At 41.8% G+C, this 72,089-nt stretch overlaps 1 protein-coding gene across 1 annotated transcript; it reads right to left on the reverse strand.

Moving 5' to 3' along the window:
- Positions 1 to 12,246: 12,246 nt before the first annotated feature.
- On the reverse strand, positions 12,247 to 45,047 carry LOC147639187 (uncharacterized). The gene is made up of 2 exons (XM_086788188.1): positions 44,276 to 45,047; positions 12,247 to 13,085 (listed from the first exon to the last, which is right to left on the reverse strand). The coding sequence occupies exons 1-2, from the start codon at positions 44,860 to 44,862 to the stop codon at positions 12,593 to 12,595; spliced, it is 1,080 nt and encodes a 359-aa protein (XP_086644314.1). The 5' UTR covers positions 44,863 to 45,047; the 3' UTR covers positions 12,247 to 12,592.
- Positions 45,048 to 72,089: the final 27,042 nt, after the last annotated feature.

A 72,089-nucleotide genomic window follows, 5' to 3' on the forward strand; every position in this document is an offset into this window, starting at 1 on the left:
AGCCCCCTCCAACATAACTCAAGCAGAGGAAACTTAACCACACCATGTAAGAGAAAAGCTTGATGGTAGAGAGAATCATGTAGCGTGGTTGGCAACACAAGTGAGAGATGGAAGCAAGTGGAAACCATGATGAAGGAGCATCGTGATCCACCCATGTTCATCGCAAAAACATTGTCATACAATGAGCCGTCAAATTAAATCTATAGAGTTCATTTTGCTTGATCTACAATGAATTTCAATATACAATCTCAATATCCTACTCCCTCCATGTACCCCCTAACTCACACCCCCGACTCATGAAACCGCAAGGAGAATTGTCCCCTTGGTGTTTACATGCCTCCTTCCACTGGCGGTGCTCACATGCCTCATCGCATTGTAGTGAGTCACGAACACGTCATGTGATGAGTCTTTGTTAAAATTAAAATTTTTAGTTCACTTTTCTTGATCTACAGTGAATTTCAATATACAATGTTAATATCTTACTCCCTCCATGTATCCCCTAACTCACATCACCGCGAGGAGCACGCGTCTCCTTGGTGCTCATGTGCCTCCTCGGGTTGTAGTGAGTTATGCACACATCATGAGGGGTCAAGGATTTACATTGTATTCCAATCATTTCAACCGACAACATAATTTTTTTTGGGAAAAATAGTTATATATATAGAATTCCAAAAACTATTGTACATCAAAACGCAGTTACAAGCTCATATCCACAAACTCTACATGCCCATATTACAAACTCTACATTATAGGGATAATATCGTGAAAGTGGAGGTGATGGACTTGGGGATCGGGGCGGGGGTGGAGTTGGGGGTTCTTCCACATTGTTGATTAGGCTCTCGATTTTCTGAACTCAGAACTCCTCTACATCCCACTGGTTCATAGTCCTCTAGATTTGGAACCTACACAAAATCAACAAGGCATAAGTTAAGTTTGCATAAAAAGTATTGAAATGATGTATGAATATTGCAACTTTGTAGAACACATACGTGTTCTGGTAACCCCAATAGCCTATGAACCAGTTTCTTAGCATTCAAGAAAACCATCCATCCACGTGTGGCTATTAGGTTGCAGGGGAGCTCAAATTTCCTTAATTTGGTAATCCACGAATGCATTCTGTGTAAAAACCTTGAGTCTCATGGCCAATTTCTCTATGCACCTAAATATACAATGTAGTTAAAGTAAGGTCAACATATACCTACAAATTTTATACTAAAGATGAACTAAATTGAATGAACACTTACTTTTGTATTGTTCCTTGGTACCCTTCAATTGAGTTGGCTAGCAGGAATTTCCTCTACATCATATCCACAATCATGAGACTCTAGTGGCTCTTATAAGTTTAAGTGAATCTCTAAGACCCATCACTAAACTCAAAACATTACATTACTCGTATGGTATTAATTGACACTTACCCCTCATTGTAACCCAATATAATGAGTTGAGCAGAGTCTAAATTCACCCATTGGAACCACTGGAGTATGCCTAGGTAGGAAAGTAGAGCTGTTGATAATAGGGAATCTACAATATCAAATTCATTATGTTCCGAAAATGGCACGTCAGCTACAATATTACTGCATAAACAAAAAATATATAGATAAACACCCTACACAATAACAAAAAAAGCCCTTAAAAATTTAAAAAAATCAACTTACCAAAGAACAACAAGCATGATGTTGTCATTCACCTCCCTTAAAGAATTCAACAACACAGTGTGTCGTTGGCATCAAGCTTGAACCACCGTCTTTCCTGATACATACTGAAGGTGATGTACTAGACGCGGCCAAGAATAGCAATTTCTTGACAATTGGATCTATGCAGCTCTGCACAATCCTCATAGCGACGCACAAGAATAACCTCCGCTATAGTACACCTTTGCTCGGCATGCACTCTCACCCTCCTCCTTCGGCCTGATGGGACCGGGGCTTCACCGGCTTGATTGCTGGGGGCTCGCTTCCCAAGAAGAATTGAGATGAGTTTCCCTTTCATGTACGGGTTCTTCAAAAACTTCCTTAACTGTAACCTCATCTCACGAGGCCTTCTCAAAAGAGGAGGCAGCTCAAGGATACTCTTCATTTTTGGGTCTCAAATTGGAAGAATATCGAGGACCGATCATACTTGTACCTAATCTGCCGCCTTAGGGACCTTAAGTCCCTATAAAAAACAGTCACACTGTGTGTGTGTGTGCTGCCATGTGCAATCTTGAAAAAACTACAAAAAAGTCTTCAGTTATATAGATTGAAGGTAGCCTAGTGCCGACACTTGCCATTTGATGTTTAGGCCGTTGTCCTTGCAGATTTATCTCATGACCCTTTGAAATGGCAATTTTGCAATAGTCGATTGCATAGTCGATTGCATGTACTTCTGTACCCACTTGATCTCTTTGAAAACACATGTATACTTCTGCAACCTCCTTTGTCTTTATGCTTACATCATCGTCCTTGCCGATTTATTGCTCCCTTGCAAAAATGCTATTTGGGCAAGGTGTGGATTGTCAACACCCTACAAGAAGTAGACTTTGTGTGAGACATCTTTGAAACTCTAAAGAGGAATAAAAGTAATGAGAAACGTAAGCAAGTAGAAAAACAAGAAGGTAAAAGTGCGAGGGGGGCACTGGTCTCTCGGGGGAGGGGCACCCAAGCTATTAATGTGAGAATATATGATATGTACGGATGCAAGCATGCGAGCACTTAATGCAATGCATGATCAATCTTTTTCAGCATGACCTTGCATGCATGTGGAACATTCTCATGTATGGCTCGGACATATGGTGACGAGGAGGATCTATACAAGCATGCACATTTAATGCAAGGATCTAGACGAATACGCAAGTGCACTCATGTTGGACACGTTTCATGCATGCATGCCTCTAGGCTATCTATATATATATATAGCTTTCCCTCTTTGTTTTCTACTCATACGAATACAACAGGTACGTTTCTAAATCCTGATTGTATATTTTTTCTTGTTTTTTTTGCCTGCACCACAACTCACCATAACATGAGGGGCCACCCCCTCCCAACAAGAGAGGGTTCCCCTTTGCGCTCTGGTGAGTTGGGCCCATCCAACTCACCACAGTGCGAGGAGGCGCGTCCACCCCCGCGACTGGTTCCCCCTCGCATTGTGGTGAGTTGGGTGTTGTTTTTGATATCTTTTGCAACGAGGATTATTCTTTCTTGCTACTTTTATTTCAGATGGAGAAGCGTGGGAAGAGAAAAGAAACTAGTGCAGACATGCTCTCATCATTCCTCGAGAGACTACACCTTCAAAGCAAGAAGTGTGACATTGCAACAAATGTTCAAGTGTGATTTTCCTCTCAATGACATTATTGTGTTGGCACAAGAGCAAATTGTTGTGAAAGAGTATGAATTTCAGAATCTCACTTGATCAAGCGACGTGATTATTGATTCTGAAAAGTTTGTACATATTAGTGATTTTAAATTATCTTACTCCCATGGTTTTAGTCAGAAGGTTAATAGGGATCTTCTCAAGGTGCCAAAGACTTTCAAGATGGTGGATAGGAGTTTCCCCATCCATTGGTGCAAGTGTTGACTTGTCATGTATGAATATGGTCTAATCTGCTTCCTACACATTGTGTTGGATGATGATTGCGATAAAGATGCGGATGATGATTGTGATAAAGATGTGGATGATGAGGTCGAGAAAGAAGCGGTTAATGTGGCAAAAGATGAAGATGAACTTGTCATAGTAGAGGAAGAAATTGATGAGGCTGAGGAGGAAAAGGGAGAGCCAAATGTTTGATATTAACTGGCTTGGGTGTGAAACTTTACCAGTTTCTCAAGCAGAGTGCAACGTGTCTGTCTCACCGAGGAAGTGGACATTTTCCCCACTCTAGCTCTTCCATCGATTCCTATAGGAGGTTGCTAGTATGTTTTGGTATCTAATCTTCAAGAACTTTTTGATCTTAGGGAATACTATTGTCTTGGGATTATTTCCCAAAATCTTGAACAAGAGGTAGATTTTGTTTCTGATGTGAAGAGGATGATAAATATATATCCCTTGACCTCCATAGTGATGATCAATCTCATTCGGCGAAGGATGCATTATTAATGATATTTCAGGATGCTGCTAGCTTTGAGGAAGCGGGTCTCCCCACATAATAATTTCAAAAGATTTAAGAGAGACTCAACATTTCAAACCTGGAGCAAGAAGAGTCCTCCAGGGGGAAAGAGACAGCAATCATCTCATCAACCTATGGCACGATAATCTACTTTTACTAGTGATGAAAATCACAAGGTGAGTGTTCATCATCCCTATCCCTAATGCATAATTTTTTTGTATATCCTTTCAAGGTGACTCTAAACTCTATGAAGTCCCTTTTTTGCAGTTGTTTGTCTTTGAGGATGATATTCTCAGTCGTGGGGTGGTAAAGGTAAACGTACTAGTGCGTTTGGAAAGGACTCTGCACTTGCCGAGTATATAAAGTGGTTCAAGTATCCATAGGTTGTTATTTTCCACACAAGAAGTTCTCCAAAGACAACACATATTTTCCTTTGTTTGCAATTAAGACCTTGTCAAGATATCTTGGGGGATATCTAGTTAGGTGGTATAGTAATAGAGTAATGTTATTAGAGAAGCAAATAGCTCTGTGAATCTTTGGCCAAGGACCAGCCACCCATGCATTGAGAAGTTCGTACTACTTTGTCATACACAGTGTATGCACTATTGGATCATGTTAAGGATCCCAAGTTGCATATGGATTATGGAAAGCATGAGTTGCTTAGAAATGGAGGGCAAAGGTTTGATCCAAGGAAGTAGGGCAATGTAGATGATCAGCCTTCTTCAAAAAGGATTAAGCTTGACAACGATGATGCTACAAAGGAACACAATAGTCTTTAAACTTCTGAAAGTTAATGTCAATCCTTTGCATTGTAATACATTCTCAATACAATTTTCCATCTTTTTGGCAACTGTTGTTAATCTTTTTGCGATTGTAATGTTGTCTTCTTGTCTTGGAGGTTTCATTGATATATTGATAGATCTTTACACCTCAAATTTTGGCATTCTGTTAGTGAACAAAACCTTGTTTGTAATGAAGTCTAAATAGAAACTACAATTTGTATTCAAAGAGGTGCAATTACAATCATTCTACTATCTCAAGGATATGTGGCTCTTTAAAATCATGGCATGTCTTACAACTTTTGTTTCTAGTTACAACCTTTCTATCATATAACTTAAATTATAAATTTTGAGGGGGATCATTACACATCATTTGAATCTCTTGTCTAAGGAAACTCATTGGCCAATGGCTCTCTACGTTGATAATGATTGGGTCATGACCCTGCCAATGAATTACTACATCTATGATAGAAGAATGCTCTCCATCTTGCATATCTTAATCCACGCTTAGCAAGTCTCCCTTCCATAGTCACCACCTTCTATATTTGTAACGTATGCACAACGTTTGCCTTGCAAAACGAGGAACCTATTTCAAAACAATTACAAATTTAGTTCCTAGAATCAGTGACCAAAATATTATCTATTTAACATATTGCTTCCTACTAAGTACCTCAAAGTAACATATGATGTTGTAATTCTACACACTCAATAACATCGGCACCCTGAGTCCTCTTGAGATACCATCCATTCCCCAAAAATCGACCCAACCAATATTCTCTAGGAGACCTAATCTGATAGGTTTTCTTTGTCTTTTTTACAGCCTCACATGAAGAAAATAGATGTGTAAATGTCCCAAACAGTATAAACCAGCTTAAGTGTATGTCCTTTGAACTCGTGGAGGGTTTCATAGCACCATGAATGTTTGTTGCTATTTTGATCTTGCATTCTTCAATGTTCTCTTTTGGGCAAAGCTAATCTTGGTTTGCTAGACAATGGTGGTAATGAAATGTACTCCAATTTACCAACATTTTCATTTCACTTTGATAGGACATACAAAGAATCATAAAAATAGATATTTTGAGCTGCTAGATGGCTTGCTACATGGTTATCATTAACTCAGCATGCAAAACAAAAATCTTTCCACTAAAACACTCGACATTCTGCCATACATTCATATACAGTGGATGGATAGAGAGCTGCAATATTAAAACTACATTAAGTTGTCAAAGTTTATTTTCAGGGTTGTACAAGAAAAACATGGAGTTAGATACTCATTGTTAGGCTTAGGTCTCGTGCTGACATAATGAGCACATAATCTAATCTCCTTGTGCATGTAAACATGCTAAATAAGGGCCTCTATTATTGTACCTCCAACATTGTGGTGCCTCCTAAACTCTAAATTTTTTCCCTTGCATTGCTTATGAGGATCTGAGGTACTTTTAGGTGCAACCCTAAAGGATCCTTGAACACTTGGTTGCATTAAAATCCATTCCTACTTGCTATATTTTCCAGGGATCCATTCACCATCATCGCCTTTCTTATTAAAGAACTCCATGCTGCTGTGAATGTTCCAGATGTTCTTTCTTCTTGAACACATCTATTTTTAGAACCCAAAAAATTGATGTCACACATCTTTTGATAACAAAAGCAACAACAAATATGTTTAGATTATACCTTACTCCCTTTCGCTTTGTGTTTCCTTCATTTTTATAGCAACAAGTAACTTGATCAGTAAAAGCACATCTGTTTTTAGAACCCAAAAATTTGATGTCACACATTTTCTAATAACAAAAGCAACAACAAATGTGTTTAGATTATACCTTATGCCCTTTCGCTTTGTGTTTCCTTCACTGTTACAGCAACAATAAGTAACCTGATCAGTAAGCACATCTGTTTTTAGAACCCAAAAAATTGATGTCACACATCTTCTGATAAACAAAAGCAATAAAAAATATGTTTAGATTATACCTTAATCCCTTTTGCTTTGTGTTTCCTTCATTGTTATAGCAACAAGTAACTTGATCAGTAAGCACGTCTGTTTTTAAAACCCAAAAAATTGATGTCACACATCTTCTGATAGCAAAAGCAATAACAAATATATTTAGATTATACCTTACGCCCTTTCACTTTGTGTTTCCTTCACTGCTGTTGTAGAAACAAGTAACCGAATGAGTAAGCAAACAACAAAAAACCTTCTCGGCAATGGATATTCAAGGGTAAAAATACGAAGGAAACAAAACACAGTAGATATGGCAAGGGTGCGAACGAGAAAAGGAGTGAGCAAACAGTAGAGATACATCAAAAGAGGCAAAAGTGGAGAGGAGGGAAATGAATGTAGTTTCCCAAAATTCCCATTACCTCAAAATTCTCAATTTTAGCAAGAAGAGCTATCAATCATGATGATATCTTTGTTTTTAATATTTTGACACAAATATCATAATGCTTATACTTGATCTTGCGATTTTGGGTGGCAAATCTGACAAAAAGATTTATGTTACATGAATCTTGCATCCTCATTGGTTAGTCCTTTCTTTGTTTAATATTTAGTTAGAGGGCCCATTTGAGACTCTGAATTTCTCCTAATGTTCCTTCACCACAAACTATGCATAATAGGTTTTGTAGCCCTAATTATCCCTGGTTAAGTCAAAATAAACAGGAGGTGATAAGATGAGAAAATCTTAAATCAGCATGGTTTTACGTGCGTTTTTGAGAATTTAGCCAACAGAGGAGATAATCCATAGGTCTCTTGGAAGAATTCGCTCTGCTGATGATGAGGTTTCTCTAGATAATGACGAGGAACTTAATGGGCATGACTCCTTATTAGATGGATATTGAGATGAGGCTTCAATAGATGGTGTTGGGTGTTTTGGCTCTTTGGGCTCAGAAACAATTGTTAAGTTTGGGTTTTTAGCATGAGTAGTTTCTTATGGGGTAAAGGTAGCTCCTTTGAAGAGGGTTCCATCAGTTGAGGTTTAGTGACATGCTCATCCTTGGCACAGAGTAACACAATGACTTCTTTGAAACGAATTAGCAAGGTGGCCGTCTCTTCGAGCTAGGAGATGGTAGATTGAGTTCCCTTGATCCATATTCATACAAGGATCACTCCTCGTATAGATCTACTATCTCATATAAGACATGCATTCTACATTCGAGATGATTAGTTTCCAGATATATAATTCCAAGTATCATATCTCAACTCCTATTTTGATACATAGGAGTTCGTTTTAATTCAATTTTTAATTGAACACCGTTAAGGGACATATGCATGCTATATTGTTGCCACCATAGATTATTACATGAGATGGGCTAAAGCCAAAGTTATAAGAAAGGCAAACGCATGATCATCAAAAAATGCTAAATTCCTCTATGAAAATGTATTCACCTTTACCTAGGAGATGGACAATCTTATTGATCGACTTTGTGGAGCGTGATACTTCGCAAGATATCTAAGGATAATGTCTATAAGATTAAATTCAAAACTAGATATAGGCATTATGAGTTCTTGGTATTACCATTAGGACTCACGAATGCACCAGCTACTTTAATAGAGAAAATACAATATCTACTATCCATATTTGTTAAAGTTTGTGATAGTCTTTTGGGATGAAATCCTAGTTTATAGTAAGACCTTGAAGAACATGGTCAACATCTGAGAATTATGTTAGAAATTTTTAGAAAAAGAAAGCAAACTTAGTTTCTTTAAACAAGAGCTTGCGTATCTAGGACACATTGTTATTGTTAATGATGTCCGAATTGATTATGAGAAGATTAGAAAAGTGTGTGAATGGCCAAGACCATTAACCAAGTGAAAACTTGGATTTATAAATTTCTTCTAGAATTCTATAGGGAATTATGCAAAGATTGCATTGTCTCTTTCGAACCTTTTTAAAGGGGTAGAGAAAGACAAATACAACACAAGCTTGTGGAATGGACTAAGGAGCTGGACAAGTGTTTCAAAGAGTTGAAACATGAGGTTGCTATGGCTCCTATGCTTCAAGTTGCTTACCCGAGTAAGCCATTTATGGTTGAAACGAATGCTAGTAGTAATCATGATATTAGAGAAGCTCTATTCCATAATGGTAAGCGAGTGGCTTTTGAGATTTAAAAGATAATTGATCCATAATTGGATAATTCTAAAGATTCTCTAAAGTACTTTTGTAATTACTATGAGTTAAGGGGGAGAAATTACTGAGTTAAGGGGGAGAAAATATCGTTGGTCAAAGCTTATACAAGAGTTTAATTATGAGATTTGTTATTGGAAAAGATCTACTCATAAGATGGCACTTGAGTAGATTGGACAAGTGAATCACCTTTCATTTATTGAGATTCACTCTGACCTTTATGATCCTCTTAAGGGCTTGTATCCAAGAAATAAATTCTTTGGTAGAATATGGGATATATTCCAGGGTGAGATGATCCCTGTTAGTATTGGTTTGAGAGAGTATTCTATTCAGAATGGTTTTAGTCCAGTGTGAGATGACCCTTATTAGTTGGTATGAGAGAGTATACTATTTAGAATGATTTGCTCTTTCTCTTTAGGGTTTGTATTTGAGAGACAAATTCTTTGATAGAATCTGGGATAAAGTCCTGGCTCAGATGACCCCTATTAGTGTTGGTTTGAGCAAACCATTCTATTTAGAATAGTTTGCTCTTTCGAAAAGAGAAGCTTTGTGTAATTGGTTTCAGCGAATATTTATGGTTCTCTCTCTCTTTAGGGTTTATATTCCAAAGACAAATTCTTTGATAGAATCTGGGATAAAGTCTAGGCTGAGATGACCCCTATTAGTGTTCTTTTGAGCAATTCATTCTATTCATAATAGTTTCCTCTTTCGAAAAAGAGAAGCTTTGTGTACTTGATTTAGATGGTGCAAGAAGTTGCATCTTATTTGTGTGAGTGTCATGGCATGCCCTCCATTGGGCATCTTGGGGTATTGAGAGGACTGAGCATTTACTAAGAACAAATTTCATCCAGCTAAAGTTGAAAGATGATGTCAAACAATACGTTCGAAATTGTCAGTAATGCCAAGTCAATAAAGCTGAGCACTCATAGACATAGTGGCTTGTTGTATCCATTGAAAATAAATGATAAAGTATTTCTATAGATTTTGTGGTTAGTTTACCACATACTTTGAAAGGGAATAATGCCATTTGCACGATTGTCGCTATCGAAGAGAAAATCTCAATTATGCAACTAGATCAATTATTTGTTGAGAAGTTGTTTAGCCTATATGGCTTGCTAGTTGAAATTGTCAGTGATAGAGATCCTAAGCTCACTAGACATTTTAGTGATCGAGAAAAGCTCACATGTGCAACTAGCTCAATTGTTTGTTGAGAAGTTATTTAGTCTATATGGCTTACCAGTTAAAATTATCCATGACTGAGATCCTAAGTTCACTAGACATTTCTCGTATGAGGTGTTCAAGAAATTGAACACAAAGCTAAGTATAAGCTCATCTGATCATCTTGAGCTTGATGGGCAGTTATAGCATGTGAATCAAACAATGGAGGATCGTGCATGTCTCTGTGAGACGGTTTGATTGGGAAGAGTACCTTCCATTAGTAGCATTTGCTTACATAGTGCTAAGCATTCTTCTATACTAAGATAAGTCCGTTTAGGCTAATGTATGGTCATCTACCTAAAGCCCCATGGATGATTGGCTTAGAGAAAATTTGAGTCAGTGGTGCAGTTGATTTCTTGAAACAACAAGAAGAGATATTGCAGTTTGCAAGAGAGCACATGGAGTGCACAAGATCTCACAGTGCAATGTTATGCTAACCAATTAGCGAGAGTCGTGGAAGAAGACCAATGGGTTTACTTCAAGTAATGAGGATTGGTAAGTTGTTTGCGAGGTATTTTGGACATTCTTTTATCATTAAAAAGATTAGTGATGTGGCTTACAGATTATATGTCCTAATGGATGGAGTGCATGCATATTGTCTTTCATGTTAGTAAATTGAAAGCGATATTGGGCGCAAGAGATGGCTCGATGTATGACCAAGAGCTTGTGAGACTTATGATTTATCCGCTCATGTTCTACATGAATTGGTTGAGGTCATTGATTGTAGGGAACAAACCAAGTCGGTTTTTTAGTGGTTGATTAGATGGAGATATCATGCGGGTGAAAACAACACTTGGGAGAATGTTGCTTCATTGTGATTTTGTCTCCTAGCCTTCCTCTCATTAGGAGGGGGAGAATGTTATGTCTCATATCCAAACATGATGAGGCTAGCATGGAGACCCATTGGACAATCCATTATAGTGTGAACGGGTCTATGGACTATATAGTTGTATTTGTGAATCCTTTGTGAGAGAGTTTCTTGGTGGGACTTTGACCTTGGGAGCCGGTGGCTTCTCATTTACTAAACAAAACAAGCCACACGTCATTTTCATCAAACATTTTAAAAAACAGCCATTTTGCAATCACAATGGCTTCCGGACTACCATCCATAGATGTTTGCTTAAAATACACAGATTTTTGAGCTAAAATGCCTTGAATTTTGTAAACTTTTCTGAGGTAAAACAGAATCTACATGTGAAAATGAGATATTGCATGTTCAAAACATGTAGTTTACAAGTTCTCTGTATTGATCCTGCCAATGACATGAAACATTCTGGCTCGTTTTAGCAAGTAAAGATGGTGGTTTTTTTGGCCTAATATCTCCCAAGGATAACAAGATCTTTGGTCATTTCGTGCAAGATCTCTTTGACATTTTCATGTGAAGCTTAGCTTTGATACATTCTTTTCCCAATCAAGTAAGCAAGACACAAAGAACAAACTTGTGTTCAATATTATGGAGTAGGAAACATCCAAGCCCTGGACATTTTCCGTCTGGAAGATCCATCATCCCTGTGAGGCCCAAATGAGTTGACCAACTATGATTGGGGACAGTTCTTATTCTGAATATCCCATGCTTCTGATTGGAAAACTGAGTACTTTGGACAAGGCATAATGTCTACACACCTAAGCTGCCTTATGTTATAAATGGGGCTGCCTCCATTTTCCAGGCAAACCAGAAATCATCGTCAAGACCCATTCTTAGGCCAAGATTGCCTTGTTGTCTACACCGGATTCGACCTTAGCAAGGCTGTGACTCTCAGGCACCATTACCTTACCGGCCGAAGAAGTCCATAACATTGCATATGCAAGACACCACTCGGTTGATGACTTCAAAGACCACCAGGCTTTGTCACATAATTGGCAGTTTCGGTTGTCACTCGCAATATACACAGATAGGGGATGGATGGCATAGAAGTAGACCAATACCCATGTGGTTAAGCTCCGCTTCATACATACAATCAAACAATAAGGCATCTTTCTGTGAAGCTTCAATCTGCATTGCTAAACACAAAATTTGTACAACTAATGAAATGAGAAGACAGAAAAATGTCCCACACCAAAAGGTGTTCTTTTATTGATTGAAAATAATATTCCAGTTCCAGTTTCCAGCAAAGGAAAACCTTGCTAGTAATTTACAGAGACTATTTTAAGCTCAACCAATCCAGTAGACAAGGTCTACACCCTCCAAAGAGCTAACCCAGTATATAGGCACATAAGGTTGATACTGAAAACAAGTACAAAACAAAGAAAAAGGTCCAAAGAGTGTCCTGTTTCCTGAGCTCATAAAGACTCCCATTTGATTCCCAAAATTGAAACACAACCTTTGCAAAGCTTGTGCTCTTATCACAACCTTTGGTATCTGAGGTTCATTCCCTGAAAGTGCATTTCCACTATCACAGCATATGAGGATTCTGGTACAAGCCCACTGTTCCTTTCAGTGCCAAGTAGTACCGCACCCAGGTGAATTGGAACAAGTATGGCAATAGCACCATAAAAACATCTCGTGTCTTCTGGAAAAAAGTAGGCTTGGGAGTCGATGGGCAGGTTCCCACCCTCAACAGCTCTGCAACAGTTGGAACCTTAAACTTGGGTCTTGCATTGAGTGCCACGTTGTCAACTTTGTGTTCATATATTTTCCCCTGCTTATCTAACTTGTATTCTGAAGTTCCATCAAATATGCCTTGGGCCTCCCACGGCACTCTTGGGATCCCACGTACTTGCCAACGCACCATGATCACATTATCAGATGGCTGCCAAATCCTTAGAATATCCACCCACAATGCTTTGAAAAACATCCTTCCATAAAAACGGAGAGCCCTGAAGATCAATTTGTAATTATCAATCCCGCCAACCATATTCATAGGATCACGAAACACGATGTCTTTCCTACAAAAATTAAATGGCCAGGTTAATGCAGGAAGACCAAAGAGTGATTATAATGTCCAAAAAAAAATCTAGCATGTAAGAGAAACCAAGCTTTAAAACATCAAAATTGCATGCAAAACAACTAAAAAGAAAGCAGGCATGCTGAAAGATAGAAGACCTTGCAAAAACAAGATGTCGGGACAACTCAGGCTCGTAGACAAACATTATTAACTCTCTCGCACACTCCCCACGGCCTCCTGACCTGGCCTGTGGGTGCTGCACATCATTGAACACAGCCTGCAAACAGCACTCCGACTCACATTTTCTCCTTCGCCACTTGGCACCCCTTGAGTCTGCCACAGAGCACCCCAAAACCCTGTCCATACTAACTTTAGCCTCTGCTTCCTGTTTACATGTAGCATTCTTCAGCTCACCTTTGGCCTCCCTTTGGCTCCCTAAAGGCAAGCATGTCATCGGAACAAAGTGGGTGTACAAAGTCAAAAGGAAGTCTGATGGTACTATTGACAGGTACAAAGCAAGACTTGTGGCTAAAGGCTACTCCCAGAAAAAGGGAATAGATTATGAGGAGACTTTTGCTCCTACTTCGAGAATGACCACAATAAGATCAGTGATTGCATTGGCTGCACATAAAGGATGGAAAGTGCATCAATTGGACATCAAAACTGCATTCTTAAATGGGGATTTACAGGAGGAAGTATATGTAAATCAGCCCATTGGTTTTGTAGTTCCTGGTGAGGAACATAAAGTATGCAGATTACACAAAGCATTGTATGGGAGCTCCAAGAGCTTGGTATGATAAAATACATGCTCATCTAACCAGCCAAGGTTATGTGAATAGTCCAGTTGAAAGCACATTGTATGTGAAGAAAACCCATGCCGATATTCTCATAGTCATCTTGTATGTAGATGACATGCTCATTACAGGTACTAGAAAAGCACAGATTTCAGATTTCAAATTGATTTGAAAGCTGAATTTGATATGTCAGATTTGGGGCCTTTACACTACTATCTTGGCATACAGTTTATGCATACAGATGATGGCATTGTTATGCAGCAAACTAAGTGCATAAGAAGTTTGCTAAAAAGGTTTCACATGGATGAATGTAAGCCCATTTCTACTCCAATAGAACCAAGTGTACGGCTTACTATGCATGATATTGGCGAGCCTTTTGAGGCCGGCATTTACAGCGAGGCAGTGGGATGTCTCATTTACTTGTGTAACACGAGGCCAGACATATCTTTTGGGGTGTCTTTGTTGAGCAAATTCATGCACAGCCCAGGTACAAAGCATTGGCAAGCAGTCAAACGCATTTTTCGTTATCTTCAGGGTACCCTGGATCTTGGTTTGTTCTATCCCGGGGGGGCCAGCTTGCAGCTTTATGCATACAGTGATTCAGATTGGGCTGGTGATTATGATACCAGGCAATCCACCAGTGGGAATTGTTTTTTTCTTGTCAGTTTATGCATATCTTGGTTGAGTAAAAAGCAACCCATTGTTGCCACATCTACTTGTGAGGCTGAGTACACGGCAGTCTTCACAGCTACAGTAGATTGTGTATGGTTGAGGAGATTATTGGCTGATCTTCGAGAGTGTCAGCAGACACCCACCACCATTCTCACTGATAGCCAGAGTGCTATGGCCGTGGCACGAAATATAATATTTCATGCACGTACCAAGCACATTGAGATTCATTATCACTATGTCAGAGAGAGGTTACATGCAGGGGAGATCAGTTTATCTTACTGCCCTACACAGGATAATGTTGTAGATCTATTCACAAAGGCTTTACCTCGAGAAAAGTTTGAAGCTTTTCGCAAAGCTTTGGGTTTACTCTCATACAGAGAGTGATCTGCTACCTTGTACAGGTTCACACTTCCACTACAGGGGAGATTTGTAGGCATATGCTCACTTATGGTAGTGCTATGTGTGAACAGGGCTTAACCAAGGGCACTTTTTTCCATGTGGTTTTTCCCCTTGGATATCAAGTGTGAAAGGACACTCTACATGTAACATTTTGTACTTCTATATTATATGGATGTGACACACATGCAAGGGTTGACTTGCATTTTGTGGCTACCACACTTTTGGCTCTCTCTCTCTCTCTCTCTCTCTCTCTCTCTCTCTCTCATTTCTGTGTGAGCTTCTCCATCCTGCACCTAACCCTAATGTGCAGGTTTGTGTGTGTGTGAGTGTGTGTGAGTCCAACACCAACAGGGAGCTCATTGATTGACCAAGACTTAGTGACTGAGCAGCCTACCATTCAAGCTGCGGGAGGCCAATGGATGATTCGTAATGGTAATCCTGTTCTATAATGACAAAATTTGTGTACCATAGGTCCCGGACATTAGGTCCAAAATTCTTAAGGAGTGTCACAACACCCCTTCTGCTGGACACTCCGAGATACACAGGACATTAGCTTTAGTGAGACACTTTCTATTGGCCAAAGATGAAAGGGTATGTAGAAGATTATGTCCTTAAGTGTTAGATTTGTCAAGCAAATAAAGTTGAACGCTTTAAACAGGTTGGGATGTTGCATCCTTTGCAAATCCCAGGTAATAAGTGGGAAAGTATTTCCATGGATTTTATTACTGGATTGCCTTTGGGTTGTGGTAGACAGCTTGACAAAGATGGCTAGATTTTTACCTACACGGAAGACTGTTACGGCTACGCAATTAGCAAGACAATTTATCGAGCAATTGTTTAGACTGTACGGTTTACCGCATGACATAGTCAGTGATAGGGACTCTAAGTTTACAGGTGACTTTTGGAGGCTTGTTTTTGAGAAGTTGGAAACAACTATGAATCTGAGTTCCTCAGATCATCCTCAATCTGATGGCCAGACTGAAAGGGTGAATCAGACTTTGGAGCATGCTTCTGTCAGAATATGCAGCGGAGATGATAACCAAATCTGAGAACACTAGAGCAAGAACAGTGCAGAAAATAAACAGCACAAGAGAATGAGAGAGAGAGCTGTGTAACTCTGCTCTATATACACAAGATCCTGGAAAATACAAGATACTAACAGACACAAATGTGGCAAGGACTGTGAGGCCATTTTATATGGTCCCCAAACAACAGTCGGCCTGCCGTAGGACAACCAACAGGGGTCCAATCTCCACGACCATTATAATGCCCAGTCGGCCAACCCTGCATACTGTCGGCCAGCATCAAGAAAGTGTCCAGGTGTCCACACACAGTCGGCCAGCACCAATAATCACTCAAATGCAGTTGGCCAAGAACTAGGACCTCCTGCCACCTCAGGGCTGCCCCCCAAGCCACAAAAAAATGGAAAAAATACGAGTGAGGAAAAATGAGAAAACACCTACAAGGGCAGGCACACCCACAACAGAGGCCCTGGTGTATCAATAAAGAATGGAGATGACTTCTAACACCCCCTCTCAGCTCCTGGCTGTGAAACCAAACACAGGGAGCTGGAGTGCCGCCTGAGCAAAGCCTGATATAGCGACTTCGTGAAGAGGTCCACCGTACTGTCCTCCGTCGAACATAACTCTAGCAAGATGTCATCAACAACGATCTGTTCACGAACAAAGTGTCTTTGGATGACCGTGGGTTCCTCTAGTGAAAGCCCAATCCTGCTATGCAACCTCTGCAACCTCACCACCTCACAAGCAGCCTAGTACTCTGCCTCTGTCGACGACAAGGCAAAAGATAACCGTCTCTTACTACTCCATAAAACTGCTCCTGGGTCTGAAGTAGATCTCCTCGTGTTTGGATCTCCTCCCTAATCTGAGTCACTCCAACCGTGGAGTCCGACTCCATCCATCAATCCCCCTCTTGTGTAAAAGAGACCAAAGTCCTTCGTATGTTGCAGAAACCACAAGATACACAATCCTACCTCCCAAATAGTCATCTGCAACCATGAGCTCAACAGCCTCATCAAGAAGCTCCCGTCCAATCTGGTATCCATCAACCAAATCAATGAACCATTCTACTTCCGAGTCAAAGAGGCATCATACTGCTCACAAGGATCAACACCTGTTACGGTGGGATGCCAAGTCCTAGAAACCTGCTGAAGACCACTCAAGGCCTTCTGAAACCTGTTGACCACCCCCTCTGAATCCGGAACCACAAAGCCTGGAGAATGTGCAACATCCACCTCCTTCTGCAAGTAATCAACTGCCACCTACCTGGCTTTCCAAGAGGTCCTCGTGGAAAGAACTTCCTCATCTACATGAGTTTCTTTGTCCCGAATACTACGAGACATCAGAGCATAAGTTACCTGTAAAGTTTCCTCTGACTAGCGAACACAAGAACTACCAACATCTATACTGGAAAGTTCCTGCCAACTGCTGCCATCAACTGGCAAGCTATCCTCCATCTGGTCCCGGGAAGCGTGCACCTGCAACGTATCCACACTTAAGTGGCCATTACCAGATTGCCACTCATCACAGAACTGAGGACCTAGGAGAGAGAGTGTTGAAAGCTTGTAAACTCCATTCTCCACTCTGCCTTCCCAAACTACCTGGCTTGTTGCCTTGTCTCGGAGAGCAACAAAATGCTCATCAAACTCCACCTGTACACCAATCTTGCAAACCTGATGCACTGACAACAAATGAAAACCAAGTGTGGGAACATACAACACCTGGGAGGAATGCTTCCCCCCTTTGCCATCGGGAACTATCTCCAACCTGCCCTCACTGTGAACTGGGATAGTGGATGTATCCCCAGTAAGAATGTGACCAGAATACCTGCAGAGATCCTGTAAATCTGAACGGGAAGGAGTCATGTGCCTGGAAGCACCACTATCTAGAATCCACTCCCGAGTATCCGTAGCAGCGAGTCCTCCAACCTCCTCCCTGCCTGAAGAAAATGAAACATCGGTGTCCATCACCTCCAAGTGCACAAAAGCCGGAGTCTTCATGATTGCTATTGAGGAATCTTCACCCTTCTCGGTGTTCCGCTTGGGACACTGCCTCCAATAGTGGCCTTTCTCGCCACAATCATTACAGGTCCTCTCTGCCTTCAGTTTCTCGCAGTCAGCGTCGGACGACTTCTCATAAGACTTCTCCGGTGAAGCCTTCCCTTTGCCCTTGTTACGGCCTTTCGACCATTGGCCAATTAAGGCCTCCGAACCTCCGCCATGTGAAGGGTTCCAGAATCCTTTCTCCTGGTCCAAGACCATGGGCACAAGCTCCTCCCACGTGATGGTGCTGAGCCTGCCACTGGTAATCAAAGATGAGTAAAATGCTTTGAGGGGGCAAATGCAACAGAAACGTTATGGCCATGTCCTCTGACGATATCTCCTTCCCAGCCTGGAGAACTTCATGCTGAAGAGCCTACAGCTTGTTAATATGCTCCCGCATCGTCGACGACTTTGCAATGCTTATAACCCGCAATATACTTCCAAGGAAATCCTCTTCATGGGCGACACCCTGTTGTAAAGAGAAGCTAAATACTGCCATATACCTCTGGCCAGCGTCATATGCTTTATATGATTGATTACGTGCAGTGTGCAGTTGAGGAAGATAAATGAGCGGACCCTAGCGTTGACACAATCCCACAACTATGCATGTGCCTCCCGGTCCTTACAAATCGACGGTAACTCCCCTTCCTCTACCTTCGACCATGGAACCCCAACAACGATGAAATCAGCAAGGTCGTATGACTCCAGAACAGATTCCATTATAACCTTCCATATGCCGTAGTTGTTCTTGTCCAACTGATGGTCCACCGGGAACGTGGGGAGTGTCGGGATCTTCACATGTCTCTCAACCATCTCAAGCAGATTTGCCATTGCGGGGATGTAACTGAAAAATGGGTGGGTGGGTGGGAACAAAGAAGAACTTACACCTGCAAGTGGCTGTCTAGTAAATCAGCCCGCCGTCCTCTTGCTTCTCCTCTTCTCGAACAGTCCAAAACAGTCCACCAATCAGCAACGCAACAGTCCCCCTCTTGCTCACACAACTCCCAAGATCTATCAAGAGCCTAGGGCTCTGATACCATGTCCGAATATGCAGCGGAGATGATAACCGAATCTGAGAACACTAGAGCAAGAACAGTGCAAAAAATAAACAGCACAAGAGAATGAGAGAGAGAGGCGTGTACCTCTGCTCTATATACACAAGATCCCGGAAAATACAAGATATTACAAGACACAAATGTAACTCGCGGCGGCGGGTGCCCGGGGGACTAGGGCCTTTGACACACTTGTTGATACCATCAATGCATATTAAAACATTTAAACATCCTGGAGTCCACCAGACTCCTTTCAGACTGGGAAATGTCCAGGCTGGTGACATCCTCCCCAACTTCTTAAAAGTTGTCCGCAACTTTAAGCTTCAAGCCATATATTCAAGATATAATCATGTCCCATCGATTGGGCGAGACGAGACAGTCTCAAAAAATCCAATATAACTGAAGAATCCATGTCCCAAAGAAATGGGCGGCGAGACTAAATAAGTCTCCATAATACCAATATCAAAATCATGTCCCAAGATAAATGGGTGAGACAAAACAGTCCCATAAGTCCAGATAGCATAATCCATGCCAATGCATATGAAATTCAACATTTAGAAAACAATGGTATGTCGATGTAGATCACCAAGGAGCTGCCTTGACGCCCGGCCCGACTTCAGTGCCCATATTCTCTACCATTGGCTCTATGTTCTACCAAGCAAGGTAGCAACATCTTGAAGAGCACTTAGGTCAAGAGAAATACTACACAGGGCGGCTAAACAAGGAGTCCTGAAAACAATCACTCGCAGGCATAGATAACCTGGTGTTCCATACGCATTTCTGCTACACATAGTTTATAGGCATTTCGGCCACCAACTCACACTACCCTCTCAAGTGCCCATGTTCCCTTCCATCTGCTCTCTATTGTTCCACCCACACATGGTAGAAACAATCTTCAAGAGAGCACGTAGGACAAGAGAACACTACACAGGGTATGTTGTGCTTGTCACTACCCTTTGAAGTGCCCATGGTTCCCTTCCATCTGCTCTCTATTGTTCCACCCTCACATGGTAGAAACAATCTTCAAGAGAGTACGTAGGACAAGAGAACACTACACAGGGTATGTTGTGCTTGTCACTACCCTTTGAAGTGCCCATGGTTCCCTTCCATCTGCTCTCTATTGTTCCACCCTCACATGGTAGAAACAATCTTCAAGAGAGTACGTAGGACAAGAGAACACTACACAGGGTATGTGAATCATGAGTTCCATAAGTCCAATGCATCCCAAATAAAGGGAGCCAAAAAGAATAATCCATCCCAGTAAAAGGGAGCCATAAACATAATCCATAAACCTGAGGATGGATCCAAATTCCTAGAAAAGAAGTCCAGGAATCCATACACCTGTATACCATAATCCTTGTATACCATAACTCTTACCACATACTCCGTGCTAACCACACACCTTGGAGTAGAGGTGGACTTTATCCATAAAAGCATCATATCCATGAGATATCCAAAGATTTCTTCTCTATAAACTCGGACAGATTCGTCCATAAAAATTGCTTGAGAAGCCCAATATCTATATAAATCTCGTTCAAGAAAGAAATCTCCATAGATATAATCCATCCCAATAAAGAGAGCCATGAAAAGAATTCATCCCATTAAAGGGAGCCATAAACAATGTTTCCCTGAAACCATCTCAAGGCAAACAATAACACCTTTCTCCTTGCATAGTTATACAAGGGTTAGTGAACATCAAAAACACTTCATAGTAGCAAAAGTACTAACTTTGCAAACTCAAAGTATACTTAGCTTTTCTTTGCCAGGTTGGTCATAAAGCCAAAAGAAATATCTCGTCACCATATCCTTAAGATATCCTGAGATATATCTCCGTATAGCTTGCCTGTAAGCTTGATAATATAATCCACAATATCCATATGGAAAGAGTGCTAAACGTGTGCACATAAAGCCAACTCCATACTTCCAAGATAAATTTTGTGAATTCATAAATCCTTAGATCAAGCTGTCTATTGTTCATGCTCTTGCTTCATAGGCTCTGAAGTGGCTGGCCATGCTTAATAGCAATGATGGTAAGTGTGGTCCCCACTCCAGATCTTTTCTCTTCCTTATTGATAGAAGGAAGCCTCCGCTTCCAAGAAAGCCTATGCTCTGATACCAATGTAACTCGCGGCGGCGGGTGCCCGGGGGACTAGGGCCTTTGACACACTTGTTGATACCATCAATGCATATTAAAACATTTAAACATCCTGGAGTCCACCAGACTCCTTTCAGACTGGGAAATGTCCAGGCTGGTGACATCATGGAAAGAGTGCTAAACGTGTGCACATAAAGCCAACTCCATACTTCCAAGATAAATTTTGTGAATTCATAAATCCTTAGATCAAGCTGTCTATTGTTCATGCTCTTGCTTCATAGGCTCTGAAGTGGCTGGCCATGCTTAATAGCAATGATGGTAAGTGTGGTCTCCACTCCAGATCTTTTCTCTTCCTTATTGATAGAAGGAAGCCTCCGCTTCCAAGAAAGCCTATGCTCTGATACCAATGTAACTCGCGGCGGCGGGTGCCCGGGGGACTAGGGCCTTTGACACACTTGTTGATACCATCAATGCATATTAAAACATTTAAACATCCTGGAGTCCACCAGACTCCTTTCAGACTGGGAAATGTCCAGGCTGGTGACACAAATGTGGCAAGGGCTGTGGGGCCATTTTATATGGCCCCCAAACAACAGTCGGCTTGCTGTAGGACAGCCGACAGGGGTCCAATCTCCATGACCAGCATAATGCCCAGTCGGCCAGTCCTGTATACTATCGGCCAGCATCAAGAAGGTGTCCAGGTGTCCACACATAGTCCGCCAGCACCAATAATCACTCAGATGCAGTCGGCCAAGAACTAGGACCTCCTGCCACCTTAGGGCTGTCCCCCAAGCCACAGAAAAATGAAAAAAATGGGAGAAAAATACGGGGAGTGAGGAAAAATGAGAAAACACCTACAAGGGCGGGCACACCCACAACAGAGGCCCTAGTGTATTAGTAAAGACAGGAGATGACTTCTAACAGCTTCATGTATATGTCTCAAAAAGACAAGGTTCATGGGAGGATTATCTTCCTATGTTAGAATTTGCATACAACAGTACTAAGCATACAAGTACAGGTTTTAGTCCTTTTATGCTTATGTACGGATTTCAACCCAGATCACCTCTTACCGTGGGACTTTCAGGACTTCAACATGATGCAACGCGTACTTTTTTGCAAGACATGCAAGAAATGTTACAAGTTGTGAAGGAATCTTATAGAAGCACTCAAGAAAAAGACCGATTTATTCTAATAGACATCGTTCATCGAGAGAGTTCTCTCTAAAGGAACGATGGTGTATTTGCGAGTTCCAAAAGATTCCGAGACTTTACGGACAGGCGGATCTCCGAAATTATCCCCTAGATACTGCGGACCATTTGGTTTAGTTGCATATGAATTGGACTTGCCTCTCATGTGAAAGTTCATCTCGTATTTCATGTCAGTAGACTTAAGGAAGTACTAGGTGGAGTAGATAAGCTAGTTACTCCGCAAGAAATCATAGATGCCGAGGATATGACATTCGTGCCACACGAACCAGAAAAGATTCTTGGATTTCATGAAAGACGTTTACGGCATACGCTACTCATAGAATACAAGATCAAGTGGAGGATCGTGTTGACGAGGACGCTACATGGAAGACATTGACTACCCTTTACCTTGGGGATTTGATTGAGCTCAAGAGTGAGTTCTTAAGAGGAAGGGGAGTATGTCATGTGCACAGAGTGTACCTACCGTGTGCAGCACACACACAAGACTAGCTTCGAGGCTTGGGGTAGCTTGGAGCTAGGTAGGTTGATTGGCGAGATGGGCTAGGGATGGACTGATGGGCGAGCTCCCAAGTGGGGACGTCTGTCATATGCACAAAGTGTATCTACCGTGTGCAACACGCGTACAAGACTAGCTTCGAGGCTTGGGGTAGCTTGAAGCTAGGCAAGCTGATTGGCGAGCTGGGCTAGGGATGGACTAATGGGCGGGCACCCAAGTGTGGACGCCCAGTGACCGGCCAAGATCCTACAAAAGGGTGGCCAAGGTCAATTAGTTGGTCAGAGTTTCGCGAGTCTTTGCGAGAGCTCTACGGTCAGGAGCCTGAATCTAGTGTAGAGGTGCACTTGCTTCATGCAGCGGAGGCAAGCAGCAGTCTCGAGGCCCGCAAGGGTAGCTATGTGGCGGTATGGGACGTCACGGGGTAGAGATTTGTCGATGCGTCTTGCTAGTTAGCTCAGGTTGTGGCTCAGTGGGGACAACCATGACTTGTGGGTTTAGCCCACAGCTGTCATGGTTGGGTGGTGAGTCAAGCCTACATCCCCTTCAAGTTGTTTGGCTTTGTTTTGCAGGTTTCGAGTCGTGTTTCAGGAGAGCTCTACAAGGAGATCCATGGGGATTTGATAGTGGTATCAGAGCATGCCTTCAAGAGCGTGCAAGTTGGTAGGTAGTGAAGAAAGAGGTATGAGTTTGTGATGCTGTTTTTTTCATGTAAACTGCTGTTTTTTTAAGAAAAAATTCAATGTATGGTTTCTGGTTGCATCGTTGGAACCCTGGTTGGGTGGTGGTCATGGAAAGGGTCGATTTGGACAGTATGTGAGTTGTTTTTTGGTATGGAAAAGAAGCAAGTTTAGTCGGTTGTCGCAAGTTTAGTCGGTTGTGTAAATCAATGAGAGACAGAGAGACAGAGAGAAAGCTGTCGGCCGTATGTGAGACTCAAGCAGCCAGTTTTGTCGGGCATGCAGTCGGGCGAAACGGCGTGCAGCCAGGCGGCCACTGCTTTTTGCAGGTGACGGCAAAGGCCTTCTTGCATTCGCTAGGTGTCGGGCAGCCGACTTTGCCGTTTTTTTTTTTAGCCCCAGTTTTTTTAGCGCCGCATTGCTTTCCGTTTTTTTTAAAGAACCTTACGTTTTTAAAACGTAAGTAGTGTGTTTTTTTTTAAAGCAGCACATGGCTTTTAGCTTACGTTTATGCATCGTTTTTACAAAAGCCGTTCGCATGGTTTTTTTTAGAAAAAAAACAAAACAATAACACAGAAAGCTATATTTTTGTTTTTTTTAAAAACCAAGGCAACGTGGGTTTTTTGAAACGAAGGCCGCATGGTTGTTTTTTGTTTTCAAAAATAAAACCAAGGAAAGCTAAAAAGCAATCCCATGTAGAAGTTTTTTTTTTTTAAAAAAAAACATAAAAGCTTAAAACAAACACAAAAGCTTTTGTGGGCTTTAAAAACCCAGCTTGGGCTTCTAGTGTCATGTGCATCATAGATGCCATGGACATTCTCAGGGCTAGATCCAGAAGAGGCAAACAGATAAAAACCATGAACCAGTAGAAGATAGGTAGAACCAGAATGTAGGAGCTTCAAGTGTAGCATCTGAGGTGAGCATGGAGCAGGACAAGTGGGATCATGGAGGGAAGCAGACGGCTGAAGTACATGAATCCAGACAAGGGTTGTCGGCTGCAAGAAAGAGGATGTTGGTTGCCAGAATAGCTGTCGGCTGAAGTCAGCAGAGTGGACAGCAGCAGCAGGCGCATCAAGAACATGGATAAGATCCAGTCGGGCTGCATTAAAGGGACTTTAATGAACTTGTAACTGGCCGACCAGCAGTCGTGTCATGTGCATCACAGATGCCATGGACATTTTCAGGGCTAGATCCAGAAGAGGCAAACAGATAAAGACTATGAACCAGTAGAACCAGAATATAGGAGCTTCAGGTGTAGCATCTGAGGTGAGCATGGAGCAGGACCAAGTGGGATCAAGGAGAGGGGCTGTCGGCTGCAAGAAAAGGGATGCTGGCTGCCAGAGGAGCTGTCGGCTGAAGTCAGCAGAGAGGTTGGGCAGCAGGCGCATCAATGACAAGGACCAGCAGTCGGGCAGCGCCAAAAAGGGGCTGTATGGACATGGGACTGGCCGACCAGCAGTCGGCCAGCATAAAGTGTCCCAAGTCCCACATAAAAAGGGGCCTCATGCTCAAGGTTTGTTCATTCAAACCCACTAGGGGTTGGGATCATTAGAGGTCCCATAGGGGACAGATTGTAGGGTTAACCACCTTTTTATGAAGGCAGCCAAGGACTGCAAAGATATGTACCTTTTTGTACCATAGTATATACTGAAATTCCAGCACTTCTCACTCTCTCTCTCTCTCTCCTCTCTCTCTACCTGCGTTTTTGCATCAGATGGTGCGTTTTTGCATCAGAAGGTTTCCAAGAGTGTTTAGGGCTGAAAGAAGACTACCCAGAGCTTCCGCACGTTACATTGGTATCAGAGCATCAGGCTCAGCAAAGCTAAACACTGATTCAGTCCCACATGATGGTGTACAGGTCCAAGGTACAGGAAAGTACACGGATTCGAAGCCCAAGGCGAGAACACAGAAGCGGGAAGAACTCCCAGGAGGTTTGTTGGTGGTGTTCCACAGTGCCAGATGGGGATGGCAGTTCCGTGAGCCAGATAGGTTCTAAGGGAACGGTCCCAAGGGAGGTTGATCCTCCAAGGGTGATGTGAGAGTGCCAGACTCGGTTCCAGGAATGAAGACCAAGACAGTGTTTCAGAGCCAGGGCAGGAATGGATTGTGGACTAGAGGAAGACCAGATGCATAGATCTTCATGAGAGACAGAGTGGTTTGGAGAAACAGACCGGATTTTCAGAGAAAAAGGTTTGCCAGGGATGGAAGATGACAGAGGGACTTCGGGACAGGATTGGGATGATGACAGTCATCCAAGAGCAGGTTGGATTCCCGTCATCAAGTTTAGCAGAGGGGGATGTCATGTGCATCACAGATGCCATGGACATTTTCAGGGCTAGATCCAGAAGAGGCAAACAGATAAAGACTATGAACCAGTAGAATCAGAATATAGGAGCTTCAAGTGTAGCATCTGAGGTGAGCATGGAGCAGGACCAAGTGGGATCAAGGAGAGGGGCTGTCGGCTGCAAGAAAAGGGATGCTGGCTGCCAGAGGAGCTGTCGGCTGAAGTCAGCAGAGAGGTTGGGCAGCAGGCGCATCAATGACAAGGACCAGCGGTCGGGCAGCGCCAAAAAGGGGCTGTATGGACATGGGACTGGCCGACCAGCAGTCGGCCAGCATAAAGTGTCCCAAGTCCCACATAAAAAGGGGCCTCATGCTCAAGGTTTGTTCATTCAAACCCACTAGGGGTTGGGATCATTAGAGGTCCCATAGGGGACAGATTGTAGGGTTAACCACCTTTTTATGAAGGCAGCCAAGGACTGCAAAGATATGTACCTTTTTGTACCATAGTATATACTGAAATTCCAGCACTTCTCACTCTCTCTCTCTCTCTACTCTCTCTCTACCTGCGTTTTTGCATCAGATGGTGCGTTTTTGCATCAGAAGGTTTCCAAGAGTGTTTAGGGCTGAAAGAAGATTACCCAGAGCTTCCGCACGTTACAAGTCGGCCAGTTCACCATTTATTCCAAGGGACTATAAATAGCCCCCCTTGCTCAATGTCTTATTCATTCAATCCCACTAGGGGTTTGGATCCTTAGAGGTCCCATAGGGGACAGATTTTAGGGTTAACCACCTGGCTGCAAGATATGTACCCTTTTTGTACCATAGTATATACTGAATTTCAGCACTTCACTCTCTCTCTCTCTACCTCACTCTCTCTCTCTCACTCTCTCTCTCACTCTCTCTCTCTACTCTCTCTCTACCTGCGTTTTTGCATCAGATGGTGCGTTTTTGCATCAGAAGGTTTCCAAGAGTGTTTAGGGCTGAAAGAAGACTACCCAGAGCTTCCGCGTGTTACATTGGTATCAGAGCATCAGGCTCAGCAAAGCTAAACACTGATTCAGTCCCAGATGATGGTGTACAGGTCCAAGGTACAGGAAAGTACGCGGATTCGAAGCCCAAGGCGGGAACACAGATCGGGAAGAACTCCTAGGAGGTTTGTTGGTGGTGTTCCACAGTGCCAGATGGGGATGGCAGTTCCGTGAGCCAGATAGGTTCTCAGGTATCGGTCCCAAGGGAGGTTGATCCTCCAAGGGTGATGTGAGAGTGCCAGACTTAGTTCCAGGAATGAAGACCAAGACGGTGTTCAGAGTCAAGGTAGGAATGGATTGTGGACAAGAGGAAGACCAGATGCATAGATCTTCATGAGAGAGAGAGTGGTTTGGAGAACAGGCCGGGTTTTCAGAGAAAAAGGTTTGCCAGGGATGGATGATGACAGAGGGACTTCGGGACAGGATTGGGATGATGACAGTCATCCAAGAGCAGGTTGGATTCCCGTCATCAAGTTTAGCAGAGGGGGATGTCATGTGCATCACAGATGCCATGGACATTCTCAGGGCTAGATCCAGAAGAGGCAAACAGATAAAGACCATGAACCAGTAGAAGATAGGTAGAACCAGAATGTAGGAGCTTCAGGTGTAGCATCTGAGGTGAGCATGGAGCAGGACAAGTGGGATCAAGGAGGGAAGCAGACGGCTGAAGCACATGAATCCAGACAAGGGTTGTCGGCTGCAAGAAAGAGGATGTTGGTTGCCAGAATAGCTGTCGGCTGAAGTCAGCAGAGTGGACAGCAGAGCAGGCGCATCAAGAACATGGATAAGATCCAATCGGGCTGCATTAAAGGGACTTTAATGAACTTGTAACTGGCCGACCAGCAGTCGGCCAGTTTACCATTTATTCCAAGGGGCTATAAATAGTGCCCCTTGCTCAATGTCTTATTCATTCAATCCCACTAGGGGTTTGGATCCTTAGAGGTCCCATAGGGGACAGATTTTAGGGTTAACCACCTTTTTATGAAGGCAGCCCATGGCTGCAAGATATGTACCCTTTTTGTACCATAGTATATACTGAATTTCCAGCACTTCTCACTCTCTCTCTCTACTCTCTCTCTACCTGCGTTTTTGCATCAGATGGTGCGTTTTTGCATCAGATGGTTTCCAAGAGTGTTTAGGGCTAAAAGAAGACTACCCAGAGCTTCCGCGTGTTACATCTAGTTTACGACGCACCACTCTCATAGAGTTCTCTTGCACTATCTCCTGCTTGCAGTCAAAGCTTCTCTCTCACTCTTCCCATTCAAGATGTCGACCCAAGCATCAGAGATGGAACCCGTTCCCAAACGTGAAGACCTGCCGGCTACCGAGGCCCCCGATGGTGATCTTTTCGAAGATTTCATGACTAAATCTGATTTTCGGGAGTTTAAAGTTACTTTCGAGGCTTCTTTCATGAAGCGTCGGGCACAGGTCGCCGCACAGATGCAGAATTCCATCTCTTTATTGACCACTACCTTGTCGACTCTCTCGTGTATGAATACCTTGGCCTCTGCTTTAGGCCCCAACATTACTCCCGAGCAGTTTGGGGGCAAGTAAAAGCAACGTACCAAGGAGATTGTGGACACGTGGCTACATAAGTGGCAGGTCCACTTCCAGTTTCATCCATATGGCGATGACAAAGATTCAGTTGGCAGCACGTTTCCTCTCAGAGGCAAAGCTTTGCTCTGGTGGAAAGAACTCAAACCTAAACTAACAACCTGGGCCCAGTTTGAAGAAGTCTTTAAGAAAGGATTCCGCAAAGATTGACTACAACATAGTTGTTCACTTTGCCAGTTTGACCTGCTTATGAGGTCTACCTCCATAAATTTAGAGACTTGCAGATAAAAGCTACGAAGATGGATTCTACAACTCTTTTGGGTTTCTTCATAGCAAGGTTATCCAACTCGTACCGTTTCCACGTCAAGAATAACAAGTACAAAACTTTGGACAAGGCCATATACTCTGAGCGCATTTATGATGATACGATGGTCTCTTCCAAAACCAAGCCCATGACCAAGCAGGGAAACAAGCACAAAAGGAAGTTCTCCACGTCAATGGCTAGCATGACAGAAGGAAAGTCTTCGACCAACCTTCGAAGAATTCTACTTCAACTCCAACGAAGAAAAACAATCTCCTCAAAGCTTTGAAGCTCAAGAAGGAGGGACGTTGTTTCATCTGTGAAGAAAAAGGACACATGCGTAACAAGTGCCCGAAGAAGAAGGGTGCTAAGACCAACAGACCCAAGACGAAGGCAGCCAACCAGTTGTCTTTGACAGGTACTTCAGTCATTGTACTTTCTCGCCCTAGTTCATGTTCTGATTGTCTATTCAACTCTAAAGTTTTTGGTTTGCACGATCTTCTCCGAGTTTATGGATAAGTGAATGGCCATAGAATTCACATTCTTCTGGACCCTAGAAGCTCACACAACTTTGTTAATTACAAACTTGTGTAGAAATTGAATCTGGACACAACACCTAGCGATCATACCTACAAGGTATGCCTACCTGCGGGTCCGCAAGTGTGGGATCGAAAGGTGGAGAAACTACCAATCCGGATTCAGGACTACAAAGATATTCTGAAGTGCTATGCTATGCACCTACACCATGTAGACTTGCTATTAGGGATTGAGTGGTTTAAGACCCTTAAGGTCCAGATAGATTGATCTAGTCATTCTTTTTCTTTTGAACGTAGGAACACCCAATATTGTATCCGATGTGATTGTATACATCCCTCTCACGGACCTCTTGTAAATAGTGTTGATTTTAGAAATATAATGGATTCTTCTTTGTATATTGCTTTCCACTGTGTCTTGATTCCACTTTCTTTATTTCTCATACCTACTGTGGATGTCAATGAATTAAGTGTGTTTGAAAGCAAAGAATTAAAGAAGTTACTTAACTCGTTTCAAGATGTATTTCCTAATGAGCTGCCATCGGCTTACCACCCGAAAGACAGTGGATCATCGTATTGATCTAGTCTCTACCGCTCAACTTGTTAGCATTCCGCCTTACAGGATGAGCCAAATTGAGGAAGATAAATTGGCCAAACAACTCGCATATTATTTGAGGATGTGTCATGTGTACAGTGTGTATCTACCGTGTGCTGCATGCACGCAAGACTAGCTTCGAGGTTTGGAGAAGCTTGGAGCTAGGCAGGCTGATTGGCGAGCTGAGTTAGGGATAGACTGACGGGCGGGCACCCAAGTATGGACGGGCAGGCGCCCAAGTGTGGACGCCCGATGACCGGCCAAGAGCCTATAAAAGGGTGGCCAAGGTTAGATATTGAGATATATAGAGAGCCTCGCGAGTTTGTGAGAGCTCTATGGTCTTGGAGCCTGGATCTAGTGCAGACGTGCACCTGCTTTACGCAGCCGAGGCCGGCAGCAATCTCCAGGCCCGCGAGGGTAGCTACGTGGCGGTATGGGACGTCGCGAGGAGGAGATTGGTCGGTACGTCAACCTAGTAAGCTCAGCTCATGGCTCGGTGGGGACAGCCAAGACTGTGGGCTTGCCCACGGCTGTCATGGTTGGGAGGTGAGTCAAGCTTGCACCCTCTTGTTGTTTATTCGTTTGTTTGCAGGATTCGAGTCTCGTATCAGGAACGATCACGAGGAGATCCTTGGGGATTTGACAGTGGTATCAGAGAATGCCTCGTGAACAAGCAAGTCCGTAGGTAGAGAAGATGAGGTCGAAGAAAGGTACGTGTTCAGAAAAAGCTTGCTGTTTTTTTGTGCATACTGCTGTTTTTTCAGATTAGTATGTACTTTTTCATCGAAGAAATCCATGAAGATAGAGATGGTGGTCTAAGTAGGGTTGTTTGCTTGCAAAGAAGAGGAAAGATTCGTTTGTGCAGTCGCATGAAACGTTGAGAGAAAACAGAAAAAAAAAAGCATGTTCGTTGCTTTTGGTTGAACGCGAACGAGAGAGAAAGAGAGCACGCGTGTGAGAGGTGGGCACGCTGACGGGTGTTGGCGTTTGGCTGTTGGAGGCTGACGGGTGCAGGCGTTTGGCTACCGGCAGCTACAGGCGGGCAGGCGCCTAGGGCTATCTAGCCAGGCGGCCAAGCCTGCGTAGCCAAGCGGCCAGCAGGCTGGCGGGCGCCTAGGCCTACCTAGCCAGGCCTACGCAGCCTAGCGCAGGCACCCAGGCCAGGCTAGGCAGGCACCCTGGCCAAGCAATGCAGGCACCCAGGCCCATGCGACCTTGTGGCCAGACCTACGCGAGGGTGGCGCAGGCCACAGCAAGCCATCTATGCGCACACAGGCACCGGCAGGAAAGCAAGCGCCGGTAGCAGTTGATGACAGCAGCACGCCGGCGATGTTAATCCAGGAGAGGAGAAAAAAAAAAACAAGGAAAGCACTCGCCGTTTTGGGCTTTCGTTTTTTTTAGTTTAAATTTTTTTAAAGTTAAACCCCCCCCCTCTCCAAGGTTAAAGGTGTTTTATTTTTTTAAGAAAATAGAATATATATATCCATATATATATATATATATATATATATATATAAACATAAAAGCAAAAGCTAAAGATAGCTTTTGGGGAAACCTTTATAAACCCCTTAAGTGGGCTTCTTGCCACTCATCTGTCAAGTTTTCAAGCTCTCAAGCTCTCAAGTTCTCTTGCACTTTCATTGTGCAAAGATCGAATTTTCTCTCCACTTACCCTCTTCACGATGTCGACCCAAAAATCAGAGTTGGAGCCCCTTGTGGAACGCGAAGGCTTGTCGGCTACGGAAGATACCGATGCCGATCTTTTTGACGATTATGTGTCAAAATCAGATTTCCAAGAGTTCAAGGTAGCTCTCGAAGCTTCTTCGTCCGAACGTCAGGCACAAATCGCAGCCCAGATGCAAGCTTTGCAAAACTCCATCGCTCTTTTGACCACTACTCTCTCTACTCTATCGGGTATGGATACCTTGGCTTCTGCTTTGGACCCCAACATTACTCCGGAACGGTTCGGGGGCGAGTAAAAGCAGCGCACCAAGGAGATCGTGGACACTTGGCTACATAAGTGGCAAGTTCACTTTCAGTTTCATCCATATGATGATGGAAAAAAGATCCAGTTAGCCGCAGGTTTCCTGTCCGGCAAAGCTTTACTTTGGTGGAAGGAACTCAACCCTAAGCCAACAACTTAGGCACAATTCGAAGACGTCTTCAAGAAGGAATTCCTCAAGAAAGAGGATGATTATGATGTTGTTGCCCGGTTTTCAGCTTTGACCATGACCTCACAGCACCTCACTTATGAGGTCTACCTCCAGAAGTTTAGGGACTTGCAGATGAAAGCTACAAAGATGGATCCCACTACTCTTTTGGCATTCTTCGTAGCTAGTTTACCAAACTCATACCGTTTACAGGTTAAAAATAACAAATGCAAAACATTGAACGAAGCCATTTATTCAGCTCGTATCTATGATGATACAATGGTCTCTTCCAAGTCGAAACCCGTTACCGAGCAGGGGAACAAGCATAAAAGAAAGTTCTCCGCACCTATGGCTAACACGACTGAAGGAAAGTCTTCGGACCAACCTTGGAGGAATTCAAGTTCGACACCAACGAAGAAGAAACGACTCCTTCGAGCTTTAAAGCTCAAGAAGGAAGGACGTTGTTTTATCTGCGAAGAAAAAGGACACATGCGTAACGAGTGCCCAAAGCAAAAGGGTGCAAAGACTAACGCAAGACCCAAGCCAAAGGCAGCTAACCAGTTGTCTTTGACAGGTACGTCAATTACTGTACTTTCTCGCCCTAGTACTTGTTCTGATTGTCTGTTCAATCTAAAGTATTTGGCTTGCATGATCTTCTCCGAGTTTATGGAGAAGTGAATGGCCATAAGATTCACATTCTTCTAGACCCTGGCAGTTCACACAACTTTGTTAACTACAAACTTGTGCAGAAATTGAGTCTTGATACGACACCCAGCGATCATACCTATGAGGTACGCCTACCTGTGGGAAGGCAAGTATGGGATCGAAAGGTGGAGATGCTTCCAATCCAGATTCAGGACTACAAAGATACTCTGGAATGCTATGTTATGCACCTAGAAAATGTAGACTTGTTATTAGGGATTGAGTGGTTTAAGACTCTTCAAGTCCAGATAGATTGATCTAGTCATATTTTTTCTTTTCAGCATAGGGACACCAAGTATAGTATTTTAGGTGATTGTATACATCCCTCTCATGGACCTCTTGTAAATACAATTGATTTTGGAAATATAATGGATTCTTCTTTGTATACCGCTTTTCATTGTGTACCGCTTTCCATTTTGAAAATATAATGGATTCTTCTTTGTATACCGCTTTCCATTTTGGAAATATAATGGATTCTTCTTTGTATACCGCTTTCCATTGTGTATTGATTCCACTTTCTTCCTTTCTCATACCTTCCATGGATGTCAATGAATTAAGTGTGTTTGAAAGCAAAGAATTACAGAAGATACTTGATTCGTTTCAAGACGTATTTCCTAAGGAACTGCCATCGGGTTTACCACCTGAACGGGCAGTAGATCATCGTATTGACTTGATCCCTGGTGCTCATCCTGTCAGTATTCCACCTTACAGGATGAGCCAAGCTGAGGAAGATGAGTTGGCTAAACAACTCAAGATTATTTGAGGATGGGCCAGATCCGTCCAAGTAAATCACCTTGGGGTGCACCTGTGTTGCTTAGGAGAAAGAAGGACAATACCTGGAGAATGTGTATAGATTATAAGAGATTGAACAAGCTAACCATTAAAAACCGTTATCCTCTCCCTAGATCAGATGACCTAATTGACCGGTTAGCAAGAGCGAAATATTTCACGAAGATAAATTTACGTACTGGCTATCACCAGATACGTATTCATGAAAGGCATGTCGAAAGAACCGCCTTTCGGACTAGGTATGGCCATTACGAGTTTCTCGTATTACCTTTTGGGTTAACCAATGCTCCAGCTACTTTCCAGCAAATGATGAACGATCTTTTTTCGTGAACATTTGGGGAAATTTGTGGTGGTGTTCCTGGATGATATTTTGATATATAGTCGTACTCTTGAGGATCATGTTGGACACCTCACGATTGTCTTATCTATTTCAAGACAAAATCGACTATATGCTAAATTAAGTAAATGTGAGTTCTTTATGACGGAAATCATTTACTTGGGACACAAGATCACTCGAGATGGATTGAGCATTGACTATGACCGAGTTCAGAAGGTTCTGGACTGGCCTATACCGCGAACAGTGAAACAACTTCGTTCTTTTCTCGGTTTTGTTGTTTTTCTTCAGAAATCTGTGCGGGAGTACTCTCAGCTCACACTACCGACGATGACCGACTTATCGAAAGGTCGTGGACGTAAGTCAAATCAGCCTATCACTTGGAATAACGATTTGGATATGGCCTTCAGACTTTTGAAAGATAAAGTCAAGGGAGCACCTATCTTAGCATTACCTGATCCTAGTCGGCCTTATGTTCTTGAAACTGATGCCAGTGACTATGCTATCGGGGCTGCTCTATTTCAAGATGGTAGACCGGTTGCTTTTGAAAGTAAAAAGCTAGACGACGCTCAATCTCGTTGGCCAACCCTTGAGAAAGAGCTTTATGATGTGATTCATGCTCTCAAGGTTTGGAGACATTATTTATATGGCTCCAAGTTTGTGGTATTGACTAATCATCAGTCAATCAAGTATGTGTGTGATTCGGATGATTTGAGAGGAAGGAAAGCTCGTTGGGCGGAGTTAATGCAAGATTTTGATTTTGACATCCGTTATCGGAAAGGGTCCATGAATAGTGTTGCAGATGCGCTTACTCGAATTCGAGAGGTGAATACTTTGTCGTTCACCGAGATTTCTACTCACTTATTTCAGTCATTGAGAGGGCTTTGCAGGACTGATAGTTATTTAGGTCCATTTTGGCAGAAGATCCAAGACCGAAGCTCATTGATTGACCAAGACTCAATGACTGAGCAGTCTACCATTCAGGCTGCAGGAGGCCAGTGGATGATTCAGAATGGTTTACTATTCCGTAATGACAAAATTTGTGTACCACATATCCCGGACATTAGGTCCAAGATTCTTAAGGAGTGTCACGACGCCCCTTCCGCTGGACACCCTAGGGTACACAGGACACTATCGTTAGTGAAACACACTTTTTATTGGCCAAAGATGAAAGGGTATATAGAAGATTATGTTCTCAAGTGTCAAATTTGTTAGGCAAATAAAGCTGAACGCTTTAGACAGGCTGGGTTGTTACATTCTTTGCAAATCCCAGGTAATAAATTGAAAAGTATTTCCATGGATTTTATTACCGGATTGCCAAGAACACATCAAGGCCACGATTCTATTTAGGTTGTGGTAGATCGCTTGACAAAAATGGCTAGATTTTTACCGATCCGAAAGACTATTACAGCTACGCAATTAGCACGGCAGTTTATCGAGCAATCGTTTAGATTGTACGGGTTACCGCAGGACATAGTCAGTGATAGGGACTCTAAGTTTGCGAGTGATTTTTGGAAACTTGTTTTTGAGAAGTTGGAAACAACTTTGAATTTGAGTTCCTCTGATCATCCTCAATCTGATGGCCAGACTGAAATAGTGAATCAGATTTTGCAGGATATGTTTCAAGCATATGTATTCAAAAGACAAAGTTCATGGGAGGATTATCTTCCTATGTTAGAATTTGCATATAACAATACTAAGCATACGAGTACAGGTTTTAGTCCTTTCATGCTTATGTATGGTTTTCAACCTAGATCACCTGTTACAATAGGATTCTCAAGACTTTAGCATGATGCAGCACGTAATTTTTTGCAAGATATGCAGGAAATGTTACAAGTTGCGAAGGAATCTATTAGAAGTGCTCAAGACCGAGACAGATTTTATTCTAATAGACATCGTTCACCCAGAGAGTTCTCTAGAGGAACGATGGTGTATTTGCGAGTTCCGAAAGATTCCGAGACTTTACGGACAGGTCGATCTCCGAAATTATCCCCTAGATACTGTGGACCATTTCATATTACATGACGGATTGGTTTAGTTGCATATGAATTGGATTTGCCTTCTCATATGAAAGTTCATCATGTATTTCATGTCACTAGACTTAAGGAAGTACTGGGTGGAACAGATCAGTTAGTTACTCCTCAAGAAATTATAGATGTCGAGGACATGACATTTGTTCCGCACGAACCTGAAAAGATTCTTGGATTTCGTGAAAGAAAATTGCGTAATACGCTTATCACGGAATACAAGATCAAGTGGAAGGATCATGTTGAGGAGGACACTACATGGGAGACATTGACTACTCTTCAGAGAGATTACCCTGGCTTTTTAGTGAGCTCAGGAGTGAGCTCTTAGAGGAAGGGGAGTATGTCATGTGCACAGTGTGTATCTACCGTGTGCTACACGCACGCGAGACTAGCTTCGAGGTTTGGGGAAGCTTGGAGCTAGGCAGGCTGATTCGCGAGCTGAGTTAGGGATAGACTAACGAGCGGGCACCCAAGTATGGACAGGCAGGCGCCCAAGTGTGGACGTCCGATGACCGGCCAAGAGCCTATAAAAGGGTGGCCAAGGTTAGATATTGAGATATAGAGTGTCTCGCGAGTTTGTGAGAGCTCTATGGTCTTGGAGCCTGGATCTAGTGCAAACGTGCACCTGCTTTACGAAGCCGAGGCCGGCAGCAATCTCGAGGCCCACGAGGGTAGCTTCGTGGCGGTATGGGACGTCGTGAGGAGGAGATTGGTCGGTACGTCAACCTAGTTAGCTCAGCTCGTGGCTCGGTGGGGACAGCCAAGACCGTGGGCTTGCCCACGGCTGTCATGGTTGGGAGGTGAGTCAGGCCTGCACCCTCTTATTGTTTATTCGTTTGTCTGCAGGATTCGAGTCTCGTACCAGGAACGATCATGAGGAGATCCTTGGGGATTTGACAGGATGGGCCAGATCCGTCCAAGTAAATCACCTTGGGGTGCGCCTGTGTTACTTAGGAGAAAGAAGGACAATACCTGCTGGTGAATGTGTGTAGATTACAAGAGACTGAACAAAGTGACAATCAAGAACCACTATCCTCTCCCTAGATCAGATGACTTGATTGACCGTTTAGTGATTGACCGTTTAGTCGGAGTGAAGTATTTCACAAAGATCGATTTACGTCCTAGCTACCGCTAGATACTTATTCATAAAGGCACGTCGAAAGAACCGCTTTTCGGACTAGGTATAGTCATTACGAGTTTCTCGTATTACCTTTTGCGTTGACCAATGTTCCAGCCACTTTTCCAGCAAATGATGAATGACCTTTTTCGTGAACGTTTGGAAAAATTCGTGGTTGTGTTCCTGGACGATATTTTAGTATACATTCGTACTCTTAAGGATCATGTTAGACACCTCACGATTGTCTTGACTATTTTAAGACAAAATCGAATATATGCTAAATTAAGAAAATGTGAGTTTTTTATGACGAAAATTATTTCCTTGGGACAGGTGGGCTCGAGTAACAAGATAAAACAATCACTCGCACGCATATATAGCCTGGTGTTCCATAAGCATTTCTGCTACACATAGTTTATAGGCATTTCGGCCACCAACTCACTCTACCCTCTTAAGTGCCCATGTTCCCCTCCATCTGCTCTCTATTGTTCCACCCATACAAGGTAGAAACAATCTTCAAGAGAGCACGTAGGACAAGAGAACACTACACAGGATATGTTGTGCTTGACACTACCCTCTGAAGTGCCCATGTTCCCTTCCATCTGCTCTCTATTGTTCCACCCTCACATCATGTCACATGGTAGAAACAATCTTCAGGAGAGCACGTAGGACAAGAGAATACTACACAGGGTATGTGAACGATGAGTTTCATAAGTCCAATGCATCCCAAATAAAGGGAGCCATAAAGAATAATCCATCCTAGTAAAAGGGAGTCATAAACATAATCCATAAACCTGAGGATGGATCCAAATCCCTAGAAAAGAAGTCCAAGAATCCATAGACCTGTATTCCATAATCCTTGTATACCATAACTCTTACCACATACTCCATGCTAACCACACACCTTGGATTAGAGGTGGACTTCTATCTATAAAAGTATCATATCCATGAGAGATCCAAATATTTCTTCTCTATAAACTGGGACAGATTCGTCCATAGAAATTGCTTGCTAAGCCCAATATCTATATAAATCTCGTCCAAGAAAGAAATCTCCATAGATATAATCCATGCCAATAAAGCGAGCCATAGACATTGTTTCCCTGAAACCATCTCAAGGCAAACAACACCACCTTTCTCCTTGCATGGCTATACAAGGGTTAGAGAACATCAAAAACACTTCATAGTAAATAGCCAAATCACCAACTTTGCAAACTCAAAGTATACTTAGCTTTTTCTTTGCCAGGTAGGTCATGAAGCCAAAAGAAATATCTCGTCACCATATCCTTAAGATATCCTGAGATATATCTTCGTATAGCTTGCCTGTAAGCTTGATAATATAATCCACAATATCCATATGGAAAGAGTGCTAAACGTGTGCACATAAAGCCAACTCCATACTTCCAAGATAAAATTTTGTGAATTCATAAATCCTTAGATCAACAAGCTGTCTATTACTCATGCTCTTGCTTCATAAGCTATGAAGCGGCTGGCCATGCTTAACAGCAATGATGGTAAGTGTGGTCCCCACTTGAGATCTTTTCTCTTGCTTATTGATAGAAGGAAGCCTATGCTCTGATACCAATGAAACTCGCGGCGGGTGCCCGGGAGACTAGGATCTTTGACACTTGTTGATACCATCAAAGCATATTAAAACATTTAATCATGGCCACAGCCTTAACACATATCCATCATCACTTTGCAGAAAACAAAAAATCTGGACAAAATATCCACAAACGCTGAAAATGGAGCTTGCATGTGTGACACCGTATACAGGCCAGAATAGGTCGGCCCCCCCCTTGGAGTATTTTATTACCCAAGGAGAATAATATCATGTACAAGCTTTGAGGGCCTTACTATCCCCACGGGAGATGCCGGATTATCCATATACAAATGCCATAACACAGCCCAACACGAGGCAACTGAGCCGGAACATAGGCTGCAGAAATGCCGAGTCAACAACATAATCCATATACCTCCGTGTGGGTACTGATTCTTCTCCAAAAACCATGGGTCTTCATGCAATACAGCAAGTACAACTCTCCATTCAGCCAGTACAATAGGTACAATGGTTGGTACAGCCGATACAATGGCTGGTACAATAGGTACGATGGTTGGTACAGCCGATACGGTGGTTGGTACAGCAAGTACAAATGTTGGTACAGTATGTACATTGACTAGTACAGCAGGTATAGTGGTTGATACAGCTGATACAATGGGTGGTACAGTAAGTACAAAAGCTGGTACAGCCGGTACAAGGCTGGTACAACAAGTAAAATGGCTAGAAATCATAATAAATGATTAAATACCCTTGCATTCAGTATTTCTTCGCAATGGAAGCCTCCAAAACAGTCCCCAACAGCCGGTATTCCTCATGGGTAGCCTTCAAGAGAGAGAGAGAAAGATAGTAGCTATCATTAGGGTAGCCTGTAATGGTGGCAGAGGCTAGTGTGCAGCAAGAGAGCCTCCATTGATGAAGAGAGAGGGCTCCAATTTATAGATTTGGGCCTCCTCCCATGAGCTAAAATGGCAAGATAAGGCTACAATGACAAGTGGAGAGCCACACAATAGCTGAAGTGACAAGTGTGAGGCCACTTGTCTCACTTTGATCCATTTTCTAACAAGTGTCAGGCCACTTGTCTCACTTTAGTCTACTTTCTTGCCACATGTCCCAATCTAAGAGATGGGTCCTTCCATAAACTTTATCTCTAAAAATATCCCAACTGGTAGACGTTCTGTCATAGGCACTTTGCCAGCTCTTAGTATCTGCTCAAATCCAGATGTAATGACGCGAACAGAATTTCCATCGGAGTCAGGCCAAAAATAGCAACTCTCCTAAATTTTAGGAGTGTGGTCCTTTGTATTCTAGGATAATCCCCCATTCCCAAAGCTTGTACTTTCCAAATATTCATACATCCTGGAGTCCACCAGACCCCTTTCATACTAGGAAATGTCCACGCTGGTGACACATCCCGTATTTCATGTCAGTAGACTTAAGAAAGTACTAGGTGGAGCGGACCAATTAGTTACTCCTCAAGAAATCATAGATGTCAAGGATATAACATTTGTATCACACAAACCGAAAAAGATTCTTGGATTTCGTGAAAGACAATTGCGGCAACGCTACTCACAAAATACAAGATCAAGTGGAAGGATCGTCTTGAGGAGGACGCTACATGGGAGACATTGACTACCCTTATGAGGGATTACCTTGGGTTTTTACTGAGCTCAGGAGTGAGCTCTTGGAGAAAGGGGAGTATATCATATGCACAGAGTGTATCTACTGTGTGCAACACGCACACAAGACTAGCTACGAGGCTTGGGGTAGCTTGGAGCTAGGCAGGCTGATTGGCGAGCTGGGCTATGGATGGACTGATGGGTGAGCACCCAAGTGTGGACGCTGCTAAAAAGAGAGAATTAGCACAATATCAACTGGCCGCAACTCGGATGAAAACTTCACAATGTGAGATCTGCATGTCCGCTAATACGACTAAATTATATACCTAGATGAATCAAAGAACATGCCCAAATTCACCTTTTAGGAACGTGCATGTTATATACTCATGTACTATCTTTTGTAACGCTATGCAATTATGTACCAAATACCTTTTAAGGCTGATGTCATGTGCATGAAAGATGCCATGGACATTCTCAGGTGCTGGTCCAGAAGAGGCAGCCAGATAAAGAGTATGAACCAAATAGAGCTAGGACTTGAAGCACAAGTAACACTGTTGGACTGGAGAATGGACTTGGATCCCTGTTGGCTGTACCAGAAACAGAACAGGAGCTGTCGGCTGAGACCAGAAAGGGCTGTCGGTTGAATCACAAAAAGGGCAGCTACAGACGCATCATATGTATGATTTTATGTCCATTCAGCTGGCCGACAACAGTCGGCCAGCTCTCCATTAAGGTTAAGAGACTATAAATAGCAAAGTGTGCTCATAGTTTTATTCATTCACTCCTTTAGGGAGTGGATCCTTAGGGTCCCAGTTAGGGACACTTTTTGATGATGTTCACCTTTTCCAAGAGAGCAGCCAAGGGTTGTAGATTAGGAGTACCTTTTTGTACTATATGAATATAACTAAATTTCCAGCATATCTCTCTCTCTCTACTCTCTCTTCATGTCTGCGTTTTGCATCAAATTGTTTCCAGTGGTGTTTAGGGCTGAAAGAAGACCCCAGAGCTTCCGCATGTTACATTGGTATCAGAGCATCAGGCTCAGCAAAGCTAAACACTAAATCAGTCCCATATGATGGTGTACAAGTCCAAGGTACATGAAAGTACACGGATATGAAGCCCAAGGCAAAGAACACAGAATCCGGAAGAGCTCCTAGGAGGTTTGTTGGTGGTGTTCCACAGAGCCAGAGGGGATGGCAGCCAGTGAGCCACATAGGTTCTCGGGCAACGGTCCCAAGGGAGGATTACCCTCCAAGGGATGATGTGAGAGTGCCAAACTCATTTCTCAGGAATGAAGACCAAGACGGTGTTCAGAGTCAGGGCAAGAATGGATTGTGGGCTAGATGGAACAATGCATAGATCTTGTTCTAAGACAGAGTGGTTTTGGGGAACCGGGCCGGGCTTTCAGAGAAAAGCGTTTGCCAGGGAGGATGGATGGATGACAGAGGGACGTCGGGAAAAGATTGGGATGATGACAGTCATCCAAGAACAGGTTGTAATCCCGTCATCAAGTTTAGCAGAGAGGGATGTTATGTGCATGAAAGATGCCATGGACATTCTCAAGTGTTGGTCCAGAAGAGGCAGCCAGATAAAGAGTATGAACCAGATAGAGCTAGGACTTGAAGCACAAGTAACAGTGTTGGACTGGAGAATGGACTTGGATCCCTGTCTGTGATATGTAGCGGAAGTCTTTGTATTGGAAGATCCTGTCACACAAATGCTCACACCGTCTTCTATATCCTGAGTTTCATGAGTTTAGCAATCCACTTTAATACTTCAAACTTTAAAGAGATGAGAGAGAGAGAGAGATGAGAACTATACACCAGATTGGGTCCCAGATTACCCACTGAAGGGCCCCCTATCCCGATAACGAGATAGTATTTGCTTTATTACTTTAGAGAGAATGACTATCAACTGTAGATAAGCCAAACGCAAGATCTCGGAGGATCCGAAGCTTGGTTGAACTGTACACAGGTGTAGAAACACCTCGATGAACTGATCTTGAGCCTATGCACTCTTCCCAAGGGCATGAGGAACTCCACACCTGAGGCTGAGAAAAGAAGCGGTGGACTATTCTAAGCTATGTTAGAATGCTGTAAATGCTTATGAATGCTATGTTACCTTCACCAGATGATTGGTGTATGCCTGGATGATGCATTGAATGCTGGATACTGATGTAGACTCATGAATCTAGGCTGAAACTGCTGGAAAACTGCAAACGCAGGGCTGTAGACCTGATTACTGGTGTAGGACCGATGCTGGACTGAAACGCAGACTGTAGGGGCTGCTGCTGGACAGAAACGCTGACTGTAGGGGCTGCTGTGCACAGGCCGGCTGCTGGATATGCAGAAAACGCAGGTGTACTTGCTGATTCAGGCCTGTAGATGTACTGTTTGGCTGCGTTGAAGATCTGTGGGCTGCTGTACTGCTGCGTCGAAGAACTGTGGGTGGCTGAAGGCAAAACGCAGATGCTCAGAGGGCTGGAGAAGCAAAGCTCAAGTACTCCAAGGCTGGATGAGACTAGTCTAGTGCTGAAGGCAAGGGTACTCCTAGGGCTGAGGAGGAAAGCTCTTAGCACACTGAAGACTGAATGGGAAACTAAGCCCTATGCAAGCCTATTTATACTAGATAGGGGCTGGTCAAGTTGGCTGGTCATTTATTTAATAAAGTTTATATTTATAAATGACATTAAATGCTAAATAAATACCATAAAATATGAAAAAAATACCAGATAAATCCTAGTAAATTCCCTAAGGCTTCTGGGATGTTCTAAATGATGCACAGGCATATGAATGCATATTATGCAGGATGCAGAGTGCTTTCTAATGCAAACCCTAAGGCTTCTACTGACTATACATGCATGAATGATTCTCTCCAAGTGGGTTAAGGGACTTGACTGACTGACTGACTCGCTAAGGCTAAAAAATGACCTACGTAGCTCGTGCCTGACTTATCTTGGACTGAGGATGTACAATGGGGTCACGGCGTATGACAATTATCATCCTACTGGGTTCTAATAATGTACAAATGTTGCACTGCTGATGATGAGCCAGTTTGTCACCATGCACTGAGTGCAAAGTGCATGTGACACTGTCGGCTGTACCAGAAACAGAACAGGAGCTGTCGGCTGAGACCAGAAAGGGCTGTCGGCTAAATCACAAAAAGGGCAGCTTCAGGCGCATCATATGTATGATTTTATGTCCAGTCGGCTGGCCGACAGCAATCGGCCAGCTCTCCATTAAGGTTAAGAGACTATAAATAGCAAAGTGTACTCATAGTTTTATTCATTCACCCCTTTAGGGAGTGGATCCTTAGGGTCCCAGTTAGGGACAGTTTTTGGTGATGTTCACCTTTTCCAAGAGGGCAGCCAAGGGCTATAGATTAGGAGTACCTTTTTGTACTATATGAAAATACCTGAATTTCTAGCATATCTCTCTCTCTCTACTCTCTCTTCATGTCTGCGTTTTGCATCAGATTGTTTCCAGTGGTGTTTAGGGCTGAAAGAAGACCCCCAGAGCTTCAGCGTGTTACAGCTAAAGAAAATGTTCCACTCTCTCTCTCTCTCTCTCTCTCTCTCTCTCTCTCTCTCTCTCTCTACAAGGCCTTGTCCATGCCCTTAACAGGGTTCACACAATGATCATTTTAAGTTGGGTGGCTAAAGCATAAATCATCATGGGTATACTTCTTCTCAAGGATACTTCCAATCATATATCTTTTGTAAAGGTGTGCAGTTTTTCCACTCTTTTGTGAAAATTTTCTTCTCATCAAGGTTGAAGATAATCTCTCTCTCTCTCTCTCTCTCTCTCTCTCTCTCTCTCTGTGGAAGGCTCTGTCCATGCCTTTGGCGCTTTGGCGAGGGTTATACAATGTTCAATCAGATACAAGGCTGAAGGTCAAAAGCCCTCTTATGATGACAATCTTTCCTCTACAGGTCTAATGATTAACGTGGCTATTACTATGACACAGCTATTAGAATCATATTATGGTACATCAATGTTTCATTATAAACAACTAAGGAGGCCATAAAACTTCTATACTGTCACTGTGATTCGACTGAATATTATCCTACTGAGCAAATAAGATCACAAGATGTCACCATAGTCAACTAGTAAGCACAAAGCGTTCCAAACCCGATTCAGTTAAAAAAGATTACCTGTAGATGTCATAGGTAAGCTCTTTATAGAACATGCTGGGCAATTCTTCCCTCAAGCTTCGGATAGCATAACCTATGTTGACATGGAAATCTTGTTTTTCTGGATCTTCTTGCTTTGGAGTAGACTGAACTGCAGCAGCAGAAGCACTAAACCCATGGATGCTTCCAAGTAGACCATCATTCGCGACATCATCACAGCTGCAGAGGTGCCAAAAAGGGATCCATTGCTGCTCACTTGTAGAGTCAATCCCCAAAACCCTAATTGGCCCACCTGCAGATTCACTCTGTCCAGCAACAGGAACCAACCGGCTGGCTAATTTGGTCCAGGAAAGGGCACCTTCCTCTCCAGTCTTATCATTCTCCTGCAACACGGAAACCCTAGAAACACCGCTGATTTTCGATTCTTCACCCAAAACAGCTCTGCAGTCCAGCTTTTCCTTGAAAATCTTGTCTTGAGCGGTTCTGTCATACCCTTCGAAAACACGTAAGAGCTTGGAGGGGCTCCCACGAGGTACTTTTTCTCCCAGGTGAGGCAAAGGGGCGAAGGGGAGAAAAGAAAAACCAGTATCAAGAGCCATAGTGGGCATTTTCTAAGGGCCCATAAATCGCCCGGATGCAGAAATGCAGAACTGAAAATCAAAAGCCACTTCTTAAATGAAATCGCAAGAGTTGAAGAAATTGAGTTCTATGGAGTCGGCAAGCTTATGAACCCATTCAGCATATGCTCATGGCAGGTTGAGCACTTGAGCCGTGGGTCCTCCTCTCCCAACATCCACCACAAAATTTGGCTTCTTTTAGCAAAACCAATACCCAATCCTCTCCACATAGCCAATGTCCCACCTTGGATTAAGCCAGTATATACTCCTCAATGTTCCACCTTGGATTAAGCGAGTATATATCGTATAAACACAATTGGCCATACTATCCCTAATAGCACTTGAACGGAGGCCCTAAACACACACTCATAACATGAAGGATAAATCATCACAATGTCCCGTAAAAAGGTGATGTGGTAGGAATCCCAATAGATGCCACACCACCTTTTTGGAAGCAGCTTCAATTACCTAGCAACCTACACCATTGACGTCGCATTCTCTTCTCGAACCAACATCTTCATCCATGTATATGGCTCACAAGCCAGTGCACGCTTTCGCTTGTACGAAGCAAAACCATGTGGCATGTGAAACGTTTTTTTTTAAGAGCTAGTCTTATGTTTGGTGTTTTTTTCCCTTTTGCATGTGTGCAAGCCAGCTTTCTAGTGGCGCGGCTATTTTGTAGCTGCATCTCCTAGGTAACAAAAATAATGCTCCCCATGTGTGTCTCATCTCATATCACAAGTTCACAAGCATCAGCAAACAAGCACACATTCCTCTACCGCTACATGGAACAAACTTATTAGCAATAGTGCGTTGCTCGCCACTTGTACTCACAAAGTTCGCAAATGGGCATAGCAAATGCAATAGCATAGGCCCATTGTTATTGTTGAGTTACGAACAATAGATACCAAAAGGTGCCCAAAAAATCAAGGGCAAATGTGGTGCAAAAAAGATGCAGTGTGCAAGCCCCACTAAGATTCAAACCTACAATCCCAAACAACCACTTGGCCCACATATATTCGTTGTCTAGGCACTTATAATAATCTTTATCCATGTGTGCAGTAAGAGAGGAGGCAAACACCTCCTTGTGGTTTCTAGCTTTAGAGCAAACTCATTACTTCACCTATTTGAAATTTGTGAGTCTCCCTTCATTTATGTTGACCCTTTCTCATTCTAAGTTTGGTTACAAAACATTTATTGTGATCATTCGTAGTTGGACAGGCAAGATTGTCTGCCATCCCTAACGAATGGCTTGGATGGGCCAAACTTATAAGCAAGTTGGTTGTGTAACCATCCTAAAGGGGGTTGTGGTGGACACAAGCAATGGATAGACTTGCACTATTGCCACACGTGCTCTAATATTGTCCATCAATGTGGTGGGTGCCTACCCCCAATCAAATGCCCTACCTTGGATTGAGCCACTATATACTTTCATCACAACATGTATTCATCACCTTAACTGCCGGTGCCTACCCACAATCAAATGCCTCACCTTGGATTAAGCCACTATATACTTTCATCACAATATGTATATAAAACAATTAGTCATACTACCCCTAAGGCACTTGAACCAATGCTCTAGTAACACTCATAGGGATTCACAATCATCGACATCTCTCCATTGCCACTAACTCATTGGTGAAACCCCATTATTAGCCTCTAGTTATACTCACAAAGTTTGTAAAAGAGTGTAGCCGTGGTTGTTGAGTCACGGAAAACAAATACAAAAAATGTACTTGGTAGGTTAAGAGTGGATGCCATACATTGTGCATTCCCCACCAAGATTCAAACATGCAATTTCAAACAACCACTTGGTCCATATATCTTTAATGTATCAAGGTATAATGAAACACTTTAGAATACTCTTTATCGATCTGCCTTGTAAAGAGGAAGTGGACACCTGTCCTCATGATTGCCAACACACTCATTACCTCACTGTCTACACATGTGCTAATATTGCTCATCAATGTGGTGTGTGCCTTCTTCACACATATTTCCCCACATGTGCTAATATTTCTCACTAGTGTGGTGGGTGCACCTTCATGACACATTGTCCTGCAATGATTGTAAGGGGATGGGCATGGAGCGGGGTTTTTTTTTACAACCACTCTCTCTCTATACCCATGTTTTCTCTTTCTTCTCCCCTCCTCCCTCCTCCCAGCCCAGCCCACCTCCTCCCCCCACCTACCCATCCCAACCCAACCCTCTCCCTCTCCCCCCCTCCCCCCCCTCATGCTCTCTTCTCCCCTCCAACCCAATGCAACCAACACGCTCTCCCTCTACACACTCTATCTCTCTCCCTCTCTTTCTCTTCCTCCTTTAACACGCACCCCCATGCTGACTCTCCCCCTCTAACCCACTACAACCAACATGCTCTCCCTCTACACACTCTATCTATGTCCCTCTCTTTCTCTTCCTCCTTTAACATGCACCCTCATGCTCTCTCTAGCTCTGTCTATCCCTCTCCCTCTCTCTCTCATTGCCACTATATGCTCTCTTCCTCTATTTAGCCTCCTCTCCCTCTCTCTCTCTCTCTTCTCCCTCTCAGCACTCTCCTCTCCCTCTCTCTCTCTCTCTTCTCCCTCTCAGCACTCTCTCTCTCTCTCTCTCTCTCTCTCTCTCTCTCTCTCTCTCTCTCTCTCTCTCATCCTCCTTCATCAAGGGCAAATGTGGTGCAAAAAAGATGCAGTGTGCAGGCCCCACTAAGATTCAAACCTACAATCCCAAACAACCACTTGGCCCACATATATTCGTTGTCTAGGCACTTATAATAATCTTTATCCATGTGTGCAGTAAGAGAGGAGGCAAACACCTCCTTGTGGTTTCTAGCTTTAGAGCAAACTCATTACTTCACCTATTTGAAATTTGTGAGTCTCCCTTCATTTATGTTGACCCTTTCTCATTCTAAGTTTGGTTACAAAACATTTATTGTGATCATTCGTAGTTGGACGGGCAAGATTGTCTGCCATCCCTAACGAGTGGCTTGGATGGGCCAAACTTATAAGCAAGTTGGTTGTGTAACCATCCTAAAGGGGGTTGTGGTGGACACAAGCAATGGATAGACTTGCACTATTGCCACACGTGCTCTAATATTGTCCATCAATGTGGTGGGTGCCTACCCCCAATCAAATGCCCTGCCTTGGATTGAGCCACTATATACTTTCATCACAACATGTATTCATCACCTTAACTGCCGGTGCCTACCCACAATCAAATGCCTCACCTTGGATTAAGCCACTATATACTTTCATCACAATATGTATATAAAACAATTAGTCATACTACCCCTAAGGCACTTGAACCAATGCTCTAGTAACACTCATAGGGATTCACAATCATCGACATCTCTCCATTGCCACTAACTCATTGGTGAAACCCCATTATTAGCCTCTAGTTATACTCACAAAGTTTGTAAAAGAGTGTAGCTGTGGTTGTTGAGTCACGGAAAACAAGTACAAAAAATGTACTTGGTAGGTTAAGAGTGGATGCCATACATTGTGCATTCCCCACCAAGATTCAAACATGCAATTTCAAACAACCACTTGGTCCATATATCTTTAATGTATCAAGGTATAATGAAACACTTTAGAATACTCTTTATCCATCTGCCTTGTAAAGAGGAAGTGGACACCTGTCCTCATGATTGCCAACACACTCATTACCTCACTGTCTACACATGTGCTAATATTGCTCATCAATGTGGTGTGTGCCTTCTTCACACATATTTCCCCACATGTGCTAATATTTCTCACTAGTGTGGTGGGTGCACCTTCATGACACATTGTCCTGCAATGATTATAAGGGGATGGGCATGGAGCGGGGTTTTTTTTACAACCACTCTCTCTCTATACCCATGTCTTCTCTTTCTTCTCCCCTCCTCCCTCCTCCCAGCCCAGCCCACCTCCTCCCCCCACCTACCCATCCCAACCCAACCCTGTCCCTCTCCCCCCCTCCCCCCCCTCATGCTCTCTCTTCCCCTCCAACCCAATGCAACCAACACGCTCTCCCTCTACACACTCTATCTCTCTCCCTCTCTTTCTCTTCCTCCTTTAACACGCACCCCCATGCTGTCTCTCCCCCTCTAACCCACTACAACCAACATGCTCTCCCTCTACACACTCTGTCTATGTCCCTCTCTTTCTCTTCCTCCTTTAACATGCACCCTCATGCTCTCTCTAGCTCTGTCTATCCCTCTCCCTCTCTCTCTCATTGCCACTATATGCTCTCTTCCTCTATTTAGCCTCCTCTCCCTGTCTCTCTCTCTCTTCTCCCTCTCAGCACTCTCCTCTCCCTCTCTCTCTCTCTCTCTCTCTTCTCCCTCTCAGCACTCTCTTCTCTCTCTCTCTCTCTCTCTCTCTCTCTCTCTCTCTCTCTCTCATTCTCCTTCAACATGCCCCCTCATGCTCTCTCTACCTCTCTCTCTCTTTCCCATCCTCCTTCAACATGCCCCCTCATGTTCTCTCTACCTTTGTCTATCCCTCCCTCTCTTTCTTTCTCCCTCTACACACTCTATCTCTCTTCCTCTCTTTCTCTTCCTCCTTCAACATGAACCCTCATGCTCTCTCGAGCTCTGTCTATCCCTCTCCCTCTCTCTCTCACACTGCCACCATAGGCTCTCCCCCCCCCTCTCTCTCTCTCCATGCCCTCCCTCCCTCCCTCCCTCTCTCACTCTCCCTTTACACACTCTCTCTCCCTATCCCTTTACACACACACTCACTCTCTCTCTCTCTACCTCTGATCTCTGTTTCTCTTTGTCCTTCAACATGCACCCTCGTGCTATCTCCACCTCTGTTTATCTCTCTCCCTCTCTCTCTCTATGCCCTCCCTCTCTCTCCCTCTCTCTCTCTATACCCTCCCTCTCTTCCCTCTCTATATTCATTTACGTACAGAGAGTGGGAGAAGGAGAGAGAGGGAGGGAGAGGGAGAGGGAGAGGGAAAAAGGATCGATCCTGCCAATCTTTCTCCCGCTTTCTTGTAACTAGCCCCACTCTCCCTTGCTTCTTATACCCCCCCTCGTTCACTCTCTCCCTCTTCCTTATTGGCCTAAAGGACCCCTAGTGTATGATTAGAGGACACAAACTCTGGTTCATATTTAAGGGCACATGCCAGAGTGTGCAAGTAGCCTAGATTTCAAAAGCTTCAAGGGTGAGGCCTGCATTGACAAGGCAACTATCCCCGAAAGCCATACCAAGAAGGGTGACCATAATAGTATGCATTCACAGCTTCACTAGTGCTCTCTTGATTCTTACCATCATCTGCAAACTCTGTTAGACTACCTGCCCAGGAGTGTAAGACCAAGAGATGAGCCCTATAAGTAGCTCCCCATGCTAGATCCAACTTTGCAAGAATAGCCCCAGCATAGCAAAAATATCTCTATGGTAATGTTGGTCATTGTACACTCCTAGTCCAAAATCTGCTCTAGTCACATGATCTATTCCAACTGATCACACCCCGCCTTTTTAAATCATAAAGCAAAGTGTTTCCAAGAAAACTCCCCTTCATCCATGTGTCATCGACTTCCCCAAAAAATATTTACCTGTTTTTCAGGACATCAAGGCAAGCTACCTCCTTTGCTTTCATTGCCATTCTAGCCACACAGGCCAAAGCCTTACCATGAAAATATGACGAATCAGTAGTGATTGGGGTCAATAAGGCAATTTCATGCCTTGGCACATTGGTAATCTCTCCCCGATTGCCTGGATTTGATATGCCTCTCAAAGAAAACCATCCTGCAGGTAAGGGGCTCTCATTAAGAACCCAAAAATTGCTCACTATTGCTTGCATTTTCCTATCTATGTTGTCATAGGACATGGTTGGATATGTGCTCTCAACACTTCTACAAGAGTTGTAGAAAGGAAACTAGGGCTGGGCAAGCCCTTGCACAGAGGGGGGAGAGAGAGAGAGAGAGAGAGAGAGAGAGAGAGAGAGAGAGAGGAGATGATTACAAGTTAAAAAAAACAATTTGGGGGGCATAATGAAAGCGAATCGCAAAATGGAGGGAAGAAAGGGCGAATTTCATAATGAAGGGAAGAAATTGGCTAATTGAAAAATTGAAGGGAGAGGGGTGATAATGCGAATTTGGGGGAAAAAGGAGGCGAATCAAAAATTTCAAGCGCAGGGGGGATGATGGTGTGGTTTGGTTATTGGCAGAAATTAGTGGGAGGTGGGGTGATGATCATAAATTGGGGGGCAAGCGAGCACCAAACAATAGGTGGACAAAGGGGGTGAGCAACAGCAACAATTGGGAAGGTGAGCCAAAGTTGGGGGGCTAGTAAGAAATGGCCAAAAGGGGGAAAGGAGCAAGGAGCCGATTGTAGAAGAAGCAAGGAGAAGAAGGGGGAGTAGGAGTCTAGTGGAGGTAGTCAAGTAGGGTCAAATCTTGTAGCACCCATGAACACACACCATGATGACAGCCCACTCGTGAGAGCACCAAGCAGCAACCCATTTGAAATAAGGCTGTAGAAATCTCCCTTCTCTTGTTGTTGCCTTTGGGAGGGAGAAGGGGTTTGGGTGCCGGCGCCGCCCAAACCCCCCCCCCCTCTTCCTAAAAGGCAACAAAACAGGTATTTGATTTTATCCCTCTCCATGACTTCCCACCACAACGTTCTTCCCATTCTCAAGCTCACTCTCCCACTTTCTCACTCACTCCATTCTCTCACTCTCTCTCTCTCTCTTCTTTATGTTTAAAATAAAAAATTTCATCATCAACAAGTTTTCAACATGGTTCACATCATCATCAAAAGCACCCTAAAACACCACGTTCATCTTAGCCAACAATAGTAGTTTAGCATGTGATTACATGCTTATTACAGCCTTATCTACGTTGTAAATTTTTGTGTTGTCGGTAGGTGCCACATGGTAGTCAACATGTATGTTGATCGACAAATACACGTGTTAGTCTACGATATTGACATGCGCGTCCATCCGACGAACACCTTGATGCCCGGATTTTTGTTTCAAAATTTTGTATGTGTTTGTTGCATTATGGATAAATGTGTATATATATATATCATGTCCATGTGTTAAGTGTTGCATCCTAGGATAGTGTTGTCACATGGGGAATATCCTTGCATGTTTATTATATATTAAATAACACAATGGGGAAGATCCTTGCATGTATTTGCCTCGTTTTCTCTTCTATCATACAGTAATATGGGAACTCAAGTTTGGTAGCATCCCTTGATGGCAAAAAAGTAGTAATCCCACTTCCTGTGGCATACCACACCATTATTCTATCATAGCCTACCCCACTTCCTGTGGCATACCACACCATTATTCTATCATAGCCTACCCAACTTCCCATCCTCTATGAAACCTCTCCCACAACAATCCCCCCCCCGGCGGGCGGGGCAGGGGCCTCCCATGCTAAAGGACCTAACCCCAATTATATTAGGAAAAAGAAGAAGCCCCATCCTCTCTCTCCCTCTCTCTCTCTCTCTCTCTCTCTCTCTCTCTCTCTCCAAATCTGCATGTTGTTGACTCAAATATTTTTTTAAAACCTAGAAGAGCAAATCTTCAAGTTGCATTTAGAGCACACATTATTCAATGTTCAGCTTTATATACTAAAAGTGCATCTAGGAACACTAGAGAGAAAGGCAACTTCGGAGATTAAGATCCAAACAAAAGAATTTGACATCGAGGTCAATAAATATTTGAGAGAGACGGTTAGGCACATCAAAACAAAATTTATCAAAGACAAGGAAAGTTGATTGAGGGAGGTGCTAGCCCTCAAATCCACATGGGCAAAATGGTACAAGGAGGTTGATATTTTTTAAGATGTGGGAGCATATATTTTTAAGGCTAGACTAAAAATGGAATGGATAACTACCCATTTGTCTTCTTTGTGAACTTTGGACAATTTTGCACCTCTACTTTCTTTGACTACTCAAGTCTTATACATGAATTTTGATGGAAGATCTCTCATTAAATATTTTTTGAAACAAACCTAAACCCATTAAGTCTAAAAAATGTTGTAATAAAAGTTTGAAAAGGTCAGAAACAAGACAAATGGATAATTATCCATGATGGAAGAGCCCTCATCAAAGGTTTTTGGAAACAAGCCTAAACCTATTGAGTCTCAAAACGGCATAATATTGATGTATGATTAACAATGCAGCTTCAGTAGGTTCCTAGTAAGGCTTCTCTTTTTCTGGGAGCATGGGAACAAGCTCTAGTGGAGCATGGGTTAGGACTAACCTTAAGGGTTAAGGTTAGGGTCACACATCCAAGGGTCATACATGGGAAATGGAGAGTCAAGAGTCACTTGAGGGCCCTCCTTTATAATAAGGGCATGGGGCACACTCAAGGGGAGGCTTAGGCTATGGTCTCTTGATGTTATCTTGAGGCTAGGTTATGTTATGCTCTCTTGTGTAGAGGATCATAACTACTTACCTACCATTTCACACTATAGCTACATGCTACTGGATTAGAGTTATACCTCTTGATGGTATGGGACATCAAGGTAAAGGTATGATGTACTTCATTATAATTCACGTGTGCATCCCTTGGGCTCGGGGGTGGTCGGGTGGATGAGTTTATGCCTGATTTATGCATGTTTATGCATAGCAATTATCTAGAGAGATCTTAGGGTTTTAACAGTGGTATCAGAGCAATCTCTAGTTAATTGTTGTTATTTTTCTCTTATTGTTGTAATTTTTGGTATTTTTTGAAGTAAATTTTAATATTTTCTAAATAAAAATGTTATTTTGTTGATTTGTTATTATGGATATTTTCACTAGAATGAATTCCCTGATTTTCTACAATTTTTAGGAATTTTTTCTTGATTTTTTAAAGCATTTTTATGGTTATAAAATGTATTTTTATTGCATTTTGTGGGTTTTCCCGCGGGTTACTTTTGATTTTCTGCTAATTTTTTCCTGCAAAGCAATGTGGGGCAGTCAATTGATGCATGGAATGCTTTCCCGTGTGCGTGGGATCTTCTTCGTCTCTCAAATCAGAATTTTCTCTTCTATTTTCCTCTCCCACGTGTGAATGCCTCTTAATAGGCACATTTTTATTAACCATTAATCATAATTAATTTTTAATTATGATTAATCAAAAGTTAATCAAATTTTAATCCTTTCTGTGATATAACAGAGGAGGGGGTGGGGAGGGAGAATCCATGGAAAGGAGAGTGGAGAGAGAAGAGAGAAAACCTCCTCTCTCTCTCTCATCTCATCCTATTCAAAACGCGCCGCACGGGGGAGGGGGGGTTTGCTACAAACGGGTGAAAAAAATCGCCACCCCCCATTATATTATTTCCATAAGCTTCAAAACTAAAGCTTAAAAAAAGCTTTATTTAAAAATTTTGGATTTAAAAAAAGGTTTTTTTATTCAAAAGCTTTTGAAAGCTTTTCAAAAAAGCTAGGAAAAAAAAAGAAAATATGAAATTTGAGATAAAAAATTCTCTGAAATTTTATGAGTTTATTTTCTTGAAACCCTTTGGCTTTTCGCATTCCCGAGAAACCTTTTGGCTTTCCGAATTTCGGAAAATCTTTTGACCTTTCGGATTCCGAAAACTTTTGACCTTTCACATTCTGTTGTTTTTTTGTCTTTTCATTTTTTCCGTTGGCTTTCCGTATTTCAGAAAAACCATTGGGATTCTAAAAATTTTTAACCATTCGTATTCTAATGCGTTCGGGGAAAATTAAAAATTTTAAAAAAATTCTTGAAAATTAGTGGAAAATTACAAAGGTTATTTTAAATTTCTGGAAATGTGGGGTTGGTGTCTGGCATGTGATGTGTCCATTCGGGCACCCGTGACCATTCAAATTCCTTTAAAAGTATATTTTTTGACCCAAAAAATTAGAAAATCCATTAAAATTGTAAATTTTCATTGGATTTAAGAATTGTCGGGCGGAATTGGAAATTTTGTGAACAATGGGATTCTCAAAAAAATTAGGAATTTTCTAGAAATTATTTTTAAAAATCTTAAAAATTGGTATTTTTAAAATATCAATGGTATTTTGGCAAATCTAATTGCTAAAAATTTTCTGGAAAAATATAGGTTTGGAATGCCATAAGCTAAGTTTGGTGGAATTCAAAATTATCGTATTTTGAGGCCTTATAAAATTAGGGAAATTTTGGAAAAAAATCATGATAATTCTTTTTCTCGAGAATTTAATATTTTCGAGGGTTATTTAATGTTGAAGTACGTTTTCTCGTACTGACATTAGATAGATGCGGGCTATTCGTATATTATTAATACGATTGTGCCTGGTATTAGTAGATATTTCTGTTTGGATTATTTCTGAACAATGTTTTCATAATTTTTTACCATTGTTTAGCCATTCTTTTTGGACATGTTCCATACTTTTGATGGCTATAATTTGCATTCAAAGTGTGTCTCACCTTTGACACTTGTCCATGATAATTTATTTTGCACTTGTTTAAGCGTGGTCTATGCTTAATTTCTTAAGCCTAAGACAAATTCTATCATGGGTTAGTTGATTTGTTTATTTTGGTGGATTTTATTGGATGTTTTCCAGGTTTTAAATGGACTCATCAGGTTTTGCCTAGATCACTTGTGTCTAGGGGTTTTTTAATGAGAGTTACACACGTGTTTCACTTGCTTACTTTGGAGTTTTGCTTGAATGATACCACGTTCATATACTCCGAATTGATGAGTTGGCCACCAATTTTAAATGCTTCTTTTGGCATGATTAATGATCGTTAGATGGCATGCATTGATTTTTATGATCAACTATGGTTTTCATGGATTTGAGGAGCTTCTATGCTTTTATCCATGGTTTTATTAGAATCTTTTGATCTTTTGGATAATATCATGTGCTTTGAAGGTAGCATTTGCCTTCATTTTTTAGCACATAATTTTGGACTATGTTCCTCTTACTCTTGTATATATTCCAACTTGGATACCTAGTTGTTTATATATATAGGTGAGTTATTTTTCTACCCTAGCTTTATTGTGTTTATTGAGTAGTTATCATTAGAAAGGTGCCAATAATTCAAATTCTTTTCTAATGATGTACTCACAAAGAGTTATTTCTTAATGTAGTCTCAGGTATATAGAGACAGGTTTTAGTATGTGAAAGTTTGGGATAAGGCCATCTTATTCCTTTTATACATGATTTTATTCATATTACCTAGACGGCATACTAGTAGGGAGTTTCAAATTGGTAAAGTATGTATGGGTGGTATCATGGTGGTATCGGACGTTAGTGATCCCTCACATATATTATCTTATGGGATAATTTGGGCTCAAGATTGTTGCTTTGCTTATATCACTTATAGCATGTTGACCTCAACATTCAAAGACAATCTCATTTTCTGAATTCATTTAAAGTTATTGTGTGGGCATTCTCTAGATAAACTTCTCTTATCTATAGCCTATATGTTTTGATGGGTGTAATCTCGTCGGCATATTCATTTGTTGAAATGTCTTTCTTTAGAGTTCAACGAGTTTCTCTTGTTGTGTTCAGATAAGGAAATTTGGATTCTTTCTTTGTTGGCATTTCTTTCTCTAGTTTCGTACTTTAGGTGATTTATACAGTCAACCTGATGGTTTATGGATATGTGACTCATCGTCACGAGACGTTGATGACTCTCCATGTTGATATGGGTAACTTGGGATGCTGATTATTCCATGAGTATATGTGGGGTACATCGGGCCGCTGATGGATACATGGTTCTTGCTGTTATAATGGCATGTTTTTCTACTTTATTCCGAATGGTTTACAACGAGGAATTTACTTTGAGTATGAATTCCTCTGATCATCCGCAGTCTGATGGGCAAACAGAGTGTATGAATCAGATTGTAGAGGATATGCTTAGTGCATGTCTCTAGAAAAACATCATATTGGGAGAAATATCTTCCAATGATGGAATTTGCCTATAACAGTTTTAAACATACGGCTATTGGTTTTAGTCCGTTCATGCTTATGTATGGGTATTAACCCAAGGCACCTACTGATGTCGGTCTTAAGGACATTGAGCTTGATGCATTGAGGGATTTCTTGCGTGATATGCAGGAAATGCTGACCGAAGCTCGGGATTCTATATTATTAGGAGTGCTCAGGATAGGGCACGATTCTATGTTGATAGAGGACACTCAACTTGGTCTTTTGAACCAGGAGCGCTGGTTTATTTTAATGTTCCTAAAGATTCTCAGACTTTGTCAATAGAAAAATGCTCGAATTTATCTCCTAGATATTGTGGTCCATTTCGATTTATACATCAGATTGGCACGGTTGCGTATAAACTTAAACTACCTCCACATGTTAGAGTTCATCCAGTCTTTTATATCAATAGATTGAAAGGGAAACTGGGAGGTGAGGATAACATAGTTACTCCTCAAGAACTTGTTGAAGTCGAAGAATTATCCTATGTTCCACATGAACCTGATAAGGTACTTGAATTTAGGGAAAGGAAACTTTCTAGTTGACTAATCCCTGAGGTTAAAATTAGGTGGAAAGATAGGGAAATAGAGGATTCGACTTGGGAGTCGGTTGAGATTGTTTAGCGCAGTTTTCCTTCTTTTCATTGCAAGAGTGCAATGTTTTGAGAGAGGGGAAGTATGTTATATGCACATTGTGTGCATATACTAGGAGGCTAACCCACATTAGGCTTGTGAGCATGGAAGCATGGGAGCATGGGAGCATGGGAACAAGCTCTAGTGAAGCGCATGGGTTAGGACTAACCTTAAGGGTTGAGGTTAGGGTTAGCATCCAGGGGTCACACATGGGAAATGGAGAGTCAAGAGTCACTTGAGGGCCCTCCTATATAATAGGAACATGGGGCACACTCAAGGGGAGCTATGGTCTCTTGATGTTATCTTGAGGCTAGGCTATGTTATGCTCTCTTGTGTAGAGGATCATAACTACTCACCTACTCTCATAGCTACTGGATTGGAGTTATATCTCTTGATGGTATGGGACATCAAGGAGGTAAAGGTATGATGTACTTCATTATAATTCATGTGTGCATCCCTTGGGCTCGGGGGTGGTCGGGTGCAAGGATTTCATTAACGTCTTCACAATTTCGTGATCACGTTAACAAAACCTGTTGTTAACATATTAAAACTTGTGATCACATTGTATATTCACATGACCTGAGCAATGACCTGCCAGAACCCACTAGTCCCGTAACACCTCCGGGCTTCTTGTTTTCCCGGCGGGCCCGTCGAGAAAACAAAAGAACCCCGGTGGGGTTCTGTTCCGTTTATAAACATTGCCCGACACCCATCGTGGAACTTTTGGGGAGATAGTCCTTGTTTTGGGGGCGTGATATCTCTCCTCAAAGTACTTGTAGAGCTCTCGAGGTGCTAGAAGTGTCCTCTTGGGAAGAATGTCCTTATCTTAGGGATTGTCGTCTTTCCTTGTGTAGACACTCCTAAGGCTATTGAGCCACTCGTCCTTACTTCTTTGAATTGGGGGCAGGGTGTGGTTCGTAGCTAATACTTGCGGAGATTTAGGAACAAAGTTGGAGTCATTCAGCTTTGCATTTGAGCTACGTAGGTAATCTACCTCATTCTACTTTATGAATGGTTTGATGGAGCCAAGAGTCCTACTTAGGGGCTTGTACTGGTTCTTGATACTTGATATAGTTTAGAGTAGACAAGGGTCTATTGTCCTATACTAGAGTATTGGGCAAGCATAGATCTTTGATTTTTTTTTTGTGAATGTTAGAGAATGTCTATTGCCCTATACTAGAGTATTGGGCAAGCATAGATCTTTGATTGTGTAAAGTATCCTTAATTGGGTACAAAAGGCATCCTTCATTGGGGGTGCAATGTGCATGATAGTTTCAAAGTAGTTTTGTAGTCAGACCTTGCAAGATAGTTTCGAAGTAGTTTTGTGTTATGTGATGATCTTTTGTGTTTGTCAAGATAGTTTCGAAGTAATTTGTCTGCTAATGTATCTTTTGTAATACGTGAGTGACTTTGTTGTTTTTTCATTTGTGTATTCATTGTTATATGCTTGGTTGAATAGGTTATTTGTTGAGATGGAGGACAATGTTGGATCCAGTGATACCTCCAATAGAGTCCAAATTCCAAATAGTAGGAAAAAAAAGGCACCTGGGATAGAGTGGCAATATGCAATTAACATTGGTGATCGATTCATAGATAGGGAGTGTAAGCTATGCCATGCAGTAAAATCAGGTGGGGCGCCTCGACTAAGAGAACACTTTCTAGGCGGACCGAAGAAAAAGTCATGTACCCACCCCTCTGCACCTATAGTGGCCAAACGCATAAGAGAAGAAATTCAAAAGAAAGATTCAAGAAAACATTACACTCCTACCGTTAATGTATCAAGGCAGCAAGAACACTGTTGTTCTAATCATCAAACTCCCGCTAAATCGCCTGCTTGTACTCCGAACGTCAATGTGTAACCAGAAAGTGCAACCAGAAAGTAATCTACCTAGTGCATCTTCCTGCAAGCGGAACTTTGACGTAGGAAATATATCCATGTGTCAAACTTCATTGCAAGAAAGCCTACGTCAAGGTCGGCTCGATGATGCACAACTCGCCCTTGCTGAAGCGATTTACTTTTCTGGGAGTGCTATGATGATGGTGGACCGTGAGCATTGTAAGAGAGCATGGAAGAAAATTGGTGAGTTTGGACCAGGGTTTTCACCGCCTACGTACCATGCTATGCGAAATGATCTATAAGAGAAATGTTACACGCAAGTAAAAGAACGTGTACGAAGAATAATTCTTAACAATATAGAGCTTTCTGGATGTAATATAGTAAGTGATGGATGGTCTAATGTACAAAGAAAACCATTAATTAATATAATGGTTATTTCACCTAGAGGTGAGACTTTCATCCGTGCCGTGGATTCTACTGGTTCAATCAAAACTGGGGCTTACATTGCTCAAGTCATTGGCTCTATGATATAGAGGAAGTGGGTGCCAAAAATGTAGTCCAAATCGTCACGGACAATGCAAAGAATTGCAAGAATGCATCCAAAATCCTAAAGCAACACTATCCACATGTTTTTCCGGTAGGCTGTAATACTCATAGTTTGAATCTTGTATTAAAAGATTGGTATAAAAGTGATGATACCAAATGGTTTGCCTCAATCGTTTGACACTGCTCGCCAGCTTGTGAGATTCATGCTCAAGAGAAAGAGAGTGTTAGATATTTTTCGACCTCGCATGTCAGTTATGTTAAAGCTTCTAGCAGAGACTAGGTTTTGCACTCACTTTTACACTTTTGAGTCTCTTCTTCGAAATAAAGATGCAGTTTGCGAAACATTTACATGCATGGCATTTCATGACTGGGAGAGCACTCAACTTGAAAAAGTGAAAGAGAAAATCAAAGTCTTGAAGGCAACGCTTACAAGAAGAAGTTGGTGGAACAGTGTGATGGATGCATACCATGTAATGATGCCTGTTTTGTATGCCGTACGAAGTCTTGATCAAAGAGCGCCTAATCTCGGGAAAACATGGATGCAATGGTGGACTGTCCAGCAGAGTTTGGAGTGTCCTGAGAAATTAGAGCATTCAGTGGTGGAAAAGCAATGGCGTGTACCATTCTCTTCAGTAGACAAAGAAAAGTCCTATTGAAGTACTTTCATGCTAGATGGATTGGAGCGCATTCACCACTACACAGTGTTGCTTACATGTTAGATCCTGAATATTGGAATATGGATTTGATGTCCAACGTTGAGGTGGTGCAAGATTTTTATAAAGTGGTAAACACTTTTTATAATAATGTTGATGATCGTGTAAAGTGCATAAAGGAGATGACCTCATTTCGATTGAAAGAGGGTTTATTTTTATAAAGTGGTAAACACTTTTTTATAAAGTGGTAAACACTTTTTATAATAATGTTGATGATCGTGTAAAGTGCATAAAGGAGATGACCTCATTTCGATTGAAAGAGGGTTTATTTTCCAACTCCCTTGTTCAACAAATGGCTAAAGAGCAACCTGCATGGAAGTGGTGGATGATGAATGGTGGTGAGCACTATGCTTTATTGCGCAACCTTGCGATGAAGGTTCTAAGTCAGTGCTCTTCAAACTCAGGCTCAGAAAGAAACTGGAGCATGTACAAATATATTCACAGTACTATTCGCAATCGACTTCTTGCAGATCGAGCAGATAAACTTGTTTACATGTATTGCAATGAAAAGATCTTGCGAGACATTGAAAGCGAAGAGTATGAAGAAGATATGCCCAGATGGATGTACGATTGTGATGATGTAGTAGACGAGAACTTTGATGTTGGACGCACGTCGTGCACTACCCTTGAGATAGAAGACAATTTGGAAATTGACTTAGATGAGCTTAATTTAGCAGAGGAGAGGGTAAACGGTGAAAGAATTTTGGAGCAAGATACTGACATAGAGGAAGAAGTCATTTCATTAATTTCATAAAAAGTACTTGTACAAATGATTGTATTTGGAGAAATTATCAATACAAAAGTAGGATTTATGTCTTTCTTAGCTTTCATCTTGAAATAAATTACGAATTGCACTAGGAGTTGCATCTAAAGATCCTGGTGGTTTATATTCGCTAGCCATGCCGAACACTGTATAAATACCTTGATTTATTGGGACACTGCACAATGCACATGTGGAAATATTTTGCATTTGCCTCACTAAACATATTAAGTGGTAGTAGTGTCCACAGGGTAGTATATACTGGCCACTCCACCCATCGAATACTTTGTAACATACAAGACATTGGGGGGTCGAGGAACTAGTACCCTCAGCACAGCAGAAACTCCCACAAGATCAGGATGTATCAAAAAATGAGAGATGTGGTTCCCTTGGCACACAGGAGCTATACGTGAAGAGATGGTTTGTACATCTTGGCTGATCTTTGTGAGCTGCTCTTGAATCCCTCTATTGGCTGGGGGAGGAGTTAACGCTTGAGATAATCGTACAGCTTCTTTCTCCTTCTCTGCTAGCTGTGCCCCTAAGCTTTATTTGACCTTGTTTAACTCCAATCCAGCGTCCTCCACCATGAGAGCAAGTTCCTCCCTTGTGAATGTCACTGTCTCTTCACGTATGTCGTGGGTGTTGACAGTGGCCTCTCTGGAGGCGAAGTCCACTGGAGTTTCTAAGATAAATTGTGCATATAGCATCTTAACAAAATAGAGTGGAGCATCGACGTTATGGAGAGAACGACCGTACACCTCCAAGAAAATGCGCTCGGCATTAATTTTGAAATCATTATGAGTGCAACGCGAAACCTTCCATCTTCCCTTCTTAATCTCGCCATCTGGACATGGCCATATTTCCTTTATCATCTCTGTGGTTACGCGTTTATTTATGTCTTTCCATTGGGCATAAGTAGGATTTGTCCATTTCGACAACCTGCATGCTGTTCTCGTAGCTTCGCGGGCTGTCAGTCCATGTGCAAGGGCCTTCATTCGCTCATATGCCTTCTTGGCTAACTCTTGATGCTCGTTTGCTTGCGCTTCTGCCATATCTGCATGAACGTAAATGACTTTAGGATTTTAATGAACTGTAAAGATCAACCTAAGATAAATTGACCACTACCCTCAAAAACTTAAAGTTTAACACCACGAGATGAGATATGTATTGCAAAGACTCAATGAGAAATATCCACTTGACTCAAAAAATACTTCAAACAATGCGCGCACATCAAATTTTGAAGAGAAAACATAAACTTAAACACCACAAGAGGAGAGAGATATTGCAGACTCAATGAGATAATATTTCAAACAATGGGCACATATCAAATTTTGAAGAGAGACAAACAAAGAGCCATTCTTGAAATTTAATCTCTTGATACTGTATCATTACAAAATTGGGGTGAATGACACCGATAGCTCTACAAGAGGACGTTGTGCCCGCGTTGGGTCAGTATTTAGTGATCTAAAAAATTCCACTACTTGCAAAACAGATTTTCGCTCGTCGCGATTAGGCAGACACATCCAATTTTTGACTCTATAAATAATAGTATCCATGGTAACTTTGTCATAGGAACTATTGTCCATCCACAACTCTTGTACTTTCTGCCAAAAGTCATATAAAATTTGTAATAAATAAAGCAAGAACATCAGATGCAGGAGTGTATGCATCTACCAAAAATGGATCATAAATTTTCAGGGCTATCCACGGCCGTTTATTTCGCTCTCTGTCTGCGTAGTAGGAGACCACCTGTGCCACCTTCTCAGGGTTCTTGTCTGCTTCAAATACAAAATTGAGAGACACCCATTTTTTGGGCACTCTCAGCAGTAACCCCCAATCGATAATACCTACGCGTGGCTTCAACTCTTTTGTAAAATCCAACACTTCATTGAATGGATGTAGGTCGGTATGTACAATTCCTGCCAAATGTGCTGCCGCTAGGCCTTCCACCAGGGCATGCATAATATGTGGCATGGTTATTACTATTTGTTTTATTTTAGAAAGTTCTAGATGACTTAAAGAAATATTATCGGGCGGTCTCTCTCTCTCTCTCTCTCGCTTTCTAACCACTTCTTCTTCTTCTTCTTCTTCTTCTCTCTCTCTCTCTCTCTCTCTCTCTCTCTCTCTCTCTCTCTCTCTCTCTCTCGCTTTCTAACCACTTCTTCTTCATTGGTTTTTAATCCTCTCTCTCTCTCTCTCTCTCTAACCACTTCTTCTTATTTTTCATTGGTTTTTAATCTTCTCTCTCTCTCTCTCTCTCTCTCTCTCTATCTATCTATCTATCTCTCTCTCCTCCCTTGAATTTTATTTTCATCATTGTTATCATCATCATCTTCTGCTTCTTCTTGGTTGTGCATGGCCACTAAAACAAGGATAGAACAAAATATAGCACTCATAGCCATGAGTGTTAGCCTTAACCTGATGTCTCATGAGACTTGGTGTGCGCTACAGAAACCATCTTTAAAAGGAGTAAACGCGTTAAAAACCACATGTATAGGTTTATGCATTGCCATGTTCCACATTGGGAAAAACCCCTTGGAAGGAAAGTTCCTTTTGCAGGTACCATGCGTGAAGAAATTCTTCTTGGATGAGGGTGGATGGGTTACAAACTGATCCCAAATAGATTGGATCTTGTGAACTACTACCTTGCAGGTAGCCTCGAGATAGTTAACTCTTCTGATGATAGAAGAGGAGCCCATGTCCTGCACAACCTCAACACCAAATAACCATTCTCTAATCAAAGAAGTGCTAGAACCAATCGAGCTTCCAAAGGCAACCCATACTTCAACCATGCCACTCAAAAAGAGGCCTATCCTTTACTTGGCCACCACAGGGGTAAGTAACCAAGTTCCATCAAAAGCCTTGCCTAAGCAGGATCAACCTGCACTGATGAGTAGCCCCCTAACACAAGTGGCCTCTCTCTAACAACTAACCCTACTAACACCCATGCCACTAACATTTCTAACCTTTCAGAATTAGAATCGCAAGTGCCCAAACTTGTAGTCCCATGTAATACCAATGTTTCCATGATGAAGTGCCAAATGGGTACCGAAAGAAATACTCCAATTACTATGAAGGGCAAGAGAAAATCTTGATGCCAAAGAGAAAGGTCCAACATAAGCCAGCTATGCCACCAAAAGCATCACATTGAAAGGCAGTGAAACCCAACCATGAATGAAAAAATGGTCCGTCAGGAAAGAGTTCTTAGCAACCTAAAGATATGAGGTCAAAAACAACTCTAGCTACTCAAAGAAACGCAGTCAAAACCATCTAATCAAATAAGGAAACCTTGACGAGCCAAAGATGGTGGATACCTGACACTCTTCTAGTCCCCCAACAAGGGTATTACTAGAGCATTGGAAAGGCAATGAAACCTAGCCCTGAACCAAAAAATGGTTTGTCAAGAAAGAGTTATTAGTAGCCCAAAGATACGAGGTCAAAAACAACTATGGCTACTTAAAGCAACATAGTAAAAACCGTCCAATCAAAGAAGGAAACCCTAAAGAACCTAAAGATGGTGGTGTGGATACTTAACACTCTTCTAGTCTCCCAAGGGAACAAGAGCATTTGGGTACCTAAAGTCACACTATCATTACCCCCAACCTCTTCGGTCACAACAATGAAAACTACCAAGGCAAGTGGTAGTGGCAACCCAAAGCTACCAATGCTACTAGAATTCTATGTGCAACACTAGCAAAAGGGTAAGGAAAATATTGAAGAATTCATGGATCCCTATGACACACAATGAATAGGATATAAGACAAATTTAGGAATTTTGGGAATTATTCGAGTCCCATTTCTTATAGGATTGGTTGGAAACTCGGTATTTTTGTGTAGTTTGAGCTAACATCTATTTGTTGGTGCACTCTTTGTGCCATTAGATTATATCTTGACACAACTATGTATTTGTTTGTAGTTGTATAGATACATATGTCAATGCAACAATATTGGAAGGACAAGGTCAACATGACACTAAACTTAATTGAGATTATACAACACCTTTCATATGAAGAAGATAATGTTAAATACTATCTCCACTTTGAGACACTGAAGTAAAAACATGGGCTTTATTTAATTTGCCAAAAGAATTCTAAATATCACTTAAAAAGGAACCTTAGAAATGAGAGATGTCTAAAGGGTGCGGTGTTAGAAACAACAAAACAAAAAGTAAATCTCAATGATATGAGCAATGTGATAAGTTTACGATTGATCCACAGATAAAAACCCATCTTAAACACTATATCAAGATTATAAATCATGATATATATGCTCAAATTTGAGGGACATTGAAGTAAAAACATGGGATAATAATGCCAAAGAACACACCTTAGGATATTGAGGGATCTCCAAAGAGTGTGGTGTTTAGAAACACCAGAAGTAATCAAATTTCAATGAGATTGTTACATTCAAGTTTACAATTCATCCAAAGACAAAAACCCTTCGTAGACACTTTGTCAAGATAATAATTGAGTACAAATTGTATCTCAAACATAGCGTTTTCTCATGTATTTCTCCAATACATACAAAGTTTCTCTATCATAAGTTGCTTCATTTACTAAAGTGTTACAAGTATACTCCCGTTTGTTCTTTGCATAAATCTAACCAAGTAACCATGCACTGATTGTTGTCTCCAAAAAACGTTGACGCTCCTCTATATTTTGATTCCACATCTTTGGAAAAATCAAGTAGGTTTCGGGCATATTCCACATTACATTGTAAAAGGTATCATAAAAAATTAGCGTGTTATTTCCATCCAGGTCATGGAAAATTCTCCATGCTACATCCAAGTTTTTGTGGTATACAAATCGATATCCAATTAGAAGATCCGTCTTTTGACATGCTGCCTACCCTGCTACGACCTTAAACTTTTGATGGTGCCGAGGAAAGCACAACTCAAGAATGGGTCGAGTCCTTTGTAGTCTATTAGTACTCCAGATCTATACCTCAAACCATTACATACAAAAATCAAGGAAAGTGAATGCATCTTTGCGAATCAAATGCCAAACACTTGTATTCTCTTCCACAAGATGCATATGTTTGGCCCAGTCTGGACATACATCACCATGTTGCATCTCAATGGTCTTAAGTAAAACACCATTGAGTTCAAGTATTAATACTCTTCTTTGTTTCCTTATTGTATCTGGGGGTGGTGGAACTCTTTTGCTTCTAGGTACATGAGTCACCAATGATTGGTGCCACCTCAATAGTAAGTTTTCTGTACACTTGAAATCAAAGCTATATGCTTCAACATATCCTGTTGAAAATAAAATGTATGGTTAATGGACATTCAAAATTTTAAATAAATATATTATGTGCCAACAATAAATTCATCCATGATATGGATGGTCTTAAACCTTCATAGACAAACGCTCCAATACCTCAAAAGTTCAACCAAAAAAATAAAAGAGCGAGCATATTGTCAATGCTATTTCATCAAATTTATTGAATATGATGTATAAAAGATTTTCACTGTTGAGATAATTGAGTCTATTCAAATTAAATTATAATATTCATAGTCTTATAGCTTGATAAGGCAATATCTTCAATAAAAAACAAACACATCTTCATTGCAATCGAATTGCAAATATTGACAAAAGAGATAATCAAATGACAGTAAGTTTGGAGGCATTTGATTGCTTGATACAATAGTGTAAAGATTTGGCTCGTATAATCCAAAAATTAAACCCACCTAAGCACATTGTTCTGGCCAAAGCCTAAGTTTATCTTATGGGCTTTTAGCATAAAATGGCTCCAAACATTCTGCACCCAACAAGTCTTGATATTTGTGCAGATCCCATACTTCAAACTGCACGTTTAGACCTCAGAAATGGTTTCCTTCGACCTGCCAGCAAACTAGTATGGGTTAGGTTGGAATCTGATTATACTGTCACTCAATGTTTAATGAAACCAGACATTATCCTACCCATAAACTCAAGTAAGCCTTTTGTAGCCTTGATATGTATGCTTTTACTGCAACTCCACTTATGAGATGACCACGATCATATCCCAAGCAAGTAGCATAAGCAATAGCGTGTTGATCACTCAAAATCCTTCTTTTGTAGTAACACACTTTTAACAAGCTTAGATGGTGTTTGGATAGTAATGGTACTCCAGCTTTGGATGCCAACATTGCTAGATCCTTGCTTATGGATTCTACTTCTCTTTTTTCCCCTCTTTATTGGATATACTTTAGCTTATCACCATACAATGGTAAGTGTGAAGATGAGTTTTCCACTTCATCTGAATATTTGTTGAGCTCTTCTCGCAAAATTTGGGAGGTGAATTGGAGCCATTCTTCCAGTACATCTTGAAAATCGACAAATAAATTATGACCATGTGTGATAGGAGATTGACCTAGCCGATTAAGCAAAATAATAGACCTAATGTCATTTGTATTATTTAGATTTAAAAGGTAGGGTAGAAGGTCACTGCACAGTACGTAGTCGTGCCCTCCTTGAAAACTTTCAGGAAGAGACAGTTGTCTTTTGGATTAACACATCCCTTGAAAGGGCTATCATCAATAAGCAATGTATTCTTCTTATTGCAAATATCTTGGCATTGATTCTAAACCTTGAGTAAAGGTTTAAACATAGCCTCAACAGTAGGCTTATCTGGCCTATACACTTTTCAAAGATCATGGATATAACATTCTTCTTGTCCCCACACCATAAACAAATGATATTTCTTATGTGCATACTGTTCAAGAGTGTTTACATAGGCACAAACATTCTTGTGTAGCACGGTGGACCAAATACCAACATGAAAGTACTGGCAAATCTCATCCAAAAATTCAAAACACCCGGGGTGAATAACAACTGTGGTGCGACCAATATCAATTCGAATACAATTTGTTTGTGGATGCCTCTTCTCTTCCTTGTTGAGTAAAACTCCATTAAGATCAAGTAGAAGTGCATGTTTCTTTATGGTGATTGTACGAGGAATATTTTTTGCATACGATACAAAAGAATGATAACACTTTAATGTGTTTACATACTTAACAATGTTAAAACAAGTGATCCTATATTATCAATGAGAGCTAATTATAACAAAACATCCACAAGTTTACTTTCGTTTCATGCTCCCATACTCATCTATGACGATGGCTCCTAGACTTGATTGCATTTCCCTATTGATTGGTGAAGATTGAAATACTAATCTATCTCCATCTCTCTCAAAAGAATATAAACTTCCTAGAGGACTACTCTTTTGTGTATTGGAACGTAGCTCCTCAACACGTTGTTCTATTTCTTGCACACTTAACTTGTGATTGTTAGAAGCAGCTGTACCTGCAAAAACAACTCTCGCTGAGAAACATACTTTTTAACACACAAAATTGCTGAATAAATCATCTTAAATAACATCCTATTGAAAAAGATCTACCTTTAGTTTTCTTGGCATCCTCTGCCCCCGCAGAGTCCTTGATTTCAACTATTATCTCTTTATTCATAGCATATGTAGCCTCGTCAATTTCTTCAACACCCTCTGGCACCACAGAGTCCTTGATTTCAACTATTTTTCCTTTATTCGTAGCATATGTAGCCTCATCAATTTGTTCGACAATCTCTTCTTGTCTCTCCTTGGTTGCAAAAGTCTCTTGAAGCTCTTCATTAACTTTATCTTTATTCTCACTAACCTCAACATTAACTTGCAAATCAGGAATGTCCTTAGTCTCTTTAATCCTATCACTTGAAGGCCTTAAAGATGTTTGCAATGCTGAATCATTGATGTGATCTACCTCCACCATGTTGTCTTCATTATTTCTAGCATTTGAATCATGAGAGTTGATCTCTCTAGTAGGGCTTTCATGATGATGTTCTAGTTGAGCAATGTTATCTTTGTCTTTCCCTTCTTTGTATATATCTGTAAGATTAAAATAAAATGCTATTAATTTTAGGATTTAAATAATACACCAAAGATAATACTAGTCATTTTTATATCTACACATATACTTTGTATCCAAACTTAGATTACTCAACATTGAGTGATGTACCATAATGAATTAGGAACCATATTACATGCTAAGACTTTCACATAAGGGTCAAACTTGAGTGATGTACCATAATGAATTAGGAACCATATTACATGCTAAGACTTTCACATAAGGGTCAAACTTGAGTTTGAGCCTCACTTACAAGGGCAAAGTAAAGATCGCTCAACTTGAGATTGTGCCTTGTGTTAGAAGACATCCCCAAGGTTGGACATAAGTGGAGGTACGCCTCAAACTTAAGTTTGAGCCTCACCGTTACACTAGGATATGGAGTTAGTGTAATTTCTTAATAGTAAGTGTGCGTCATCATTTGTATTAGGCTCAAACTTAATTTTGAGCCTCACTGCTACACTAGGATATGGAGTAATTTCTTAATAGTAAGTGTGCATCATCATTTGTACCAGACGTTGGCATGAAATAAAGGATAATTCGAATAGAAATATTCACTTTAATAGAAAAATGTTAAAAGTGAATCCAAAAAATCCAATGTATTAATCAAAAGATTAATAATTATTTCAACAAATCCACACTTTGAACAAGACCTATGTTAATATTAGTTGTTGATAAGCTCCTTTCAATGATCACCATTCATTGTACATTCATAAGCACTATCAATGCACTTTTCTACCTTTCTTTGGTTGAGAGCTTGATGGGCTATGAGCATGGAAAGCCTTGTTGACATCTGTATCCCCAATCTTCTCAATGACCATAGCGACCCCAACATTTGAAGCTTCCATGGCTTTTGCAGTATCCAATATATCATCACCATTTCCACCTTCATCATCATTTTCATGCCTTCCAATATCTTCAAAATTGTCTTCGGCATCCTCATTGAATAGAGCATCATTCCCTTGGTCCTCTTCATTCCTTTGCCCTGCATCTTCAAAGTCTATAGCATCTCCAACTTCTTTATCATCATCTGTGTCATTTTTGTTGTCAATATCATCACCTTCATCTGCCTCCTCTATACTTGGCGGGTCGTTAATGTGAAGATTTTGAAGGTTCTCTTTTTCTGCATCATCTAGTGTTTGATTTTTGTGCCGCCACTTGCACCACACCACTCTTGCAAGGATGGGTGATCGTCTGAAAGAGCAGAGCACTTTGATTCTAATGCCATTGCTTCCAAATCATCTTTGTATAAAGCAATACATCGTCTCTTCTTTAGCAAGCTCTCCTTTAGCAGAACTCCACCACAATATATCTTTATAACATAGCTGTGTTCAGGACAAAACCCCGTGATGAGACCGTCAATAAAGCCTTTGTCGATGAATTCTCTATTTTGGCCACCACCACTAGAGCCTGAGATGAATACATTTTTTGTGAGAACCTTATCAATGGCCTCAAACTTGTCAACCTTGCTGATGAAAAGAATAACAGTTGCAATCTCAACTGTTCCAGATGTCCAGGCATCATCTTTTTGTGTGTGGATCACGCCAAATTCATAGTGCGCCTTTGTTGACTAGCTAGAAATCCCTTCGATAAGAATTCCAATGGTGATGAAATCAACAAAATACACAAGAATATATTCATATAGTGAGTTTAGTGTGTTCAAAGCAAGTGCCAACTTGGAGAAAAATTCTGACGAGAGCTGCTCCTTTGTACCATGTAGGTCCATGATTGCCAGAAGGCTATAATCTTTGTTATATCAAAACCCACCCCCCTAATTATCCAAGGAATAGACTCTTGTTGAGATACAATACCCATAGATGCTCTATATAGGTGATTCAGTAAATTTACTACACTTTTTGGAAGTGAAGGATTTTTTTTGAACGATTGAGAGCGCCCCTAACAAAGGACTGACTGTAGCTCCTCAATTGATTATACTCATACTCCCTAGCTTATATGTCTCACACACCTCTTCCCAAGTCATCTTTTCCCTTGTCAAATCAAAATAGAAGGCGGTTATTGCATCTTTGAGCACTCGATCTATTTTTAGCTTCCAAGCCATCTCCTCCATATCCATTCTTTGATGGGTTTGCTTTCCCTTCTTAAGCAATATTCTATTGTCAAGAAGTGCAGTTTGAATGTCCAAAACTTCACTCTTTTGAAGGCCTAAAATGCACCTAAACAACGTTGGGCCTAGCGTGACGATTCATGGTGCCTGCTGAATTCGCCCACTCTTCAAAGTTGGAAGTTTGGGATTTTGATCAAGACCTTTAGTTTGAGTTTCGCTCTTTGTATTTGGTAGCAAGCCTTTTGCATATAGCCTCATGATCTTAACCCAATTCTGCCCCATGCATCATCATCACATAGAAGCAAGTGTAAATCATTTTTGACAAAATTCTTATGTAGTGTGTGCTCCCTTGTCTCCACAAAGGCCTGCAAAGTTACAAAGTAAGAAGTTAGCCCCCTTACTATAGATATCACAAAATATTAGGAGGAATCATGCATCTATGGGTTTTCAATCATTTAGAGCTTATGCTCAAACTTGAGTTTGAGCCTCACTTGCCAGTGCTAAACTAGTATATAATGGTGATGCTCGATCTTAGGTTTGAGCGTCACCTCCGTATGCAAATCTAGCACTTGCAAGTGAGGCTCCAACTTAAGTTCGAGCCACAATTAGATATACAAGTGCTACACCATCACAGAGAGGTGAGGCTTGAAGTTCAATTTCAAACCAAACTATTAAGTTTATGCAGTTTGAGAAGAAGCCTCACATGCATCTTTCTTATGCTACTACTGCTACACTTGAAACTATAGATCCATAAAAGATATTATGAAAAGTAAAGAAGAAGTAATGTATGTCTATGATTTACCAAGATATAGCAAAGAATCAAAAGAGTACCTTCCAAGACTTGTCCATCTTGGGTTGATTGACACCAGGCAATAGGATGACCATTTGCATGCCATTGTGCTCGAGCTTGTAGAAGTTGATCGAGGAATGGCTC

This window comes from Cibotium barometz, chromosome 4 (assembly GCF_041138505.1).
Source record: "Cibotium barometz isolate CiBa-2024 chromosome 4, ASM4113850v1, whole genome shotgun sequence".
NCBI lineage: Eukaryota > Viridiplantae > Streptophyta > Polypodiopsida > Cyatheales > Cibotiaceae > Cibotium > Cibotium barometz.

What these genes read in the sequence shown, in the direction of transcription:
- LOC147639187 (XM_086788188.1), bottom strand. Translation starts at nt 44,862, where the DNA reads ATGCCCACTATGGCTCTTGATACTGGTTTTTCTTTTCTCCCCTTCGCC. An exon ending in CTTACCTATGACATCTACAG is followed by an intron (nt 13,086 to 44,275) that starts GTAATCTTTTTT and finishes TAATTTTTGTAG; the next exon opens with GAAAGACATCGTGTTTCGTG.